The 71,684-nt window shown below is 41.7% G+C and overlaps 3 protein-coding genes across 3 annotated transcripts in view; all 3 read left to right on the top strand.

Annotated features, from left to right (window-relative positions):
* The window catches only part of LOC116502094 (epidermal differentiation-specific protein-like), a 12,216-nt gene extending 3,602 nt beyond the window's left edge, over window positions 1-8,614 (top strand). The window contains exon 2 of the mRNA XM_032207831.1: window positions 7,901-8,614. Coding sequence (XP_032063722.1) covers window positions 7,954-8,487 — 534 coding nt within the window. The 5' untranslated portion in view covers window positions 7,901-7,953 and the 3' untranslated portion in view covers window positions 8,488-8,614. The remainder of the gene's footprint in view (window positions 1-7,900) is intronic.
* A 13,303-nt stretch (window positions 8,615-21,917) lies between these two features.
* On the top strand, window positions 21,918-22,919 carry LOC116490810 (olfactory receptor 10AC1-like). The gene has a single exon (XM_032190366.1). The coding sequence runs from the start codon at window positions 21,918-21,920 to the stop codon at window positions 22,917-22,919; it is 1,002 nt and encodes a 333-aa protein (XP_032046257.1).
* An 11,944-nt stretch (window positions 22,920-34,863) lies between these two features.
* Window positions 34,864-68,317, top strand: EPHA1 (EPH receptor A1). The gene is made up of 18 exons (XM_032194042.1): window positions 34,864-34,957; window positions 38,166-38,233; window positions 49,100-49,375; window positions 50,997-51,387; window positions 56,358-56,513; window positions 56,711-57,043; window positions 58,286-58,410; window positions 58,519-58,678; window positions 61,349-61,445; window positions 63,119-63,174; window positions 63,454-63,576; window positions 63,680-63,865; window positions 64,307-64,368; window positions 64,748-64,957; window positions 65,808-65,957; window positions 66,661-66,854; window positions 67,166-67,321; window positions 68,203-68,317. Exons 1-18 carry the CDS (start codon window positions 34,864-34,866, stop codon window positions 68,279-68,281), a joined length of 2,916 nt encoding a protein of 971 aa, XP_032049933.1. The 3' UTR covers window positions 68,282-68,317.
* The last annotated feature ends 3,367 nt before the right edge of the window (window positions 68,318-71,684 follow it).

The following is a 71,684-nucleotide window of genomic DNA, read 5'->3' as shown; positions in this document are numbered from 1 at the left end:
GTCCATACCAATTTGAATCCTATGAGCATGTTATCTTTAAAAAGATTATTAAGTGCTCTGTTAACAACATTTTTTTTTTTTTTCTGTTGAGAGAAAATGTAATGTTTGGGAGAAATAGTAACTTTATGTAGAAGGCACATTTTACTCATGTATAGAAGAAAATAGAGGATGGGGAAGTGAAGATAAATAAGATCAGTGGTTCAGGAATCTAAAAAGGTGAAAAAATATGCTAGAGAAAGATAATTTTCGTGGACAGAAATGAAATCTGCTGTTAAAGGAAAAATATTAAAAAGAAATCCTATATAAGGTAATTCCTTCAGAATGAATGGAGAAAATTCTTGGATACATGCTTAGCACAATATTATTATTGTTGTTTATCAGTTGTATGAAGCATTGTTACTAAACAAATTATTTAATTTCTAAAGAGACAGTATAAAGATACATACTGCAAATGATAACGTCTACAAATATGTATGCTTTCCATGTTTCTGCTTTAAAAACATGACTTTTAGTCTTGTTTTTACACCACACTAATTTATATCCTATTTCTGGTTTCTACGCTGGCACTTTCCTTTCTGTTTGCAAGACAGTAACAGAATTTTTTTATTGCTATCTACAGTAGTGCCATTTACTTCTATTACTATACATATAGATATATGTTATTACATATGTAGATATAGCCATCTCTAAACACAAAAAATATTATTTTTTTGTTTGTTGTAGACATATTTCAATATTAAAGAGGTATTTATCAGTATTTATCATTAAGAAAAACAATCTATGACTAGTTTGAGGTGTATTTACTATTATTCAACACTGGAAGTTATATACCTCACGAATTTGCAGAGTCCCTGGTGTATGCTGGCTAAATCACGCATCTCACATGAAATAGCAGGGAGCGCATTGCAGCCTGACCCAGGGAGTGAAGGGTCCTTCAGGGCTGCTTGGCATCTGCTGCCATCCTCTGGAGAGAGCTAGGATGGAGCCCCAGCGAGCTACCCTTGAGAGTGCTTCCTATGCATGTTTTGGGGGAATCACTGCTAGTAACAAAGCTAGGCTTTCATTTAGAGGGTGAACTTTACAGACGGAAATAAATGAGCAATGAAGGTGAACCTACTGTGCCATGAGGAACTGTTTGCCTTCATGTGCAACAGCCTTATGCTACAGCCTGTGGCACTGAGGCCAGGAGTCTGCCTATGTCAAGAGTTTTAGAGAAAGAATGCAAGAAAATCCTTTTTCACTACTCTCTAACAGTCCTTGTTAGAGAAGTTAAAATGTAGAACAAACATTTCTGGAATATCCTTATTTACATAGTTTACATAAGTCATGTCTATTAATTGCAAACTACAGTGGTTGGTATCATATCAGATGATTTTGGTGACTATAGCCTGAATACCTGCTCTTAAAAATGAATAATAGCACTCACTACCTCTATTCATTTTATTTATCTATTTATTTGTGTGTGCGTGTGTGTGTGTGTGTGTTGACCATGCTCCTGGACCACCACAAAAAACTGGGTACGAGAAGGGATGGTTGGCTTTTCATTAATATTTTAAATTAATCCATATTTGGGGTATTTGAGCAAAACTCTGCAAAACTTGCCCAGAATTTCTGTAGAACTCTCTACTGCATTGTCATTGTGATTAATAAGATATTGAGGATTGTTGCTAAGCAAAAATGACCTTGTCTGAACTTTAATATATGCCATTGGATAAAGCTATTGGCTGATGGTGAATGAATATGACAGGAACATAAAGGAATGATAGCAGAAACAGCTCCCATTCAACATCAGCAGCTGGGAAGGAAATCAGGTTGATATCCTCTGTGTCAGAAGCTGTAAGCAAAAGTAAGGATTCATTTCTTATTTTTCAGTTGTCTGTGGATTTCCATGTCATCAGTCTTGAAAACATCAATGGGTGAAATATTCATTATCTGGTACTCCTTCTGGTGCTGCACTGACATGTAGTGAAGGAGTTCTTAATGTCCAGCCCAAACCTCCCAAACCACAGCCTGTGTCAGGGCAATTATTACTATGAGTGGGTGAAGGCTTTTGCAAACATCAGAATAATACCATTATTGAGTGAAACATACTGAGATAATGGTTAGAGCAGACAGTGAAAGCCCATTTGTTAACAGTGACTTTGTGTAAGGATTGTCCACAACACAGCATTGCATTATTTTAGTCAAATAATTTGCTACTACTAATGGCCACTTAGATGTAACTTGTTCATCAGAAATTCTTTCTCTCCTCCAAGAGGTGCAGATTATGATAAGAGGAGTAGTAAAATGTAGCAAAAATACCTCCCCTCAGTGACTCAGGGAGACAGAAGCCCTTCCCTGTAGGGGGTACAACTACTCTAAACAGAGCTTTTTTTAATTTTTTTTTTTCATGTTCCTAATTGATGTAAATATGCCCCACAGCACAAACTAATAATATCACACCCCATGGTGGCTCAGCACTGCAACAGGTGCCCTAAGCTTCCACACTTGAGATGCTCAGAACACACCTGGGCAAGGCTTTAAGGAACCTTACCTAACTTTGGACTCAGACCTGCTGTCAGCATAAGACTGGAAAAGAGTCCAGTCCTCCCCTATCTTTTCCTCCTTTCCTCCCATACTTTTTCCTGCAAATCTATGATTCTGCCCTTAGGCCTTAATTTGGTGTTTGGGCATTATTTTGCTGATAAGAAATAGCTTTCTCTTTTACTTCTTCTAGTCAAATTGATTTTTTTCAGGATGTTGTTTTATTGTTTTTAACACAGAAGAAGTAGAACATTCTACAATAACTGCAGGAAAAAGGGAACTCACATGGTATCTGCTGATGTGTAGGGTTTCAACACAGAAGATGTTCTTCCGAGAAAGATCAGGATAGTTCCTAAAAACATTTTTTTTCAGCAATAATGAAACAAATCATAAAGATTTATCCAGTTCAACCCTGGTAAGCAGCTATGCATCATGGAGTTGCTTGCTCACTCTCCCCAGATATGATGGGGGAGGGAATCAAAAAGGTAAAAGTGTGAGAATTCATGGGTTGAGATAAGGACAGTATAGGAAGGAAGGAAGGAAGGAAGGAAGGAAGGAAGGAAGGAAGGAAGGAAGGAAGGAAGGAAGGAAGGAAGGAAGGAAGGAAGGAAGGAAGGAAGGAAGGAAGTAATGAAGGAAGGAAGGAAGGAAGGATGGAAGGAAGGAAGGAAGGAAGGAAGGAAGGAAGGAAGGAAGGAAGGAAGGAAGGAAGGAAGGAAAGTACAGAAAATAATAAAAAACAAGTGATGCAAAATTAATTTGCTCACCACCAACTGACTGAAACCCAGCCAGTCCCTGAGCAATGGCAGCATTCCTGGCAAAAAAACTCCCATTTTTATTGTTGAGCATGATGTCTTATGATACGGAATATTCCTTTGGTCATTTTGGGTCCTGGCTGTGTCCCTTCTTACCTTCTTGTGCAACCCCAGCCTGCTCCTTGGTGGAGCAGTGTGGGGAAAAAAAAAGACCTTGCTGCTGTGTAAACTGCTGTGTAACCTGCTGTGTAAACACTGAAATATCTAAGAAAATGTTGTGTTATCAACGTAATAGTTTAAAAAAAAATAAATAAAACTTCATCCTAACTCCAAAACATAAATTTTTGGAAGTATAAGGCTTCATCCTAAATACAAAACACAACAGCATATCAGCTTCTGTGAAGAAAACTAGCTATCCAACAAAAACCGGGACAATATTTCACAGTACAAGGACGTGAGGGAGATAGCCTACTGGAGTCACTCCTTACCTTCTGTGAGACAGAATCAGAAGGCAGAAGGGACACTCAATGGATGCGTTTCCCTATCCTCTCCCCATCTGTCTGAAAGCACTGATAAGGGGCAACAAGTCCCTGCACAGCACAGCAAGCATATCCCCTCAGGAACTTTGCCACCTTCCCACATGCTGTGCACAATAGGTGTGAAGCTTTGCAGGTTGATCTGAACAATACCATGAGGAACATGGTACATCTGACTTGGAGGTGATGCTGAGGTCATGTCAACCTGCACCCTGCATTAAAATAGCTCCCTCCAACAAAAGAAGAAGAGTTGTCATGGGAGACTCACTTCTGGAGGGAACAATATGCAGACCAGACCCACTTCATAGGGAGGTCTGATGCCTCTCTGGGCCCTAGATTAGGGACACAATGAGAAAGCTTCCTACCCTATAGCCCTTGGACTATTACCTTTTAGTGATTTTTCAGGTAGGCAGTGATGAAGCTTCAAGACAAAGTCTGAGGGCAATCAAAAGAGTCTTCAGGGCCTTGGGACAACTGGTTAAGGGGTCAGAAGTACCCGTGGTGTTTTCATCTATCCCTCCAGTTGCAGGGATTGATGAGGTGAGGAACAAGAACAGCCACAAAATGAGTATCTGGCTTGGAGCCTGGTGTCCTCAGCAGAACTTTGTTTTTTTTTTTTTTTTTTGGATCATGGGTCATTTTACAAGACACTAGGCCTTCTGCCAATGGAAGGTGTTCGCTTGTCTTTAAGGGGGAAAAGTATCTTTGATCAGGAGTTAGCAGGCCTTAAATTAGATTTGAAGGGAGAAAGAGATAAAACTAGGCTTGACAGAGACAAGCCTGGGTGTGGTTCAACAATTGTTACAAGGTGGTGTGCCAGTAAGGTCCTCTGCTGCTTCTGTTGAGGTAGGGGATGTAGGACCATGTGGCAGCAGAGGTACAAGGGACATTGATGGGTTAGAAATCACAAAAGTGTCTGGGAATGGTCGTGCAAGAATTAGGGCTTCTCCACCCAGAAAGGTGGCACGATCTGTAGCCCAACTGAAGTGCATCCACACCAATGTAAGCAGTATAGGAAACAAGTTGGAGGAGCTGGAAGCCATTGCAGCAGAAATTCTAACTACGAAATAGTTGGTGCCACAGAAACATGGTGGGATGCCTTGCATGACTGGAGCACTGCAATGGATGGCTACGAACTCTTCAGAAGGGATAGGGTAGGAAGGAGAGGTGGTGGGGTAGCACTGTATGTTAGGGAGTGTTTGGATTGTCTTGAGATTAATAATGGAGATGACAGGGTTGAATGTTTATGGGTAAGAATCACGGGGAAGGCCAATGAGGCAGATGTCCTAGTGGGTGTCTGTTATAGACCACCTAACCAGGCTGAAGAGGCAGACAAAATATTCTACAAACAGCTAGGAGAAGTCTCTCAATTACTAGACCTTGTTCTTAGGGGGAACTTCAACTTGCCAGCTGTCTGCTGGAAATATAGCACAGTGGAGATGAAACAGTCTACGAGATTTCTAGAGTGTGGGGATGACAACTTCCCTACACAGCTGGTGAGTGAGCCAACTAGAGACGGTGCCCCTCTGGACCTTTTGCTTGTAAATACAGAAGGACTTATGGGTGATGTGAAGGCTGGACGTCATCTCAGGCACAGAGACCATGAATTAATTGAATTCCCAGTTCTTGGAAAAGTAAGGAAGGGGGTTAGCAGAACTATCATCCTGGACTTCCAGAGGGCAGACTTTGATCTCTTTAGGAGACTGGCTGGTGAAGTCACTTGGGAGGCAGTCCTGAAAGGCAAAGGAGTCCAGGAAGGCTGGTAACTCTTCAAGAAATAAATCCTAATGGCACAGGAGCAGGCCATCCCCACACGCCAAAAGATGAGCCAGTGTGGAAACCAGCCTGGCTGAACAGAGAGCTGCAGCTAGGTATCATGAAGAAAAAGAGGTTTTATGACTTGAGAAAGAAGGAGAGGGCCACTCAGGAGGACAAAACTGCATGGTGATGTTGTGCAGGGACAAAATTAGAAGGACCAAAGCCCAATTTGAAGTCGGTCTGGCTATTGCTGTTACAGACAATTAAAAAAAATAAAAAATCATTAATATGTAAGCAAGAAAAGGAGGACTAAGGAGAATCTCCATCCTTTATTGGTTGTGGGGGAAAACATAGTGACAAGAGATGAGGAAAAGACTGAGGCACTTAATTCCTTCTTTGCCTCAGTCTGCAGTAGCAAGACCAGCAGTTCCCCAGGTACCCAGCCCCTTGAGCTGGTAGGTAGGGACGGGGAACAGAGCAAAGCCCTCATAATCCACAAGGAAGTAGCTAGGGACCAGCTTAACCACTTAAATGTATGCAAATCTATGGGACTAGATGGGATCCACCCAAGAAGGGTGCTGGCAGAAGTGTTCACCAAGCCTCTTTCCATCATTTATCATCAGTCCTGACTATCAGGGCAGGTCCCAGTCAACTGGCAGCTAGCAAATGTGACACCCATCTACAAGAAGGGCCAGAAGGAGAAACTAGGAAACTACCAGCCTGTCAGTCTGAACTGCCAGGGAAGGTAATGGAACAGATTATCTTGAGTGCCATCACACAGCACTTACAGGTCAACCAGGTGATCAGGCCCTGTCAGCAAGGGTTTATCAAAGGCAGGTCCTGCTTGATGGACCTGATCTTCTTCTACCACAAGGCGATGCACTCAGTAGATGAGGGAAAAGCTGTAGATATGCTCTAACTAGATTTCTGTAAGGTTTTTGACACCATTTCCCACAGCATTCTCCTGAAGAAACTGGCTGCTCAGGGCTTGGACATGAGTATGCTTAATTGAATTAAAAACTGGCTGCATGGCTGGGCCCAAAGAGTAGTAGAATTGAAGTAGTAATACAGATAAATCATAAAACTAGTTTTATAGCAACAAATAAATTGCACTTTCATTTAGGAGTTAAATGAATATTTTACTAGTTTTTTACATACAATATTGTGAGTTGTGAAATGCTGTCAAAACGGCCCACACCTATTTCTAAAATAATTCTCAAATGCAGTGTCAGTCATGAATTGAAAGACTCACTGTAAGTGCCTGAGAAGCTAAAAGAAAACAGAATGTCTCAAACATGTAGCACAAAGTGGTGATATGGTCAGAAAAGAGGACCTGCTAGGGCTGGATAGTGCCAACTTCCTTGTTCTGGGTAACCTTCTGAGACAACTTTTGGTGTCCGTGGTTCTGGCAGTTGCAGTAGGAAAGGTGCTAGCAACCCCCTCTTCTGCCCCCCCCCCCCCCCCCACCCCCCCCCCCCAATTCCTCCTTCCACTTGAGAAGGTTCTGGGTCACAGGATGCACATATTACCATACAAAGCAGGAACTGGAGGTGGGGACTAGCTGTAATTAGGATACAAAGTGAGAACTGGAGTTGGGTCCAGCATATAAATAGTGCGACTCAGAAGGGCTTTGTGTGCACCCACCACCATCACAGACAGAACAGGAACTGGACCAGAGACATCGCTGGAACCCAGGGTGGTAATCTGGACCTTTCCTTTACCATCTTTCTCTGTCTTCCTCTCTCTCTCCTATGCTATAGCCCATTCAGCCCTCTGTGAAATAACGAGATATAAATAGTTCCCATTATAGATAGGAAGGTTTGATCAATTTCTGCCAGAAGAGCTTTTGCTATTTTATTAACTTTTGCTAAAAGTTAAGAGCACCAAACAATACATTTGAATTGAAAAGTTTTATGTCACTTCAATTTCCTCCAAGGGTAGCACGAATGTTGGCAGTCTCCAAGAGGGTTTTCTAGGACAGCCCTCTCCAGGCCCCCACACAAATCACCAGTCCTATATTTGAATTAATTATTTATTAAATAGAATATTCCAATAAGTTACTAAACTTAGATGTCATTTGAACACATACCAATATACACAACTAACCAAGACCTGAGAGATTTGATGCATATCTCGTTTTACTCTTAATTTTTTCTTCCAAATTCAAATTTCTACATCTTGCCCTCAGTTTCGTCCAACAGCTGTTTTATTCATTCCTTGCTAAAACTGTTTTAATTGTCCCATTCTTCTTTTTTCCTCTCTATTGCCTTGTGTCTTTCGTGGAAACACTTCTTACAATTATTTGTTTTCTGTTTTCCTTTTCTGCAGGCTGTCATCTGACTTCTACAGCAAGAAATCGAAATTACAGAAACACTGCTGAGATGGGGAAAATCATCATTTATGAGCACGCCAACTTCCAGGGGTACTCCAAAGAACTCACGAGAGACGTTGCCAATCTGAAAGATGTAGATTGGAATGACTGTATCTCCTCAGTGAAAGTAATTGGACAGCCTTGGGTGGCTTATGAGCATGCCAACTATAAAGGCCGGTTAACAGTATTTGAAGAGGGAGAGCATAGCTTTGTTGGTAGAGAGTTGAATGACAAGATCTCTTCCCTGATGTTGATTACTGAAAGTTTACAAAATCCACAGATCACTATCTATGAACATGACCAATATCAAGGGAAGAGCAGGGTGATAAGAGAAGCTACCAATTTGGCTAGGGGTCATGACAATGACATGGCATCTTCTCATAAAGTGCAGCGAGGTGCCTGGTTGTTGTGTGAACATAGCGATGGAAGTGGTTTTCGCTACATTGCACGAGAGCATGAACACCTTCCAAGTTACAGAGCAATTAATTTCGATGACAAGCTTTCATTTCTGCGTCCCCTTCTCCCTGGAAAGTATTGTCACTGATGGATAGCAAATTCTGAAGTCCTAAGGGTAGATGTAGCCCTAGCAAGAAAGATGGGACCTAGATCTCTCTGCTTTTTTTATTTCCCCTTGTGCCATAGAAATACTGAATGGGAGAGCTCTCTTTTATGCTATGCTGCTGATGTGTATTTCTCAATTCTGTCTGGCACTGTTCTCCTTCCCCATGATCCCAATGAATATAAGAACTATCGTATTTAGTCATATGAAAAAAACCTCAATGATAAGAGATGATCTTGTAGTGCGTAACCTATTAAACCTGTAACTAGCATTCCAAACTACTAAACCATGTAATGTGAAAATGTTGCATGTTACTTCTGTTGCTATATGCATAATCACATATATAGTGTATAACCAGAACTGCTGACTTTATATTCTTCTTTACAATGCTTTTTCTTCACAATGACCTCTGCAATATTTTTTCTATTCCATTTTGCATTGTTAACAATAAAGAAGATACTATAGTCAACAATGGCTTTATTTTATATATTGTTTGTGTTTTAACAGTTAATATTGCCCTTATATGATGAATTATGATGAGATTTCCATGTATTAAGAGAATGGTTCACACAGTCAGATCCATGAAAAAGATTTTGAAGTTTTCTGGAAGGTTTTATTTCCTTCCATTTTCATTTGTCAGTAACATTAGTTTCAGGAGTAACTCAATGTGATGTCACCCAACGAGATCTTGTTAAGTCACCGTCATCTTGGAATGGGTCCAGAGGAGGGCCACTAAGATGATCAGAGGGCTGGAGCACCTCTCCTACGAAGAAAGGTTGAGGGAACTGGGCTTGTTTAGCTTGGAGAAGGGAATGCTCCGGGGAGACCTCATTGTGGCTATCCAGTACTCAAAGGGAGTGTATAAACAGGAGGGAGAAGACCTGTTTACATGTGTTGGTAGTGATAGGACAAGGTGGAATGGTTTTAAATAAGAGGGGGGAGATTTAGGTTGGAAATTAGGAGATAGTTATTCACTAAGAGGGCGGTGAGGCACCGGGAAGGGTTGCCCAGAAAGGCTATAGGTGCCCCATCCCTGGAGGCATTCAAGGCCAGGCTGGGTGCATCTCTGGGCAGCCTGCTCTAGTGGTTGACAACCCTGCCCAGAGCAGGGAGGTTGAAACTAGATGATCTTTAAGGTCCTTATCAACCCAGGCCATTCTATGATTCTATGATTCTATAATTAAACTTTGTTAGAGCACTGCATTATATCAATAAAGATATTGCTGCTTCTCTTCCATAAGAGAAGTATATAATTCCATTTGTGACACTCAACCAGAGTTTAGGTCTTGGTGAGCATGCTGATATTGCTGTCATCATGGCCAAATACAAAATTGATTGTATCTCAAGGCACTGATCATACAAACAATTTATAGTCTTCTATTGCTCCCAAATTTTTAAGCAAATGGAAATTTCTGATAAATTTGAAGTGATTGGTTAACCACAATAGGAAAACCTGAGGATTTTAAACCTTTTTTATCTTGATATGAGATGATGTATTATTTTGAAATCACAGTTGAAATCACAAGCCAAATTTCTGCCTCACTTGCTTGACTTCTGACACATGAAAATTGCCTATTCCTAAGAGATGGCTCTTAAAAAGTGACCAGTAACGAAGTTAGGCATGTATCCTAGAGACACACACATACTGTGTCTCTGGGATACTGCACATACAGTGCTAAAGACACTGACATGGCCAACCATTCAGGCTGCCTTAGACAAGGTATTTCAACAATATCCACATGTAACCACTGCCAGGTCTCACATAAAACAAGTATAGACAGCCAAGTCCTCCATCTAAATATAATGCTAATTACAGCACTGCAAAGTTGTGACATCTTACCTATTTTCTACAACGGTAACAGTATTACTTACCAGTTCAATTGCTGTAATTCTGAATTTGGCTTTAGGTTTCACTGGCAAATAAAAGCTTGTATCTACTGTTTCAAGTAATATACTCTTTTGAGACCTTTCCTGGACTAAAGTGAATCACAAAAAAAAAAATTCATCCTATCAGACATTATTGTTTCTGGGTAGAGATGTGAACATCTGCCTAATGCTGGCAACAGCATCAAACCTCACTGACTCAGCTGACTACACAGAAAGGCTCCTACTTCTGATTTTTCAGAATTCAAGTTTTCTTCCTCACTGTAGTACAAAAAATGTTTTTGATTCAGTTATTTGTCTAAATGTCAGTACACTATTCTGCCTATTCACTTTCCTCTGCAATAGTTTTCAAAATTCCTGTTTTTCCCTACATTTTCCCCTTTAAAAAAAAAAAAAGCCATAAAACAAGTAGCAACACTCAGTCTTGGTCTAGTCCAACTTTTCCCATGCTAGTTTTGATTTGGGCCTGATATAAGACATTTACAAATCTCTGTTCCCAGTGATTTCACCATTTATTTTCAGGGTGACCTTTTGCTGTCCATTCAATATGCATAGCTAATTGAAAAGTAGAGTCATAATTTTTACCTTGTAAAACCACCATACTAACCACCATACAGCGTTTCTATTAATCCATAGCCCTCAATTTCTGCCCCCCTTTTTAAAAATTAATTTATTATTTTTATTATTATTATTTAAGTTTAAGATGAACAAAACCTCATGAAATGAAAATTTGTAGCAAGAATGTTCACCAGGAAAGGAACAGTTCTGGGAATAGTCATTCAGCTTCCAAAATCAAACAGGGCAAGTAGTGAGTTGAGAAAGTGAAAAAAGCGAAGTGAAGTGGAAGTGAAAAAAAGATTGTTGCCCCATCTTGGTAAAACTGAAAGCCTTAACTTGGAGCATGTTGAAATATAGATATATATTTAATTCTTAGATACAATTATGTGCATTATTGATTCCAATGAAGTTGATCTTCTCATTTTAGTATGTGGCAGAATTGTTGAGAAATGCATATCAAGACTTTTATCTTTGTGACCTCTCTCACTTAGATGACATGAACCCTATCCTTTCCAGGCACCTAAAGGTTGTTCTATCTATCAAAATCCAGAATTAATAAAATCAGTGTTTAATAACATGCAAACTTTACACAGTTTAATCTCTGATATTTTCAGCTGGAGTTTAATAGATTTCTGTAATCTCATATTCTTTAAAGCCATAGTTGGCCTGTCCTAATTATAACTACAGTTGTATTCAAGCATCAGAGGCTGGTGAATATAGCTTTATCTGTTATAGTGTAAATAGTAGGATCACCTTCACTGTTGACTACTTGTCCCTTGAGACCGTAAGAGCTGCTGTATGATGATTTTCGTTTGTCCAGATCCTCAGAGAGAAAACACTGTCCATTAGTGCACTTCTGATGATACAGCAAAAAACAAACAAACAAACTAACAAAACAAAACAACAACAAAAAAAACCTGTACACCCAGCTTTCTGTTCATTTGTCTCATTGATGAACTTTCATATCTGTAGCCCCTTTGAGCTGACTGACCTTTTATTCTGAAGGCCTAACCACTGTGACCTTAAAGTAGTGAGTGACAGATATGTTGATGAAAAAAGGCAAAGGAAGAATTATAAACAAAACTTCACTTTATGTATCTCCCAGGAGTGCTAGATGTTTGTCATACATACTAGGTCCGTCCATCTGTACAGAAACCAAAATGGAAGTGGGAATAAAACTGTACATACCAAGGGCTGAAGTCCGTTTCACTACACAGCTAGCTATGGTCAGCTCAGCTCAAGTCATTGCTATTTATTCAAGAGTCTCTGCCTGTTGAGCCTTTGCCCCATTGTATTGGGTTTATGTGGCACAGCTGGAGGGGGGAGCTGCAGGACTGGCCTCTGTGAGGAGTCCAGGAGCTGCCTCAAGTTAGATAAGGGCCATTTTCAGCTGGCTCCAAAGGGACCTGCTGCTTGCTGAAGCTGAGCCATTGAGTGATATTGGTTGCACTTCTGTGACAGCAAATTTAAGAAAGGGAAAAACCTGCTGCACAACAGCAGCTGGGAGAGAGAGGAGAAACAGCCCTGTAGACACCTGAAGAAAGTAGGCTTCAGGCATGAGAACATCATTTCAGTATTAGTTCAAATGCAGTTGTTCAGCACAGAAAGACTAATGGCTAAGGGTCCCAGCAGTTCAAAGGAAGGTACTGCATTTACACGATGCTTTCTGTAAAGAAGATCTAGACTTCTCTGCCTCTGCTCCTTCAGTGCTTTCACCTTGTGACTTAATAATAATAATAAAAAAAAATATTACTCTCCCTTTATGTTGTCCTATCAGGATGTTTTCCAACTTTTCTTAATGTCCTGATCTTGCTTTTGCTCCTTCCAGTCTGGCTACCCTCTTCCCTCCTTCTCCCCTATCCCCCTACAAGTTCTGTATAGCAGAAGTTTATGCCAGCTCCATTAAATCAACAGTAACAGATTGTAAATCACAGGTTCTGGTTGGACTTCAGGGAAAACTTTTTCATCAAGGGACACTGTAGCATTTGAATTGGTATCCAAAGTGGTGAAGGAATCTCCAGCCTTGGAGATTTTGAAGACTCAGTTAGGCAAGACCATGGTGATGTGATGTGGAATTAATGATTCTCCAGCTCTGAGTAGGAGGCTGGATCTTCTGTTATAGATTCTTTGATTTCTGTGATTTTGTGAAGAGCTCTGTAGAGATAGAGAGTGTTTCAGTATCACATCCACGTGATTCATTTCATTTCTTATTCATCAGTCTGAAAGAATATCTGAGTACTTTGCTTTGTTTGTTGCTTACAAGATCTTTGGGCTACATTCCATAATTATGGTAAATTAGGTTTTGCTAATAAACAAAAGCTACTAAAGCTGAATATGTAAAAAGTTCTTCTTAGTGTTTGAATATGAAGCCATAGATATGTTTCTCAGGTAGCTGCTTATTTCAAAATACAAGTCTTTGCACCAAATAGATCCATGAAAATAAGGTCTAGAAAATATTAGGGGCGCCAATAGTAGCACATTTTAGGTTGCCCATCCCAGGCCTAGTTCTGCTATTCTGGTTAGCAAGCATGTAAATATGAACATGGTCTCTTGTTAAATGTAAGTGTGCCCACAGGTCCCCTGCCAGGATGGGATCAGTGACTGTCAGCCTGAATGTTTATCAGTGCTGTAATGCAAAGTGCCACACGAGGTTCCAGAGAGTCTAGCCAAACACAAGTCATCTGTTATTGTCACAGAGCCCTCCAGAAGGTGACAAGGCCTTGATCTTTTTTGTCCCGTGTTTACAGTGAAGGTTCAGTATCATCTCACTTACCAATTATTTGTGCTGGGGGAGATCCAATAGCAAAACTGAATGGAAATGAGCAGTAAAACTGGTCTTGGTTACCTACTCAGCACAAGAAATATGGGGCTACTGTAGCCTTTGTCCTCCACATATCTCATGATTTTGTGGTACCATGTTTTCTCTCCTTTCAGATCAGGGCTTTGGTCACCCATGAAGTAAAGTGAAAAAACTAAATACAGTCACATCTCTAGACAAAGTTCCCTGTATTCTGAGGTTTATATCTCCTATCTCTAACAGATTCTCATGCAAAAAAAAAACCTGTCATTTGACCGTCAACCATCATTTTTCAGCAAACTGACTATTTACTGAATTCTCACCAAGACATTTTAGTTTTTGCACTTTTAGTAGGTAAGAATAGAGAGATGTTGTAAACACAAGAAACAATAAAAGAAGTAGATAGTGCATTCTTTATGTGAGAGAACAAGCAGAAATGTTGGTAAAGAATGCTGAAGTCAAGAACTACGTGGTTCTTTGATTGAGCAATATATGATTTCTAAGATGTAGGTTTTGTCCACCATTAGTAACAGATGTTCTTTCCTTCCACCTTCTCCAGCAAATGTGCTTGAAACACAGCTTGAAACAACCTCAAAGGTTCAGTGCTAGAATGAATTCTGTGGCCCACTGTCTTTCTCTGACTGCACATATATTGACTATTTATCAATTACTCTGTCTAGACGAACTCCAGTTCTACTGGAGTTTTTACATTAAGTTTAAAATACTGGTTAGCAGGGCTTACTTTCTGCAATAAGCTGCTCTGGAAAAACATGTTGGTCTAACAGTTATATGCCTTACTACCTGGAGAATGAGCCCTGAGGTCCTAAGAGACATAGGTGTAAAACAGTAACCTAGGTGGACAAATAAGAGACTGGAGGAGGGAGAAATGGGAGTAGCATGGGTACGCTGGGGATGGAGTGTGTACAGCATCAGCTTGAGATGGCGCCACCTACGGAAAACTTCAGAAAAGAACGAGCTTTTCTTCCATCCCTCCCAGGAGCCACAGTTGCATCAGATCAAATTAAGTAAAAATAAATGATGTCCCCAGATGGAGTGTCTCAGCCACCACCACCCTAAGGAAGAGCACAGGTGAACAAGGCGTCATTTACCATTGCACAGGGAACAAAAAGAGGCAATAAATACACAATTTTTAGATGTCAACATCATTGAGTTTCAGCCCCAGTGAGCTGTGATTCAAATCCCAAGAGCAGCTGAGCACTGCTGAGCTTCTCCAAAGACTGTGGGAGATGTAGATACTCTTTTCCTTTCCAGATGAGCCCCTCAGGCTGCAGGTTATCAGCTGACTGCTAAAACAATAAAAACAACAAACTTTCAATTAAACCATAGAGACTCCCACAAAGTTTCCCAAATGAATCTGAAACTAACTTTCAATAACATTAAGAGTTGTACTCTCAAGATATCTTCTCTAAAAGGTCAACAAGTTTTTTTGAACAATGGGGAAGGGCTTCGCTTCCAGAGTTGAAGTGAAAGTCACTGCATCCCTCTTTAACATTATCTGGTTTTATGCATGTACTCCTTTCAAATATTTGAGATGTGCTTTCACACTTTTTGTTCTCAGAGTGGTCCATCTCTCTTTCCTGTTTCCCAGCCCATTATTTCTGGCATTTTTTTTCCAGTTTTGTCTGTATTTGTATGCAACTGTTTTGTACTTATTCTCTTGCCCTACAGCAATATGAAGCCATGCCCTTTTTTAGTGTTGCTGAGTCATCTTAGTCTCATGGAATCATCTTGTCAAGGACTTGGCTGACTTTGTAGGTGAGGTAGAGTGATCACAGTGAGACCTTATGTAGGTAGCTGTCACATCATTAGAGGAAAAGTTGAATAGGACAGCTAACAGGCAGGTTAAGTTTTTCAGAATTAATTAAGTGCTATGGCATCCTCTGAAGCGCTGTGAAAAGCTGAGGTCATTTGTATAGAATCCTTCACAAAAACAATCAGATGACCAGGAAAAATGAAATTCCAGAATAATCATGAAGATAGTTCTCAGTCAGACCAAAAACACACACGCACCCACCAAACAAACAAACAAACAAACAAACCAAAAACACACTTAGATAGCTCTTCTGTATGTCAGCCTTCCTTAGTTCCTTCACCTTCTTTCTTATATTAACTGCAGCAGTTTAAGTTGTTTAAGTTAATATTTTCCAAAGCCTGTAGGTTAATTTTCAGATTGCCTGCCTTTTTCAAACATTTTCACTTGTCATTTTCTGTTTAAAACTTTTTATCCTCTCTTTCTTTATTTTTCTGTTTTAGATTTGCCCTTTCTTTCTCCAGTTCTAGATCAGTTTTCTTTCAGTGACTTCATGTTTTTCTGACTAGGAAAAGCTTGCATGCTGATGATAATATTAAATGATATACGCAATCATTTTCTTACCAGAGATGCAGGACAGTGCCCTTGGCTGGGTTAGAGTATGAGTAAGTACAAAGAAGTGAAAAAGACACCCCACCTTTAACAAACCAAGAGAAGTCAGCCGCCAGGCTGCCTACCCTTATTTATTTATTTATTTATTTTTATTATTTTTATCAGTTGGTTTATCATTTAATATTTTTTCCAGAGTGAGTTCCCTGGTAGTGTTTACCAAGCCAAACAATAGAAAATCAATGGGAGCAAGGTGATGCTTTTTTTCATAAAGGCAAATTACTATCAGTCATCCTACTTTTCAGTTCCCAGTTCCAGGAAAGCTCTGTGTATTACAGAAATGAAGAAACACTGTTTGTCCTAAAGTCTATGTGCAATTGTTTAAGTGCCTTGCCTCTGTGACTTTTATTGACTTCCCTTGATTACAGAATGGGGATCCACTACATGTTAAAAATTTTCTTTCAAGATGCTGCAGTTTCCAGAACCTGGCTCAGCTACACCCTGATCATAATCAGCCTTACTCGGTCACAAATACACTTTCTCAAATTATACTAATATTTATTTTCACATTATGAACATCAGATTGCCATTAAAGTGAATCTTATATTTCATTATTCACCAAAACCAATTCAATAAACTCACCTTAAAACTGCCTTAATTTATCTAGTCAGATAGGTCACCATAATTTGTCTGAGTAACAAAAGCTTCTACTTGTGAACACAAGTAATGCTCACCTGGCAACTTTATCATTTTTCTTGTCCTTCTCAGAGCAGGCTGATGATTCATAGAAGTGGGTAGGCAAGCCCAGTGTTGCTTGTTTTTCTGAAGATGGACAGGAACATCCTCTGAAGTATGTTGCAATTGTTGATAGAAACAGATATTATGTGATTCATTAACCATTCCTAGATTCCAAGAAACTCTTTATACAAATTTGGGCTAAGGCAGGCCAGTCCCAAAGCCTTGAAGGTATACTGAAAAAAAATCACAAACATTGCTACAGAGAACAAGGGGGAGGAGAATGGGGCCAAACTCTGCAGTAAGAAGGTGCACAACTTTAACGTGCTCCAGACAAGGCATGCAAATGTGCAGGTTTTATTAATCTATTATGAATTTGGCAAAGCCAATGCAATGAAAATGCTGGGAACCTGAAAGATGTGGGCTAGAGGAGGAAGTATGGAGCCACTCTGTCATGCATATTCTCTTCTTCTCCTGCAAGCTGTTTGTCTTGTTGCAGTGCATTCTGGCACTGGGATATGTACCTAATTCCAGGTAATGCTCCCCTGTTCAGTCAGTGAACCATGCTTTAGAGGTAATGTGTAGGTGTTTGTTGAAACATTGCAGGGAGGGGTAAGTTGCATGTTAATAACTGACAGCTTATCTGCACACACACAAACTGAAACAATAATTTGCCTTACATATTTTAGTGTAAGGCCAAACACTGTATTAAAAAAATAGTGCATATTACCGCTGACTATGTGGTATTGGTTCCTGGGTATGTGCTTACTCACCTAGTTTCTCTTCTAGTCTATCAGCAGAAAAGTGCAAAGTGAATATGAGAAAGATGGAAACAATTTTTCAAAATAGTTCCTTGTAATTATTTTTACATTGTTACTGAGGTAGCAGAATTTCTCCTGCAGTTTCAGTTAGAGAAAAGCATAAATATAAAGAAAGAAATATCATGCAAAACACTGAATTTTATTTTATAACACAAAATGAAACTATACATAAGCTAATCAGCTGATGTTCTGGAATTTTCACAGAACTTGGTAGAGGTAGCAAAGCATTTGACTAAAACAGATGCTATACTGTAAAGATTTACTTCCACTTATTTGCCAAGTAGAATTATAAAATAACCAGCTTCTGGCATTTACTCCAGTTACAGCATCAAAGACTGGCACGCAACAGAGAGAGTTTCCAGGGTTGTGGCTTTATTGGATATTATACAATAGTATCTAGAATTTCCATCCAGATTCAAAATTCAGTTTTGTAAATGCTTTAAGGACATTCTGTGCCCTAAATTGTTTACAACATTTAAACAGAAGAAGTGTAGGGGAAGAATTTGAAATAATAATAATAAAAAAATGTTTAAAAGTTGAAGGTAAAGGAAACAAACTGAGAGACACAGGAGGATAGATTCCACTGTCGGGCTTTAGTTTTACAAATTAAATGACAAGTTTTAAAAAGAGTAAAAAATGGTGAAATACAAATAGGGAATTTAAGTTCTGTCCTATTTCAAAATTGTAACACTACAGAATCCCAGTTACTTGCCTTTGAGGAACTCCACAAGTATTTCAGCTTGTGACAGTAAAGCTCCCCAGGTACACACAGTTCTTTCTGATCCTGTCCATACTGGAAGTCTGATGAAGGTGGAAAAAAGTCATAGACTCAAAGAAATGTTTAGGTGGAAAGGGACCTCTGGAGGTCTCTAGACTAACCCCCTGCTTCCAGCAGAACTAGCTCCAGAGCTATATAAGGTTGCTCACAGCCTTGTCCAGGTGATTTGTGAACATCTCCAAACGTTAGATATCCGTTTCTTGGGGCATCTGTTCCAGTGTTCAACTATTTCACCATGTCCTTCTGAGAGGGTTCTGGCTCTGTTTTCCATTTAGTCCTACAACAACTAGCTGAAGTCATCATTTAGATCCCCCTTTGGCCTCTGTTGCGGTTTAACTCCGCAGGCAGCTAAGCACTACACAGCCCTTTGTAACCCCCTGGTTCTGTCCCCTCCCAGCTCCTTGTGCACCCCCAGCCTCCTCACTGTCAGGGTGGTGTGAGAAGCTGAAAAGTCCTTGGCTTAGTGTTTCTGCAACAATTAAAACATCCATTTGTTATCAACATTATTCTCATCCTCAATCCAATACCAGCTACAAGGAGGAAAATTAACTCTACCGTAGCCAAAACCAGGACAGCCTCCTATTCACCAAGCTGAACAAACCTAACTTCTGCAGCATCTCCTTGGACACGATGTGCTCCTCTTGATTTTGTTGTAATATCTCTTGTATGGAGGACTGCAACAGTGGACACTGTTCAAGATGTGATCTCATATGTGCCAGACAAAGGGGAATAATCACTTCACTTCACCTCCTGGTCATTGTCTTGTTACTGCAGCCCAGTATGTGGCTAGTCTTCATGCTGTCTTCCTCAGTCATGTTCATCTTGCTCTCTACTGGAAGGTCTTTCTCTACAAAGCTCCCAATAGTCAGTCCCTAGATTATACTGTCTCAATTTTGTCTCAAATTGACCATGCCATATCCATAAAATTCTACAGAAGAATGTTTTTTCATTGTAGATTTTCTCTAAATCATGTCTCCAGAAAAATCTTAAAGTACCATAATTACATGCTATTTATGCCAAGCTATGTTAATGGAGATCTGTTCCATTTTGACGGTCAAAAATGTTGACATTGCCTCTCTTTGCTTACATGAGCCTACAGATTTCTTTAATGATTTCATTGCAAATGACCAGGAATTAATGTAGCAATGGCAATAAATATAAACCGGATCTGAATAATCTCAGTCATTGCTGAACAGTGATTTCATCTGACTCAGTACGAAATAATGGATTGTATGAACTGGTGAAAATCCCACACATAGTTCCAGAGGCTGTTTTGAAGCTTTTGTATTTGTTTTACTTTGCTTTTAAGTGTGAGTTTGGTTTAAACATTCTCTTGATTTTAAAGAGCAGCAGTGGATTCTGTTAGGTAAATTGTTGCTATTTGAGGTACAAATCAGCCCAGTAAATAATCGGATGTTTTCAGCTGCTTTGGTGGAAGCAGCAACAACCCTCAGCGAGGATGCTTTCCTCTAAAGGTTCACCTACATCTTGTTGATTGGTTTACAGAAAAACTGCAACCCCCCTTTCCTTGGGAGGAATAGAACTGCCTGTCATTCATGTAGGAGGGCAGAGACAGTGGTGAAGAGAAAAGACCTCTGTGTTATAAAGTATATAAGGAAGTCCGTCTTGTGGAAGAGAAGAGATTATGATTATTAAATGCTGAAAGAAAACATTGGCTCTAGGGAACACTCACAACAAAAGGGACTCCAGACTGGGTGAGAAACCCAGTCAGCCCAGACAGAACAGGGCACATCATCAAGAAGAAGAAGTCTATATTTTCTTATCTTCTAACCCTGAGAAGGTATGTTGTCGCTGAAGTGATCAGCTCCAAATGAAAATAAGGGAAACACATTTTCTCTCCACTCCTTTGTCTTGTGTTTAGTAGAATACTCTTTAAGTCTTAGCACCTGGAGTGCAGGGGGCCCAAGCTGGTCTGCAGTGATTGAGTCAGCAGCCTTGAGATCTCTTGTTCTCTGTCAAGAGCTCCTACTTACATTCAGTGTCACGAAAGCTTTATAGGCAGGCTGTTTAGAATAGCTATTGTGCGTATGTTTTATGCTCCAGAGCAGAGATTTTATTCCTAGCTTTGCACCCTAGGTTATATAACTGTAGAAGTTTTCATTATTTGCCTGAGTTCCCAGATGTTTTGAATTGTGCAAAGGTGTGTAGGCTTATCAGATTCACTTCCTCAACTTTATTGATAATTTCTTTCTGGAGATGTCTTCTTTTCAGGAAAATCCCTCTCTCCATCTAGTATTTTTTTTTTTCCATCAACTTCTTTTTTTTTCTATTTACTCTTAATGGCATTGGAGTATTTAATGTAATTTCTAACTTCTTTCATATTTAAATATTGATATATTTTTGATGTGAGAAGTCTTCAAGGAATCTGGTCTTATTAGTGATTTACAGTAAAGTGTAGAAAGAATCAGAATTATTCCTTGTAATAAATATTGCTTTACATGCTGTGCACATGAGCAATGAACACTACTCACCCGTGACCATTATATGTAATTTATTACTATATTGCTCTCTATGTCCTTATATTTAATAGATCTTTTCAACATCAGGAGGTTTGCTACACTCCATATTTCTAGGAACTTTCTATTCTTCTTGTGACAAGCATTCCCTCCAAGTCCAGGATATTAGCTTTGTATTAAAATAAATAAATAAATTGTTATACAAAATATGTTGCCATGGACATCTTTGGGTTTGTGTTTGGAAGTGTGTTTATGTTACTCTGATGCCACAAGCCTGAGACAGGCAAAAAGATATAAGTAGACAAAATATCATCTCAGATTTTGCAATCCTCGTGTTTAGTCATTGACCTCTTCTATCTGAAACTCCATTTCACTAGGAACTTTGAGACAAATACACCGTGGGGAAGTCAGGAGTCAGTCAGTGAACACCTGAAATCTCCTTTAGTTGGAGTCAGATTGTAGAGCAGAAGCTCCAGCCCACTGTCTGCTTGTCCTTTTATATCCCTAGCACAGATGTAGAGAACTGCAATATTGGTGTGAGCAGAGGACAAATGGGTCTGCCTGGGAGTGGAAGCTCCTGAAGGAGCAGCAGCAGAATGTCTGAAAGAAGGGCACCTAGGTATTGATAGCAGCTAGATTAGTAGGCCATCAAGGTCACGGTCATAAACCTAAGAACAATTTGGAAGAAGTGATGAATACCTAACAGCTGATATTCTTTACCATCAGTTTCATGGCAAAGAATCCTGAGCAGACTATTTGGGCACAAGTACCTTGGTGGTTGTTAGAATAAGGGTGTGAAAGTGTGTGAATATGACCAAGTGAAATGAGTTTTGTTTTAAAACAAGATCACTTTTCTCCCCACAAAGTCTCACAATGAGCTTTACTACACTGGTTCTACACTATTGCAACATTTTTTCCTTCATGGAGTTGATTGCCAGGCATCAGGTCAAATTCAATTATCTCCCTTCTGTTTCTCTCCCTGTAGATGCCATGTGAAGGCTGCATGGAGAGGGACAATGAGAGCACTGATGCAACCATGGAGTTCCTCCTGCTTGGCTTCTCTGAGCTGTTCTGTCTGCGGGTCTTCCTCTTCCTTATCTTTTTAATTGTCCATTTGGTCACACTGGCAGGGAATGTGATGATCTTTGTAGCAGTGGTTATGGAGCCTTCCCGCCCTCCCATGCTTTTCTTCCTCTGTCAGCTCTCTGTCATTGAACTCTGCTATACCTTAGTCATTGTCCCGAAGGCACTCCTCAGCCTGATAGTAGTGGATGGCAGCACCATTTCTTTCATTGGCTGTGCTGCACAGATGCACTTTTTTGTGGCACTTGGTGGGGCTGAATGCTTCCTCCTGGTAGCCATGTCGTATGACCGCTACGTTGCCATCTGCCATCCACTTCATTACATAGCAGTGATGAATGAGGGGCTCTGCTTCAGGCTGGCTGTGGCATGTTGCCTGGGAAGCTTTGCTGTTGCCCTGGGGTTGACAGTGGCTGTTTTCCGCTTACCTTTCTGTCAGTCACATCAAATCAACCACTTCTTCTGTGATGTCCCTGCTGTGCTGCACCTGGCCTGCACTCAGAGTTACACCCCTGAGCTGCCTCTGCTTGCTGCCTGTGTGCTTCTCCTACTGCTTCCCTTTCTCCTAATCCTGACTTCTTATGTTTGTATTGCTGCTGCTTTGCTACATGTCACCTCCTCCCTGGGAAGGAGTAAGGCCTTTTCCACCTGCTTTTCTCACTTGGCCATCACCTTGCTGCACTATGGATGTGCCACCTTCATATACATTCGTCCTAAATCCAGTTACTCACCAGCTCAAGACAAGATGGTTTCTCTGGTCTACACCAACATTACTCCATTGCTATATCCCCTTATTTATAGCCTGAGGAACAAGGAAATCAGAGGGGCTCTGAGGAAAATGTTTAGGAGGAAGAGAGGAGCTCAGCTGAACTCGGATACTGTCAGGGCTCTGACAGGTGTGTGGTAAATTTTATTAGAGTAAACATGCTTGTTGGAAACACAGCCCCATAACCAGGTTAGGACCAGATTCTCTATAGATGTCACTACAACAAATATCCAGGCAGAATTCAACATGCATTGATACATTTATGACAAAATGACTTCTCTGCTTCTAAAAAAAAGTCTCTACCTACCTACAGGGAAATTCTGCCAATTTGTAAGGAAGAAGAACTTTCATCAGTTTTTGGTCTGACTTTTGTGATCACATATATGTGCCCATGCACACATTTACAGTCATATCAGCGCACTCAAAACATCAACACAAAATTATTTACAGCTGCTGTATTCTTTTCATTATTTTTCTTTCAAGATGAAAGTAGAAACTGGAAACTCAATAAATACTTTTAGACTGGTAAGTCTTCCAGCACAAAAACAAAAGAAAACAAAACAAAAACAAACAAAAAACACAAAACAAAACAAAAAACCTGAAGGCCATTATTAGAAGGTTACAAAAAGAAAGCCACTGCTTTGAATGAAATAGAAATTAAACTATGGTTTCTCCAAATTTATTGAAAGACTGCACTTCTAACGTTCCATCACATGAAGGAAAGATCATCAGTGTAAACTCATCTTACTTTGAATTATTTTAGATAATGAAAATGAAAGTGCCATGGATTTGATGAGTATGACTTTCCTATGCCCATTTAACAGGAAAGATCTTTCCTTTTACAGGAAGATACTTTAGGTTTGTGTTGTTCCTATGTAAACACAAAGGCTCATATACCAATATTATATGACGTCTATCAGGAAAGGCTGTACCATATAAATAAGGATGCCTGAGGAGTGTCAAAATCTATCAGCATTAAGTCTAATAATACCATTGCTGCAAGTATTGTCATTTATTTAATAAAACTAGTGAGAGTTCCAGCATATGCTGGACTGCAGCAGACATAAGAGTCTGAAATGTGCACAGCAGTGTTATTTTGTGTGTTTCCTACATGTAGACAGGACAGGATGATTCAGGCAAATTAGGACAAAATCAGTTTTGGACAGGAAGAGGGGTGAAAAATCAGCTTCATTATTTTATTTAATACTTCAATTTGCATCATGTTTTAAAGCACCAAACAGACTCTATGATTCAGATCTCACCTCTTGCATGTAAGATTGCTGAGAAGAAAAAAAAAAAAAAGAAAAAAAAAAAAAGAAAAAAGGCTTGCTTTTGTTTATCTGTCTAATCCAAAGGTAATTCAGCAGCCAATTGCCCTTAAATCTCCCTGTTGTCAAATTGAGGGAGCAGAATGATATTTCCTTTCTCTGAGCTACGGTCATAAAAATTATGATAAGTGGACTTGACTAACATAAAACCTGCACTGTAATGGAATAAATTAACTTGGAGCTATCTAACAAAAGAGAAATGTGAAATTTAAAACTCAAGTTAAAAGCTGTCTTTAAATAGACAGTCTAGTCAGGCTAAAATATTAACAAAATGTTGACTCTCATGTCAATGAATACCTAGTTACTCCTGTGAGCAAAGTTTCAGCAGCATTATTTAAAATGATCAAAGTATTAGTGAAAAATTTATCACCTTCTAGGTCTTTCAAAAATGAGAAGGGGAGGATCTCAATAAAAGCACAGTATTACTCAATAAAGAAGTACTTTATAAATACATTACAAAAGTGCTTTGAATCAAATGATAGAATCATAAAGTTTGGAAAAGACCTTTCAGATCATCTGGTCCAACCATCCTCCTACTACAACACTATTAAAGGATTTAAAGACAGTAAATAATTGTAATGAGCATGAGACAAAACTGAAGCCTTAAATTCAAATTCTGTCATGTCAAATCAAGCTTTGAAGTTAATTCGGCTGTAAGCAGTGGGGTGGACTAGAGACCTCCAGAGGTCCCTTCTGAGATTAGTAAGATTCTATGGCAGAGGTTTCTACCCTGCTTTTTAGGAGGTATTGATATGCTTGTGTACCTGGCAATAAAACTAAAGAGATGAAACACACTACAGTTAAAATGTTAAGAACATTGGTAGAGGCCCTCACATATTTCTGGCAGTTGTAGGGATGGAATAACAGAGATATAAATGTCGTCTGCTTCTAGTTATGAGAAGATAGCAGGACTGTGTCTTAAGCTAGAATTACTCCTTGTGGACAGTTATTGATCAGGGGCACTTCAGCAGACCTGTCCTTACTGTAAGGATATGGATGGTGCCTTTAGGAGGGATAACATGACTGAAACAGCACCCATGCTAGACTCTCACCTCTGTAATTTTGAGATATATGTCAGAACCACAATAAACAGTAGAGAATTCCTGTGAAGACAATGTCTTTACCTAGTGTCCTTGCAGATGAATAGAATGAGGAGATATTTCAGAACCCAAGACTATGCCCCATCCTACCCCCACCAGTATGCCCACACAGATTCACAGCACCCTCAACCCCTCTTCAGTGCTCAGCTGTGTTGAATGCTGGGCTTTCCTGTATGGACCTGTAGAAAGGACTCAAGAATGAGAGTGGTAGGAGGGAAGCTTACGATGTAAGAACAGCAAGAATGTATATGAGACATCAGAATCACTTTCTCTTTAAATGTTGTTTTTCAGATGCCAGGAGCTACCTGATGTCCCTTCCACACCCCTCTCCCTCCACCAATGTTAGAAATGTCTGTTTCAGTCCTGTTGACCCACAACACTGTATGCTGAGAGCTTGAGAGTGCCCAAGTGAAGTAAGACAGCAAAAACCTTGAGCTAGAGCAGAGTACAGAAAGAAAATGAGGATTTTAAAGTCCTTTTCAGAACTTCACAGGGAATAACAGGATCCAATCAGGCAGTGCAGAGTTAGATAAATGCATATTTATCTAAGTTTCCCTTCATGGTTTTCATGACCATAAAATCAGTATTCAATCTTGCAGTTAATTTTGTCAAGGCTGCCATGAGCAAAGCATTGGATGAGTACAAAGATCTCATTAGTAGTTGAGCACCAGAGCTCAGCCTTTAAGCTCTTAACCTTTAAGGCTCGTAAAATTGTCCATGTGCTCAAAACTTAAAAGGGTTTGGATGTGATGGCAGAGATGTTCAGTAACACTTGAAGTATTTGAGGCCCAGTACCTTCAATGGTGCATACAAAAGAGGTACTTTCACTTACATCTAAGAAAGTACTTCAGACATGTTTGTGTTTGTTTTTTTATTTCACTGTCATGCTTTACTGACAACACAAGTAAGACATCCGGGGAGGTCCCAGATGACTAGAGACTTGCTAATGTGATGTCCATTTATAAGAAGGGTAGTAAGGAGGACCAAGGGTACTACAGGCCTGTCAGCCTAACCTTGGTGCGAGGAAAGGTGATGGAACAGAATTCATCTTGAATGTAATCATGCAGTGTATGTGGGACAGGCGGGGGATCAGGCCCAATGAACATGGGTTCAGGAAAAGCAAGTCCTACCTGACCAACCTTATCTCCTTCTATGACTGGGTGACCCACATGGTGGATGACAGAAAGGCTGTTGACATATTCTACCTAGACTTCAGCAAGGCCTTTAACATGGTCTCCCACAGTATTTTACTGGAGAAGCTGGCAGCCCATGGTTTGGACAGGTATACTCTTCACTGGGTTAAAAACTGTCTGGATGGCTGGGCCCAGAGAGTAGTGGGAAACTGAATGAAATCCAGCTGGCGACCGGTCACCGGTGGTGTTCCCCAGGAGTTGGGGCTGAGGCCCATCCTCTTTAATATCTTCATTGATGATCTGAATGAGGGAATTGAGTGCACTTAAGTTTGCAGATGACACCAAGCTAGGGGGAAGTGATGATCTGCCAGAGGATAGAAAGGCCCTGCAGAGGGACCTGGACAGGATGGGTTGATGGGCAGAGGACAATGGGATGAGGTTCAACATGGCTAAGTGCTGGATCCTGCACTTTGGCCACAGCAACCCCATGCAATGCTACAGGGTTGGGGCAGAGTGGCTGGAAAGCTGTCCAGAGGAAAAGGACCTGGGGGTGCTGGTTGATGCTCACCTGAACATGAGCTGACAGTATGCCCAGGTGGCCAAGAAGGCCATCAGCATCTTGGCTTTTATGAGGAATAGTGTGGACCAGGGAGGTGATCATCCCCTTGTACTCAGCTCTGGTGAGGCCGCACCTTGAATACTGTGTTCAGTTTTGGGCCACTCACTACAAGAAGGACATCGAGGCCCTGGAGCATGTCCAGAGAAGGGCTATGAAGGTGGTGAAGGGCTTGGAACACAAGTCCTGTGAGGAGTGGCTGAGGGAACTGGGGTTGTTTAGTCTGGGGAAGAGGAGGCTCAGGGGAGACCTTATTGCTCTCTACAGCTACCTGAAAGGAAGTTGTGGGGAGTTGGGGATTAGCCTCTTCTCACAGATAACTAGCAATAGGACAAGAGGGAATGGCCTCAAATTGCACCAGGGGAGATTTAGGTTGGAAATTAGGAGAAATTTCTTTTCAGAAAGAGTGGTTAGGCATTGCAATGAGTTGCCCAGGGAGGTGGTGGAGTCACCATCCCTGGGGGTGTTTAAGGAAAGGTTGGACATAGTGCTTAGGGACATGGTTTAGTGGATGACATTGAGTGTAGGTGATAGGAGGGTGATGGTTGGACCAGATGATCTTGAAGATCTTTTCCAACCTTAATTATTGTGTGATTCTATGATAGATTTGATTTCTTAAAAATTGTTCCTCTAAATATTCAGTCTCCTAGAAATATTAAATGTACTTGGATTAAAAAATATTTAATTATTTTACTAGAAGTCTAACTATCAAAAGTTTACTGTAGAAATGTGTTTCTGTTATGGGCTAGGGAAGTTGAAATTTTGCTGGAAATCCAATTCTAGGAACATGGAATAATTTTCAGCATAATCACCTCCCCTGGACAAGGCATGTTTTCACAGCTTATCCATCTTGGCTTACATGGGAATTGAGTCCACCAGCCTCCCTTCATTTGTATTCTTTAAAAGCTTAGCAAACTGAAGATAATCCTATGGTTACCCAAACAACTTCCCTTGTCCTTTGATCTGAAGCAGGAGGAAAATATCAAGGTGAAATTAATACAGGTATTTGCAACAACAGAGTTGCAGCCAAAGTAAATGAATGTGTGGATAGTATTAAACCCAGAAATGGACTCTAATGCCATGAAGGTGAAGGGCTGTCAAAAATGATGATTTTATGTATTGAGAAATGACCCGTTTTCCTTATGTTTATCATTCAGCGTGCCAAGGGTGATAGTCATATTGAATTTACTATGACAAAATATAGAATGCTACAGAAGTATCTCTTGCACATATTTATAGACCTATAAAATAACAGATGAACCCTGCCTGAGATTGCTTTGTTTTATTGTATGAAATTATTTACCCAGCATACAAAATCTGATAGAATCTTATATCAAAAATAAAGTCTACATTCCTATAAACAGGCAAATAAGTAATAAAAATGCATAAGTAATCTGACATCCTCTGCAAAAAAAATATATATATATAGAGAGAGAGATACATATTTAGAATCTAAAAGGTTTTTATTTTCCAGCCATGTGATTGTGTAGGCCTTATGTTCCCTTTTGTGGACTACCTCAGGAAGCAATCAGGAATACAGGACATAATCAGAAGACCAAAGTGAAGTTGAGGAATGAAGTGAAGCTCCATACCAGCATTTTTTTTTTTTTTTTTTTTCAGATCAATTTCACTTCTACAATCATATAGATCAAAAAGCTGACTGCAGGCACTATTCATGATTACAGCACTGTACCACTAACCCAAAGCTCTTGGTTAGAAATATCCTGTTATGCTCAGTTATCTTTTAGACAAATTCAGGAAAAAGTGAGGACAAGAAGGTCAGCACCCACCTAAACTGTACTGTTGGCTTTACCTGCACAAGCTCAAAAATATAAAACTGTTTTTAAAATTGGTACATAAAGCTGAGGGAAGACCAGATGGCTCAACAGCCTCTAGCCTAGTCACCACTGAAAATCAGGACTTCCCAAACCTATGTCATGTTTTATTGTGGTTTTGATCTAGAGTTGCTTTCAGTATTCATTTTGGTTTCCATGTTTTGCTTTAATTAGAATTTCAAGCTTCAAAATTCAAGTGGGAATTTGAACTGGGAAGAGATTTGACAGTGAGTTGGGAAGATGTTATTGCAATCAAATGCTCTCATTCCACATGCAAGAGAGCAACCGGTCTGTTTCAAGTATCTTCTCTTGTCAACAAAGAAATCACTCATGATCAACACAGGTTGTTAACACAGTGACCAATGGAAACTGTTTCATTCAAAGGACAGCAGGGGTCTGTAGCATTGCAACATCACAATTATGCTACAACAGAAAGAAAGAAGGACAAGTTTATTGAATTGGTATTGTTGAGGCAACTGTAATTTGTCAAGAAGAGGACCATAAAGATAACTGCAAAATTGAAAGAGAAAAAAAGGCTTTAAATTTTCTATTAATAAAGTAGAAATGAAAAACTTGATTAGCTCACATGTTCAGATGTCAGGGTACAAAAGTAATTTAAAAACACACTACCAAAGTGACTAGTGATATGTCTGCTTACTACATGGTTTGAATGGTAATTATTTTTTCCAGTCTTGGTGAGGTATTTTTTCTCATTTAAGCATAATTAATCTGAGAGTGGGAAAGAACATCAAGAAAATATCTACAAACAACAAATAATAGAAAGATATGTACTTGTTGTGCAGAGATTATTCTTGCATAATTTCAGCTGTGATTCAGTTACTAAAAAGATTATAATCCTCATTTCCTCATTTCTATAACCTACTTGAAGAAGTCACAAGCATCTCTACAGAAGTGAAAGTTTTCTGGGGTCAGGTTTTATGCTTATACTTAAACATATGCTGTGGCTTTTTTTTTTTTTTTTTTTTTTTTTTTTTTTTTTTTTAATTCCTGTGGGGTCAGTAATAGAAGTAATAAAAAAGTGAAAACTCAACACCACCAACATAAATATCTTCAAATATGCTCAGAAACCAGATGCTCTCAAAGAGGAGCGTTTCATGTAGAACTGCACTTTTTTTGATTTGTAAGTATATAATATGCTAGAATATCTGTTAGAAAGCAACAAACTCTTGTGCCCTGGAATTGTACCTGTTAGGGTAATTTTATGAGTGAGAACATGAATCATACTATATTATGTCCGGGTTTGAATTGCTTTCCACTTATGTATCCAAAAGGTAGCAGCTTGACAAAAGCAGAGGGATGTTTTGCTTAGTTGTTGTTTTATTACTATTATTATACTACTTTTTGCAGCTGGTCCTTCAGTCTCTCACGGCCCCACTGTGAACTAAAAGTGTTAACTTGGAAAAAACAACCAACCAACCAACCAACCAAAAACCACAACAAAATCACAGACATCACCAGACAAAACTGCATCACCCTTGAACTAAGTGCAGTCCTGGTGGGTGAGACGGGCTCCTCTCTGGTCCTGCCACACCACCTTCAGGCTGACAAGATCTCTAGGGCTCTACACCCATTCGACCACCAGAGGGAGCAGAACTAGTATTTGAAAGCAGGCAAATTTTCTCAGGTGTTTTCTGGTGAAAAGAAAGGTCCTTCTCATTTTCAGGTGGTACAGAAATTCAGCTTACTCCGGTTTTGAAAGCCCAGTACTATCGTGGCTTATCAAGAGACAGAAGCCAGAAGTGCTGCAGTTCAGCTGAGTGGAGATACTTTGACTGTACTAAATTAGGTTTCCAGCTATGGCATCAATAGATAAGAGAAACACCTATGAGTATGTATCTGATGAACAAGAAAGTGGAGTTTTATGCAAGGATACTGAAATTCCATTCTCAGTTTAGTCATTCCCCCTAGCTTTCTCTATAAGGTGAAGTATTAATATGCTGCTGCTTTCTCATTTTGATTGAAGCCCAGGTAAGGAGTTGTCTACATTCCTGGTGGCATGTGCATGTTTGTTTATCTTATAGTGATCAAAGAAGCACAAAAAGGGGGAAGTTACTGCTGGAGGTCTCTAGGTCAAATATCTGCTCACAGCAGGGTTAACACCAAAGTGGTACCAGGTTACTCAGGGCCTTGTTCAGGAAAATCCTATACATCTCTGATAGGGTTTATCTCTAGATATGGGATGAAAAGTGAGGGACCATCCCCTGCTTCTACTGGGATGAGCAATAAAAATCAAAACCCAGATGTACACACTGCCTCTATCAACTTCATTTGTTCCCTTGCCCTTGTTTTTCTTCTCAAGGGAGAAAGAAAACCAGCTTGACTACTCATGCAATCAAGTCCCCAGGTCCCTAAGTTAGAATCACTTTGTGATCAAGAAGGGTCATTTGTGTTCCTTTGTAGGAGCATAAAATATCTGTTAAAAAGGCCTGAGTTTCTGGATGAAAAGTAGTCCACGTGCAAAACTAATTTAATAGTTGAAACCACTAGATGGTAGGAATCTATCTTCTGCAGACTGAAGTCAACTGTTTGAAATATTCTAAGATAATTGTTGATGGAGTAGAGCCAGAAAATTTTCCAAGGCAAAAAAGAAAACACAAGAATATTAAACTGTGGTCATGATGGTGAGAATAAAAGAGAAGGGACGCAAACCCTCTATAGGGAATTAAACATAAAAACTGTCTCCTGAGCTCTACAGAGCTGTCATGGATTTTTCTTAGAGCTGTAGAGTTAGTGGATAAAAGAAATGAATCAAGGCCAAAGAACAAGGGCCTGATTCCATCTACCAAAAGCATCTCCAGAGCAAGTTCTTCATTCATACTGAAGTGAAGCTTGTTGCAGAATGTGACCAGGGCCTCTGGGAGCCCTATTTATATGTATATTGTCCTATATATATGTATGCTACCATATCTTACTGAAAGACTGTACAAGGTGCACAGATTCAAGATACCAATACTACAGGCTGACTGATGTAGGGATACTTTGTTAGTCTGGGAATCGATACCAACTTGGGAACTCAGAAGATTGTTTCTAGGTTCAGTTTTGTTCATGATCTAGTAGGACATTTAATAGCACAGTGGTGAAATTCATAGCTCTTTCTAAAATGTGAGGTACAAAAAACTCAGGAAAAAAAAAAAAAAAAAAAAAAAAGAAACGTATGGAAGAGTTGTGTCTGAACTGCATTTCAAAAGAAGCACATCTTAATTCCATCTTGGGAGTGCCTTATTACTGTCCCAACATTACATGAAGACAAGACCTGGTGCATACCATTCCTCCTCACTTCCCTCACCACAAGCCCATATTTCTGTAGGAGGAAAGCCCAGGTGTGTTGTGTATTGCTATTTTCCACCTAGATAACTAATCTCAGCAATACACAAAACAGGACATGGGAAAACAGAAGGAAAAAAAAAGCCCTGCGATCCAGAAATACTTTGAGGGTCTCAAAACAGAGGATGAGAATCAATCCAAAGAAATGTTGAGAGTGAGTGTAAAAGATTCAGTTGTCCTCTTGCCATCAAAAAGCATATCAGAGATGCACAGCTCACTGGTAAGACATGACTATTAAAAAGTTTTGGAGGTGTAAAGATAAAGACATTCTGAAAATAAATTATTTTATTTTTATTTATTATTTGTTTTTCACTAGACACTAAGAGAATTAGCTTTGTCCAACAGTTTACAAAAAATAATAATAATAATAATAATAAAAAAAAAAATCCAACATTACGATGTGCAAGAAAAAGCATCCCATCAGTGAAATACTTTGTGGAGTTGTATGGAAAATCCAGATTGTACTCCACTTTATTGGGTGCAGCCTCTGTGTAGATTCCTTCTCTTTCCCTTAGGATGTGCAGTTTGGTGCAGAGGACACTTGGCAAAGCTACACAGCAGAGCTTACACAGATATCAGTAAAGTTCCAGGCATTTGGGTTTTCTACTTTTTTTGTGTTTACACTCATTTATAGCCTTATTGTTACTGTGACATATTTTGTTTGACTGTGACAATATTTTGTTACTGTTACAATATTTTTTTTGACTACCACTGTATACCACTGTGACAATATTTCAACAACCCCTGTACATATTCTAAGAGGGAGCTACAGTAGATGAAATCTACAAAATCTAATCTACAAACTAACAAAGCTGTACATAGAATTTCTGACCCCCATCATTTGGAATACTCTATTTTCTGACACCCATCAGCCAACACTAACAAAGGGGAGAAGATGAAAGTAAATCTTTTTTAGGCCATCTTTTCCAATTAGCCCTAGAAAATCTGTTCCTGCACATCCCATCAGCTTAGATCAAATGTCCTTGAGTATCTGCCAACTAAGTAAAACGACACAGAGAATCCCCACATTCTTGACACCAGAGATTTGGTACTTTAAAGATTCTACAGATGTAAACCTGGGTATGCCTAAGGAACTGAATAAAATCTGCAACACTTTTTTTTTTTTTTCCTCTTTAGAAAACATGCAAGCTCCTGAGCACTCCTAGAGCCTTATTCTCCAGCTGCAAATGTTTTTTCTCATTTCATGCCTATGGGGGCCATCTCGTTTCATGCCTATGCTGTCCCATCACAAAGGAGAAGTTAGCCATAGGCACACCTCCTTCATTGCTATGTCATAGACTAAGAAGGCACAGTATTGTATAAACAAAAACTGAAATGGGTACATTCTGCTAGTGCAAACTTAAGGTACAAGATGTAGATAGGGAAACATTATATTTGTGTTGCAATGGGAATCACTTAAATGTTGGGAAAAGATGGGTGTAAAAATGTAACAGCACTGTAGACTGAGAAAAAAGAAAACTTTTTAGACAAGATTAAACTGGAATAAATTTAAGATAACTAATTTGAATGACACTAATATTTTAATTGTTTTTATTGATATTTTACTTCTTGCATTATGCTAAATGTAAAGATTAGTATTTTGACTGTTTCTTCTGAAAGGAGCTCAGATCTGTAGCACCAGCCCCTTCTCACAGCAGAGCTGACTCCAGAGCTCTATCAAACTGCTCACAGCTGTGCCCTGGTAAGTCTGGAACATCTCCAAGGGTGGAGATCCCCCCAGCTTCTCTAGGCAACCCATCAAAGTCCTTTCTTCACTCTTCTTTGGGGAGGAGGAAAAAGAATGCAGGAGGAACACAGTCTTACAGCAAGTGGAGGAACATTGCCATCTCTGTTTTATGGGGAAGGGGTTAACAGATGTATTTGAGAGAGAATACTATTCGTGATAAAAGAACATCTGAATGGTGGAAAAGTTACCACAAAAGGAATTTATTTTGTATTTACATCCCTCAAGTAGGAAACTAATGAAATGAGGTTTTCCTACCCAGAAGAAAGAGGGAGTCCTCCCAGGTCAGTTTCTCTTTCAACATGACTTTTGTACTGAAAAGCAGGAGACTGCCCATGATGAGGAGCTTACTAACAGGAAAATGGTAATTCTGCAAGATGGTGAGAGGTCTGGAGGGGAAGACACGTGAAGAGCGGCTGAAGTCACTTGGTTTGTTCAGCCTGGAGAGGAGAGGGCTGAAGGGAGACCTCATCAGAGTCTACTGCTTCCTCGAGGTGGGGGCGTGGAGGGAGGCGCTGAGCTCTGCTCTTTGGTGACTAACGATAGGAGCCGAGGAAATGGCTCGCAGCTGTGACGAGGTGTTTGAGGCTGAGTATCGGGAAAAGGAGTCTCCGGAGCAGGAGCAAGTACGGTAGCAAGGGCTGCCCGGGAGGTGGCAATCGGGAGCCTCTTACAGGGCTAGAGCAAAAGTGGAGGGAGGCTCCCAGGAAAAAGGTGGCTGCCTTTAAGGTGGGTTTATTTGCCTGCCAGATGGGAAGTCTGTGACCAGCCCCTTTAAAACAGGTAAAGGCAGTAAGGCTTCTCCACCCACTTGCCTTGATCTTTCATCATAACTGTGGGCCAGGCGGGGAGGTTGTGCAATGTGCGCGCTCCAGTCAGGAGGCTGTGGGAGAGGTTCATGCGCTGCGAGCAGGAGCCGAGGCTCGGAGGCCTGAGCCAGGAGAGCAGGCAGGGGCTGGGATCGAGGCCCCCTCTCCAGCCAGCATGGAGCTGAGGACCTCGACTGGCAGGATCGAGCTCTCCCTTGGGCTCCTTCTCTTCTGGGCTCTCCTTCCTTCTGAGGTGCTTGGGAAAGAAGGTAAGTGTGGGGCCTGCTAGTCTTGGGTGGCAGGCGAGCGAGAGGGACTTCTTCCGAAAGGGCAGGGAAAAGGGCCTGGGCTACTTGCATGGGGACCCAGGGACAGTGCAGCCTGCCTGGAGAGAGCTGGAGAAGGCCTGCAGGAGACTGCAGTGCATAGGGAAGGCAGATGGGTAGGGGGGTTGAAGGCGAAGAGCAAGCCGCTTCTGACTCTTGGTGGCTCAATGAACTGAGCTCAGGTATGCGGTTCCCCCCTCCCTCTCCACCCCCACCCAGATGAAGCACAAATGCCTTGGCATATCCAGTGATCCAAGAGAATCTGTTTGCATTAAACACAAGTGTTGCAGATAACAAGCTCAAACATAACCTCATAAAGTCATTGCCGCCACCCTCCTCAAAAACATCCCTGAAGTTTCCTGAGGAAGCCCTCTTGAGGGTTAACCCTTGTAAGCAAGAGAACAGTCACTTTTGGAGGTTTGGAAGGCAAGGTGGTTTCTTTCACTTACCTCAAGGCTGGTAGGTAGTGTTGGACTTTACAATTTCTTCTTCCAGCTCTTCTTTTAAGACTCCCTGCTCCCCTTCCCTGTTCCACTTAGTCCCTTTTACTAGAAGTAGTAATCTTTTTTTTTCTTCCATCTTGGCAGTTGCACAGTAGTTATGAAATGTCTGGGGAATGGAAATTTTAACAGAGAGGTGAGGAAGAGTAAATCTCCATTCAGTTTCCTACCTCTTGCACCTAACTCCTGTTAGAGAATTCTTTCTGAGTCTGTTTTGTGTGGTGAGAAGTGTCAGGGTTTTTCAATCCCAAGGACAGTCCCCTCCTTTGCTGCTCCTGGCCCTTGATTGAGAGGATTTAGTCATAACTGGCAGCTCAGCTGTGGGATCATCTCAGACTCACTGCATGATGAATGCTCTTTTAAACTGTTCTTGACGAGCACGTTTGTATTAAGGATTCAGCTAAATGGATGCAGCTAGTAGATGTTGTGGAGAAGGCAAACCTAGGTGAGAAGTAATATAAGGTATTGCCACACAGGTTCTGTTTTCCCTAAGTGTGTGACCAGTAGTTGGCAATTACACTCAGGGACTTCTCTGCCAGCTTCTCACCTATCTCAAACATCTTATTTTGGCTGTGGCTGTGATCTACTCTTCCTTAATGTGCAGCAGGGAACAGCCCATTTCCCTGTCCTCTCTTATCTGAAGTCTTTCTTCTTTTTGGGGAGATCTTCTATGTGTCTGGACAGCCATGGAGAGATTTCTAGGAGAGAGGCTGTGGACCAAAGAGCTAGTAGCTCCAGAGTACTTTTATTCCCTGTGCTTTTGTAGTCCTGCTTACTCATTCTTCCTTTCTTTGGAGACTCCCTGTTGTGGGTCTTTCAGTTTGAGAGATGCACTTGTTGAGAGGGGACTTTGCCTTCTCCAGTGGGCACAGGGTAGCTGAAGAAGCACCTGCTGGAGGTACCGTGACATGGTACACAGGATGTGGAAGGCTTCTGTCCCGGCCTCTTTTGATTTTTTTTTTTTTTTCCCTTTGCTCTCTGCTAGAACTTGCTGTGCAGCCCCTCTCACTTCCACATCACTGCTTCAGGCCTGAAGTGCGTGGGATAGATGTTATCTGGGTGATGGTTCTGGAAGGACAGGCTACCTCACCCTGAGAGTTTTTGGAGCCAACAACACAAGAATAGTATCTCAGATAGACTGAGAGCAGAAGGGAAGTGAGTGAGGAGCTTTGTCTGGACAGGGAGTCTGTGGCTAGGAAGGTTTTGCCATATGACCATGCTGTGAATGCAGCAAACTTGCAAAACCTGGATTCCTGCTTTTCCCTTCTCCTGATCCTGTAAGGGTGTTTCAGAGGTGAGAACAGCAGTGCAATCCCTCTTATCTCTGATTCTGGGCCCACAGCCTGCTTCCTCATTCCACAGGACTCCTGCTGATCTGCACTTTACACTCTATTAGTTGTAGTTGGCAGGCAGCATTCGTAAAGCAGTCAGACGAGGGGGAGGAAATCCAGTTATTTAAATGCTGTTTAAAATTTCCCCCCCTCCTACTTCTCACTCCCCCCTCCCCTCCCCCCCCCCCCCCCCCCCCCTTTTTTTTTTTCCTGTTACCATTAGAAATGTCCCCTCTGAATACACCCACAGGAATTCAAAAGGGAATCCAAGGATTTCTTCCAGTTTCCTATGTTCCCAAGTCAGGGCTGCAGTAGGTGCACTGAAACGAGTAGCCTGTGCTGTCAGTACCGGCAGACCCAAAGGCAGGCATGAAGCTGCACATCCAGCAGTACAACTCACTTTAACTTTTCTCCCTTCTCCCTGTTTACCAAAGAAGTGATAAGTTTTAAATTTTTCTTTAGATCAAAACTTCACGGTAAAGTCTGATTGTATTTTTCAAGTTTCTTTGCGGGCTAACAATGAATATACTACTGAATTTCTCCATTGCACGACTCCAGGAGCCAAGGCTTAACGCACAGTCATGCAGTGCAAGCCTTTGAGAGGTGGCAATGTTGTGCCCTGGAGATGCTATTAGCTTTCTCTCTTGGTTAAAACTGTTTTGAGGGGGAGAGAGTAAAACGGTTTCTAGGCCACCATCAGATGGTGAACAGCCTGGGTCAGCGGTGTAGTGCTGGTCAGTTTGAGAAACTGCCTCATGGCTTTTGGGCCCTGTGACAGTGGAAAATCCCTCTTACAACTTCACATTGCTTCTGTCTTTCTGCCAGTGTTTGAAGCACTGAATAGTAGTTCCTCTAGGCGACATCGATTGATCTTTTGTGTTGGTAATTTATTTGATCACCTGCCTCTTCATCCACTTTGTCTGCTGGTTTCCTATTCCAAGGAAAGATGTGCTCGGCTGCTAATACTGGCTTCCCATTTCAATAGGCTTCAGACTCCTCCTATTTTGGGACAATTTTAAAAGGCAGAAAGTGTCAGGGTTTAGCATGTCATTATGTATTGTATGTGTTAATTGAGAGGAGGGTGGAGGAGGAGGGGGTCTCATGAGGAAGAACTTTTAACTCTTCCTGACTAATAGCACTGTTTTTTATTTTCCCATCCTTCCTCCAGCCATACTTTCTGAAGGTAAAAAGTCACAAAGAATGCGTGAGCTGAGAGACAAAGTGCAGGCTTTGCCTTCCTTGACAAAACTAGAATGAAGTCATTCCATGGCACATAGGAGTTGAGTTACTGATTTTTCTTCACCCTCTTCTGTTTTTCAGTGGATCTGCTAGACACAAGCACTGCACAGGGTGAACTGGGCTGGCTTCCAGACCCTCCAGAAGTAGGGGTGAGTACATGTGTTCAAGGATGGGGAGCTGCTGGGAATGCTAGGTGATGGAAAAATGTAATCCAAGTTGAAATTTCACCCTGTGTCCCAGAATCAGGCTTTTTTTTGCAGCCCCATCCTCTCCTGGGCCTTGCATGGTTTTTGTCTCCTTTGCAGTCCCTTCACTTCTACAGCCCCACCCACTAGCCAGCTGTTAAAGGACTGTAAATCTTCCAGTAGCTTTCAGTAACTAAACGTGTACTTGAAATATATTGTTTTTATGATGCAATAAAACTTAACAGAAAAAGAGGAAAAATCAAATCATATGTCTCCTTCTCCAGGCAAATAGCCATGGCAGAAGTATTTCTGTCTACAAGCCTCTAAAAATTTAGAAATTTTGCCTGCTTAAGCTTGTTCTCTCTCTCGCTCTCTTTTTTTTTTTTTTTCATCCTTCTTGAGCATTAAACTGAACGATTCAATTACAATTTATTTTTTTTAATCATCATCTGACTGAGGAAATAATTGTAAACTCATGGGGCAAGAACCTGGCATATTGGGTGGGCTGTAAGGTTCTAGGACTTTACATCCAGTCTTGTTGCTATTTTTGACCCACACAACTGATAATGAGGGAGGCGTTTCCCTTTATTTCATGGCTGTAAAATTGAGCTGATGGAAGTGCTTCAAATTCTACTCCTGAAAGCACTGCAAAATTGGACTCAAAAAGGCAGCTGAGCTCTTAACTATTTTTGTGTAAGCATGGATATTTTGTATCAAATACAGACAAACAGTCCCTCTTACTGTTACAACTTAAGTTAGGGAAGGTGGTTTTCTAAGAGTGGGAGTGTGGGTGGGGTGGTAGGAAGGACAGAAGAAAAATGGATTCAGGAACCATGTTACAGTAGTTAGAAGGATGCATGTTAATAAGTAGTTCAAATTCCTCATCCTTATCTTTCTAGCAAGGCACAAGCTCTCATTTGGAGTAAGAATCTTTACTCTTGTTGCTTATAAAGTAGACAGACCTAGGCTCAGCCTGTTCCTAACTCATTTTCATAACTTTCCTCTGTAATGTGCTGTGGCTGGTTAAAATTCATCCCAGCCTCCTCCTACTCCTGGTAGTCCTGCTAAGTGAACTAGAGCCAGATAGTGAGGTTTTCCTATACTGACATATCTGCATTTTTTGCTAGTACAGCTGTTTTGCTTATTATTATACCCTACTCAAAACAGGTGCCATACTGAGACATACATGTAGATAGTATTTTGCTCACTGCTCCCCTTCTTGTCCCTGTCAGCTGTCTGTATGGTGATTTTGACCCAATACTGTGCTCCAGGCATGTTCAGGATGAAATCAGTATATTGAAGAGATGGAAAGAAACATTAAGAAGCGCATTTTAAAAATTGTTGTCTTTCTATCAGATTATTTTTTGTCATAGAACATCTGGTTTTTGCAGAGTAGGTTCATAGCAATGCTAGGAGCTGGCATACCCTTCTGCTTGTGTTACATCTGCTTTTTAAAATTCATGTATATATATTTAAAATGTAATTGTAACTAGGAATTTTAGAATATTCTGGAAAGAATGGCCTGAGAGCATTTTATACTAGTCGATCAAGATGCTGATGACTGATAAACTAACAGATGATGAAAAATAGATTCATTGGCTACTGAGAGCAACTCTTGCAGGAATTTGTCTAATTACATTGTTTCCTTATCATTTCCTGTTAGGTGGATCTCTGACAAATGTCCACAAGTAAAAAGAGAACCATGGGCAATTCTCTTGAAATCAGAACTTTGAAATAGTTTCTGAAACCATTCTTTCAAAATGATGAAGTAAATGTGTTTGAAAGAGAACCAAGATTAATTCAGAACATTTTTGATACAAAAGAGCAAAGCTTAATATTTTGAACGGTCTGACTAGTTTAAGTAATAACAGGCTGGAAATGTCTGAGTTGTGTTGCTTACGGACTCAAAGGGAAGAGCTGTATTTCATGTAAGAATGCTATTTGTACTGAACCTCAGATGCCAGAGATCTCCTATCTGTGAGGTGGATTTGTGTCAATATGCTTATCACATGCAGGAGGAATGTGCTGTGAGGAATTTTCATGCTTTGTATGGACAAAGTCTCTGAGGCCTTGCGCAGAAGAGTTTGGATAACTCTGTGGAGGCAGAATCAGACCTTTGTTTTCTGCTCTCTTCTAGCCTATGCTAAATGCATGAAGTGGTTTGCTATGTGTGATCGTTTCATGGTCAGACAGGGTCTGCAGCTAGTGTAGACAATGCTTCTGTTAACACATGCTCAGCTTGTGAACACCAAGCTGCACGGCAGGCAGTTTTGGACAGTATGGGTCATTGTTCTGGACTGTGAGTACACTGTCTAGCAGTGAAATCTTGCCTAAGCTTAATGGTGTGATGTGAGGACTGAAGTAAAATGTATATAGAAATTGTTTGCTGAAAGGTTTATGCTAGCTTGCTTTGTAATAGCTGTTTAGAAATCTTTAATTCACTTTAAGTTACTGTCAAAAACTAGGCCCTTAGAAAGGCAGATTACTGAAGTCCTGTAATGAATAAATTAAATAACTAGGCACAGTAGCATTGCTTCTTGTCAGGTTGTAAAATAACAGTATCCAATTTATCTGTTTTGCTTTCATGTATAATTGCATCAGCCTTGAAAATACAGTAATGAGGAGTCATGCTATTCTCTTGCATTTGTCTTTCAATAGACAAGGCCCTGAGCGACTCCATCTGTTTTTGAAATTAGCCTTGCTGTGAGCAGGAGATTAGAGACCCGAAGGTCCTTTCCCACCTAAATCATGAGTATATGTGACTACGTATGTTCTTAGCAATTCTTACTGTAGGATGCTATGTGCTGGGCCTTTCAAGGTGGCATTCTATGCTGTTGTGTGGATTGTAAATTAAACACATGATTCTTTGGTGACTGATGTGTTTTCTTTCAATGTGTACTTTCAGCAGCTCTACAACAGTCTTTGCTTGCAAAAGAGTACTTTTTCACAGCTACTTTATTTTTAATTGGGTATCTGTTATTTCCAAAATCACGTGAACTCTGCTGCTGCCACATATTGCTATTTGTGTCAATAGGCACAATTTGGACTATTATATTAGAATTGAAGGATCAGGATCAAATCCAGATGATTTTCTTAGTCTTCTTTCTGGACTACTGTTGTTCTCAATGTTTTATGAATGGTGAGGTGGGGGACATAATTTTCTCTGCCTATTCTATACTTGTTTGCTTCTACCCATACTTGAAAGTGTTGCTATCAGTTCCAAACTTTATAATATGTTCCAAACTTTATAATATGCCTACTGTGAATGGCACCTGGCTTGCTCAGCCTTGGTATAGTTTCACACATGTAAATGCATAGCAACTTAATGTATTCCAGTGACATAAATAACCACTAGCTGCAGTTATCATGGCTCCCAAAACACTTGAAAAACTTTGGAAATGATGCAATTCCTGTGCAGCTCTGTAGTCTGTGTTTCACAGGATGTCTGATTGTGAATGTAGCAGCTGCCAAAGCTATATTATTGTAACTTGAGTAAAGCAGTATTCAGATTTGTTTATTTGATGCTTTATTTTATTTTTTTTTTTTTCTGTTAAACCCTAGGCTCCATTTTTGGAGCCCAGGGTTTAACAGAAAAAAAATTTTAAACCCATTGTTAAACCCATTGCTCCATTTTTTTTCTTTAGGTAATAGACTAGATCAAGTACTTGTGACCTGTCAGCAACTTTTATGTCACTGACCACAAAATGATGATTATAGGCCTTCAGGTTCTAACAAAGCAAGGTAGTTTTTCAGTGTAGTAAGAGGTCTCAGAAACCAGTCATCAGCTGGTATCAACATCTGTTTCTGCTGTTTCTGTTCAGACAGATCAGCCTGGCCATGAAAGAAATAATGGTGTGGGCCACACAGCCCTCAACCTGCAAGTGACTCCAGCACAGCTCTCCTATTTCATTAAACTTTAGCAGTTCACTTAATCATCAGTATCTTATTCAGATAGCCTTACCTGGAACAAGTCTCAGCAAGTCTGCACCATCTGAAGATGGTGTCAGAAATAACCACCAGAAATGCTGTTGTGTGCCTCTCTTTCCACAGCTGTTGATAATGCGTGTCCTCTAGGATCTAACTCAGATGTTATCATCTCTGACCCTGAAATAATATACCTCATTATATACCTCAGCCTGCTCTCAGTTTAAGTATCAGGCATAGGTGCTTAACTCCAAGTGAACAAGATCTGCATGGAAGTAAGGGACAAATGCCTGGTAAAGCCACTAAGTAACTGGAAATGGACATTGCTCTGTCTTCAGGGTCATATCCTGATATGTCCTATTGCTGTTGATGTACGGACACGTAAAGATACTTGTTGATGATATTAAGTGAAAAATAGTTACCTCATGTAAATGTATATTTGGGAGAAAGTTTAAAAAAAAAAAAATATTGTACATGTCCAGATATACCTCACTCAGAGGGGTGAGAGGTGGAATAGGAAAAGTGAGATGAGAGGAAGTCGGCTACATATTAATAGCCATACTGTAAATCAGATTGCATGGTCCACTAAATAGGTAGGTAGTCTAGGATGAAGTTATGCACATACATCCAAGAAGCAATCTCAGCTTGTGAACTCAATGTTGTGACTTGAAGGGCAGAAAAGAACACATTCTGAGCCAAAGTGACGATGCTGTATGACTTACATTCATCACCATGGCTGCTCAGGCACTACAGTGATGACAGCAGTGTTGCCTAGCAGCTTGAGGAAGCTGACTCATCTTTTTATAGCTGTTGGATGAGAGTGGACAAGGTTCATTGAGCTTCCTCACATGAACACAAAAGCACCACAAGCCATCTGGAGCTTTAAGAGGAGGCTGCCTATAGCAAGGTCCTCTGAAAAGATGAGCAGGCTATTTAAAGTTTAAAACCAAACCAAATTTCATTATAATACCAACTAGAATACTGCTGAGTTTGCAGGCAGACAAGTTAGAAAGTAAAGGCTTTATATCTTTTGCTGCCAGCTGTGTCCTTGCTGGGTTGACCCAAGCTTTGAAGTGTGATTCTTACTAATTCAAAGGCTGAGTTACAGAAAAATTTGCTCATTCACTCTGGTTTCTTGGAAGGTTATTTCCATTGTTTCTAAGGCCAGTTCCTGCCTTCTTTGTGGCTGACCTAGTGCCTGCCATCTACTCGCTAGTCTTTCATGCTGCCATCTCCTGCAGCTTCTTTTCTTCAGGCATGCTTACCTTTCCAAAGAAAATGCACAATTACCCTGTCCCTGTTTGGGATTCTACCTGATCTGATGCTCTTTTTTAAAAGGAACCTATACAAACAGCGTAAGTATTGCCCATTGCCATCAGACTCATTTTCCAGCTCTACTATAAATACTGGAAGTGTAGTTGACAGACCATACAAAATCATAACTCACACTAGACTGAGCTCTTTGCCTTGGGAAAAAAAAAATAAAAATCACTTTCATTTACAATAGATGCTAGGCAATGTAAAATGTAGTGCACAAATATGTGAGAGATAACGCTGTATTGGTAATTGGATTTCAGCCATGAATTCTGAACTCCTAAGATGCACCATCTGTTTTTCTGCTCCTGTGTTTTTTGTAATTATTGATGTAGTTGATGGGTGTTACCAAAGAAGACACAAGAAATAAATGTTCCAAAATACCTATGTGAAGTGTTGGACAAGAGTATCGTTCTCCGTGACCTGGTAGCACCTGTTGTGACCCAGACTGTTTTCATGCAAGACCTTAATGTGGCCAGGCAGTTCAGAGAACGAGCAGACAGCAGGACCTGGATTTGATAAACAGGTTATATAATCAATGTACTGGAGCTCTGTGGCTCAGATTAGCACCTTACCTTCCCATAAGGACATGAATACAAGTTAAATTGGAAGGAGGTGGGTGGGATACAGACCTATGCACTAGTGCCCTAAAGGACAAATAATTGCACAACACTTGCTCCTCCCTGAAGATAATCAATGGATCATTGTGGGGAAAAAAAAAAATGTATCATCCCACCCAGACAGATATGCAGACAAGTAACCATTACTTTTATGTTCAGTTGTATCAAAGGTTCCATGACGATGATGTGATGAAATCAAACTTGCCTGACCATTGCCAAATGTTCAAAGAAATAAAAACAGCCTCTTTGCTGTTCTGCGATCTAAAGTTATAGGACTCATGAAGTTAAGAGTCTAGTTATAACCGTGTTTCTTTCGTTATCATCTAAATTGTCTTCCACACCCACAAGAGAGCTTACAAGAACATTGAGAAACTTTTAACTTTCTGTGACACTGTGCTAATTCTGGAATATTTTCAAAACACCAGTACAGTGCTGCTATTTTTGATGGGTCGGTCAAGCTTTGCCTACTGACAGATTTTTCATCAGATGTATTTTAGCTAAAGAGAAGCTGTTCACAGTATTACAGCAGATATCAGCAAGGTGTCTCCATTGTCACAGTCTTACCTCTGAGGAGCTACGTTAAGAATCTAATGCAGCTGAACCTGTAATGTACAACTGGCCTTTAACTCTAAAACCATGCCAATATATTTTTTTTTGTCATGATGGCATGCAAATGCTATACGAATGTCAAAGACTCAGAATTTTGAAATTCTATTTCTCTCCCCTTTCTGTTTACATGGGGAAAGGAGAGAGAGAAATCATTCAGCTTTGTGTATTCTGCTAGGCAGTTTTAGGCTTGGGGCACCAGTGATGTATGGTTGTTGAGAAAGATTGCTCTTTCTGTAGCTCTTCTTCACTGTAGATGGCTGTACTAACCCAGCTTGTCTTTTGATCTTAGCATAGCTCTCTAACCCAAAGTTAAACAAGTTAATGCTTTTCAGCATGTGAACTCCTAACCTCTCCAGTAGAGACCTGCATCTTAGTTTAGCAACTTCAAGCTTACTGGCAAGATGCTTGCTTTGTTGTTACCTTTTTTAAAGTCTCTTAGAAGTATCCCTGTACCTTTCCCCAAGGGTGTGCAGGCCACAGGCTGGAAGTTACTGTGCTGAGCTAACCTGAAGGCAAATGAAATATGGGTCACAACAGGCAGGCTCTTATCTGAAAGGAGATGGGACAAGTGCCTGGCAGGCTAGAGATAGAGACAGCATTACTGCTGTGAGCCACAAGCTCTTGTGACTCCAGTCTGAGCCTTAGGATTTGCAATACTATCTGCTGCTTCTGTCACTGGTAGCCTACCTCTTCACAGCAAGGGTGAATTTTTTACTTTTCATGATAAAAGTACTTTTTTTCATTCAAACAAAAAAAGCTGAAACCAAAGATGATCGCTTTTCTAATGCCTGAAGAGCCTGCGACAGCAGCTCCAGGAAGACATACATACTGTCTCAGTTCACTTCTTAAGACAGACCTTAGGAAGAGTAACTCAGAGATAGATGGAGGAATCACAGGTTGTCCTATATCATCTCCTTGAAACAGACCTAATCTAGAGAAGGCTTATTGATAGAAGAAGCAAGGTAAGCCTTCCTGAGGCTTCAGAGCTTCAAACTGTATAAGCAATTCACAGTCAATCAAGACATATTATAACATATGTACCTTAATCTTATCATGTTTACTCACAAGGTAGACCAAACCCACACTGTTTACTGCGAATATCTGTCAGTGAACTCCCAGTTTGTCATTCATGTCATTCTAAACTGGCTTCATAAAGACAGATCTTCTTCGCTGCTTTCTTTAATACTGAATCCAACCCAGCAGTGGGAAGAATGTTGCCTTCCTTTTTCCTAAACTTGCAGTATTCTGAGCTTATTGAGATAGTATTTTTGCTAAGTGATCTCTGAGGTTTTCTTTCACTTACCACTAACTGCTGTGCTGGAATAACTTAAAGAGTTTCAAGAACAAATCTCTGGAGTTAAGTGCTGTGTCAGCGTGTGGGTTTCTGAGAATCACAGAGCACCTTTTTCTCCTCAAATCCAATAGCTACATCCTTAGGCTTCTTAGAAACTCATGCTACTAATTTATGTCTCTCTCTTGAATGCACTGGCTTTTGCCTTCTCAGCAACTTTTTAAGAATTCTAATAAGTTTTAAGAATTTAAACTTAAGAAAGTTTAAACTTAAGACAGTTAAAACTTAAGAAATTTAAAAGAATTTAAAAGGAATTAAAAATGTGAAGAGGTTAAGAACTCTTTAGCTTGCTTGGAGATGGGGAGTGGAGTAGATGACCTCCAAAGGTCCCTTCTAGCCTAAGCCTTTCTACAGGTCCAAACCTCATGAGAAAGTTTTCTAGAGCATCATAAAACCACAGTTCACTCCCTTCTGGAATGAGGAAGTCTAACTCTGAGCCTCCTCCACTTCTCCTATAAAAATATTTCCCATCCTCTGGCCAAACCGATGACTGGAGTAAGGATACAGTGTCTGGAATTAAATGGGTAGAGAGTAATATTATCAAAGGAGGTTGATTCAATGTCATTGGCAGATGAGCTGGAGAGTCAAGTAATTCATATTGATTGAATCAGACTCTACCACACATTCATTAAGAACATTACATTAAAAAACAGAGGCATACATTTTGATTTTGCAGCAGATTCCTTGAGGATGTGAGACAGTTGCCTAGCAACTTCTGGACTCATCACCCTTTCATTAAGTGTTGTATGTAACAGTATTCTTCCACTACTTTGAATTTAAAAGCTTCACTGAATAATGAAAAGAAGTCACAAGTGTCTTTAACGATAGTTCTGCAGTTGCTAGCGTAAATAATATCCTCATTTTACTTCCTTTACCCATCAGCAGCAGAGTCTAGAGAAACCATGTCTGACTCCCTTGTTATTTCTCTGTGCCACACTGCATATGAAACTGTACAATAGAAATCTTTGCTCTGAAGATCTCAGTCTGGAACAAGATGGGCTAAGATAAGATGAGAAATACAGGAGTTAGGAGTTGGATTTTTTTCCAGTAGTAGAATAGGAAAAAGTTCTGCCAGTTGTCACTATACAGGATCAAAACTTAATTTTCAATTAGTTAAGTTAGGAAAAGGGTATATTTTCACAATTCATGTCTTTCAGTGAGACATGCAAAAACTGCTTTCTGGTGACGCTTATGTGTGACACTGCCTTGAAATAAAGTGCTAATGGCAACTTTCTTTAACTCTTGGCCTTCGAATGCAATTGTATATTTCCCATCAGCTTGGTGGAGGCAGATACCCATGGAAAAAAATGCTTCTAAAAGCTATTAACGTTGGCAGTTTCTTATGAAAATTACTTTTTTGTTGCTCCCTTTCTTACCTCTTCTATTTCAATATACTTCAAGATGCCTTGTAAATTTAGTTCTGTAGCATTGTCCAGAAGTTTTTTTTTAAATGAAATACTGCAAGGGGCAATTAAGTGACTGACACTTTTGGTTGATCAACAGAGATCGATCAGTCTATTTCTCTCTCTTGATGTTCTTAGTCCTTTGACCTGCAGTAAATGAAATAAATGAAAATCCTGTGTGGTGCACGTATATATCAACTGAATCCGATTAAGAGGGTGGGGTAACACTGGAGATTAATTACATGGAGAAAAAGGAAACAAGAAAGGACAAATTGATTCTATCTGCAGAACTTCCTGGGAGGAAACTGCAGGTATGCATTTAGGTAAATGGCTGAGAACAGACTGATACGAGCCAGTGCTATCAGCAGTGCTTGCTATCTTGGAGAAAGCAGTGATAGTTTACAGAGTGGGGCTGTACAGGAGATTTCCTTTGGCACTCTATCTCTAGTACTCCAGCAGAGTAACCCACAAGGCTGTATCTGGTCTGTGGGATCAGAAGCTGGGAGAGGAGCTGCAGGGCTGCGTCTGAGCACAGGAGGTGGTTGTGCTGAAGAAGAGGAATATGTGAATCTCATGCTCAGCTCATGAAACTTGACAAACTTAGAGTAATATAGACACTGAGGTGTTGTTTAAAATGCACCTTAACCTGCGGTGTGATTTGAAACCAAGATGCTTAAACCTGTGCCAATACCTATGTGGGCACTTGTTTGAATGTAATTTGATTAAACATTTAAAGCATAATGAAAAGACAGCATTAACACGGTGTGAAAAAGGGTATAAGCCATTTTCCCTGTGGACAACACCTTCCTTTCCAAGTTCTCAATTTTCATGTGTAACTTACTTATCATTGGACATTCTTTGCATTTCATATTTGACCTGTGGTGAGGAAACAAAAGTGCAAAAAAAGTCAGTGAAAATGCTTACAAAGATTAAAAGATTCATACAAATAATATCAGTGAGATATATCCAGTTGGGCATGCGTCCTTCTCCCGGTGATTATTTTGCTGGGGAAGAAGCAGAACCTAGTATGAAGTCAGGAAAACCAACTGAGTTTTAATAGTTAAATTAGGGTTTGCAAATATCACACCCAAATGAAGTGTGAACTCCTAATTAATGAGCACAGTGCTGCTGCAGTTGGCATTCCCATTGTGTCAGGCCCTTTCTTCTCCTGCCCCAAAGTGCTGTGCACTGTTTTCAGGGGCAGTTAATAGTCTTGGCATATCTTATTGTACACTTTGAATTTAAACAGGGGCAGAAAGAAGTGGACAATACACAGGAGTAGGGGGTCTTTATCTAAGACAAGACAGTGCATGAAAGAAAAGAGGTTGGAACCAAGGTAGGATGAAGGGGATGTGCAGCAGTCCGTGCACTGTGGTTCCTTTCAGTTTCGCATGAGTTACACCCTAATTAGAGTATCCTCCATGTTCCCAGTGTAAAGAGTTCAGGCAGATACAGGGCTGTAGGCCAGTGTAAGAGGCCTTTCAGCTCTGCAGGCTTTGAGCCCTGAATGCTAAATAGGAGTGGATCTTGTAGGCTAGATTTTGTTGTATTTGAGGTGAAATTTGTTTCTCACGTTTGTCTAACATGTTTTGTTCTACCTTGGGAGCAGTGGAGTGAAGTGCAGCAGATGATAAATGGCACCCCGGTCTATATGTACCAGGACTGCAGTGTGCTTTCTGAGGGAGACACCGATCACTGGCTTCGCACCAACTGGATTTATCGGGGTGAGGCAGCCTCTCGCATTTACGTGGAGCTGAAGTTTACTGTGAGGGACTGCAAGAGCTTCAAAGGAGAAGTGGTGACCTGCAAAGAGACTTTCAACCTCTACTACATGGAGTCTGAGCAAGATGTCGGGATCCAGTTCCGCCGCCCGCTGTTCATCAAGGTCTGTAGGGCTGTGGGTGTAAGGCTGTCATGCCTTTCAGCTTAAACTGGGTGTGTCTTGCTGACTGGGGGCGGACAGGAGAACCAGCATCTGGGGAAGGGATGTGGATAAGTGCTGTCCTTTGAATAAGCTTTGCCCCTAAGTGCCCTCTGTGATGCCTCAGAGTAGTCACTGCCAGAAGAGGCCATAGTTTTCAGATGAGATCAGACCTCCATTCTTCTTAATCACCTATTTAACTGGATGCAACTTAGGTAAGGATTCTAAAGGATTATAACTGTGCCTGATTGTTACATCAGTTTTTAGAGTAAAGCAGAGACCAAAATAATTTGACTTGCCTTAGGCAATAAAGCAAGATTAGACCAAGTGAGGAACAGAACCCAACTCAAACCTCTGTTGGTGCTCTTCTTCATTTGCTCTGATTGTAATTAGATATAGGGTGTTTGTTTGTTTTTATTTTTTCTAAATCTAGAGGTGTTGGCTTGTTATAACATATTTCTCCCTTGTGTGAAAGTATTTAGCACTGCTATATTTTACCTGCTGTTTTCCCTGATGTACTGCCCTTTTGCCATGAAAATATTTGAATTACAGAACGGGGAACCTCAGCTTTTTTGTAGAGGAACTTCTGTAACTCAGTTGTGTCCTAAAAGAAGCCACGGACCTAAATTACTTGACTGCCCTTTTCCTCTGCAGTTTAAACGACGTGTTATGAAAACAAAGAACTGTAAAAGCTACAGTCCTGCTGCTTCTGCTCCAGGAAGAGTAGAACTATGGTAGCTAACTCTTCCCTCCCCCTTCCCCAGTGCACCTCCCTTGCAACTGGAGGCTGCTGTATGCATCTGTGTGATACCTCCACAACTCTTAAACCCGCTTTATGATCCTACTACCACATGCAACTGCTCTGCAGATTTTTTTGCCATCCACCTACATGGAACAGGTGGTGTTGTGTAATGCGGAGGGGCCTACAGTGGAGAGGATCATTTATCAGTGTCTCTGAGAAGAAAGACCATCCCACGTGCAGTCCAGTTTTTCCATATCATTTGATGTCATGGAGACCTTTCCCATTTGCCCCACTATAGAAAGCATCTCTCTCACTGTCAGTTGGTGAGGCAGTGGGAATGTAAAAGCATGGAAGCATTCTTCACCCAATTGAAGTGAAATTTTCAGTGCTAAAATGCCTTGAATACTGCATGAAAAGCACCTTTCAGTTGAAGGTCTGATCTGCATCAAGTGCAGCCTGGAAATGGGTAGCTGTAGTTCACTGGTCAATTTCAAAAACACATCTGTAAGTCCTATTGTGAATTTATTTTAATTTTTATTGCATATGATTTGCAAACAAAAATAGCATGAGAGATTTGCTCCTGATTTGTTAAATTCTCCTAGGGTAGTTTGTAAAGACATCCAAGATCACAGACCCAGAATACAGTGTGCTGTATAAGAAAGTGAATGACTGGAAATGAGTTGAAAGGAGATAGTGAAAAACATGCAGTACACTGAGATCAGAAACAGTCAAACATGCAGCCTTTAAAAGGCCTTAGTGTAAAAAATGTTTGACAGCTGTAGGTAACTCAGAGCTGCTGCTTGCTCGGATGTTAAAGCTGTTGTCTTTTTCTCTTTCACCTAGCTCAACACTGTGGCTGCAGATCGAAGCTTCACAAACAGAGACATTGAATCTGGTGCCATGCAGCTGAACACAGAAGTGTGCCCCATTGGGAAGCTGTCTCGCCGGGGCTTCTACTTAGCTTTCCAGAACTCTGGGGCTTGCGTAGCAATGGTGTCTGTCCGAGTGTATTACAAGACTTGCCCGGAGGCAGTGCGAGGCCTTGCCCGTTTTCCAGAGACGCTAGCAGGTTCAGAGGGGCTGACAGAAGTGCTTGGGGCCTGCGTGGAGCATGCAGCTGAAGAAACAGGCTCTCCCCCTAGGATGCACTGCAGCACAGATGGCGAGTGGTTGGTACCGATGGGACGATGCCTTTGTGCTGTGGGGTTTGAGGAAGTCGATGGGAGCTGCGTAGGTGAGTATGCAGACAGACAGTGGCTGTAGGCCATGGGAGAGGTTCCAGGGAGCTGGAGATCAGAGTATCTGTAAGCACAGAGTGGGAGCAGGGGAGTTAGTGTGGTCTAACTTTTTCTTGCCTGCCCTCTGTGCCTGAGAGCCATTTCTTAAACCTTTTCTCCCCTCTTTAGCTTCTTATTCAATTGGGATTTTCTCCTTGTGTGTCAGGTGTAAGACCTGCACACACCTTTCCACTCCCTCTTGGGCTCCATCCAGGAGCTTTTAGCTCTGGAGCTAGTTTCTGCGAGCTGTAACTGTGTGATTGACACTGACTCACTCAACAACTAGTTCCCAACCCTTAAATGGCAGCCTTGTTCTCTCAGGGCAGACAGGTCAGACACACAGTACAGTGTGCTTGTCCCGTGACTAGAAAGCGAAGAGCTGCAGGGGGGCAAGTTTCTCCTTTGTGCCCCCTTCTGCTTGGACTGGGATGGTTCTTCTGCCATGGGAAACTGTGTAAAGCACATTGCACAGTACCATCAGAGCCTGGCTCATTTCTGAGGAAGAACAATCAGCAGGCATAGGAGTCTCTGGTACTGGAGCCACAGAGTGAGACAGGGTTCTTGGAGCAAGCAGTGCAGGGCTATCCTTTTGACAAGGAGGGGAGAGGATTCAGCTTCCTGTGGAAACTACATGTGTATGCCAAGGAAGAGGATGTGTACGGTGGTTTTAGGGACATGTATTAATGCAGACAAGGAGGTAAGAACACATTTCCACTCTTGTTTTCAGAGTCATATGGCACAAGGCTGAGGCAGTTGAGAATATAGGGGAAAGAATCCATGCACTGCTCTCAGGGTCAGTGGAGTAACCTCTCTGCTCTGTTCTGCCCTTGTTTCACTGCAAGGATCTGGTGCCCCTTTGAATCCTCACTGCTTGCCTGCTTGCTGCTCATTTTGCTTGGAGAGCTGGCAAAGGTTGAAGCGCAAGATCCTTGCCCTTCTCCAGCAATCCCCTATCCTTGTATAGCCCAGCCAGTTTTTCCACTTAGGTGCTACACAGCTCTCCCCGCCCTCCTGAGAGCACTCCCCTGGGAAGGGGCAGGGAAGCTGTCATGCCTGGACAGGCCCTGGCTGCTATCACAGCACAGGTTCATTCTTCATCTGTGCTTTTATCCCACTCTGCCCAAGTACAGCTGCAGCTAGGAGTGCCTTTTGTATCTGTGGAGAATCAGGAGGTCTCCCAGGAGATGAAGGGAAGAGGGGTAGAACCTAGCAGGGGAAGGGAGAGGTAACTTCAAGCCCCCAGAGCAGTGTGTTATTTTAGCATCAGAAAAGGTGAATGTAGGTTGCCTGTTGGGGAATGTGTTTGGTTCCCCTCCCTCTACAGAAAAGACATGGCATTATGCAAACAACTGGGAACAATCCATGTCAGGATGAAGACTGCGGTCAAGGCTTTTACTTTTGTCCTTGCAAGGTGAAGGACTTCCCTTCAAACACAAAAAGAGAGACAGAATGGAGGAAGAATACCTTCAGGCAGAGTATTCTGGTTCTGCTTTTTGCCTTGAGCAGGAAGACAGGAAAGCTGTACTATGATCCTTGCCTCATAACAGGGAGGAGAATCTGAACTCAGGTACAGGACAGGAGGCAACAGAAAGCCAGAACGCCAGGTTCTGAACCAGTTCGCCCAACCCCTCAGTGAATTTCCAGCTGTACAGAGCTCTGGTGGATAAGTGGCTCAGCCATCTCATCATGCTGAGAGGGCTGTGCCTGCCCAGAGCATTACATCTCAGCCTCTCGTAGCATTTTATACCTCTCTGTTATCTGAGCTTGGGACTACACCTCTGCCAATAAGCCTGGACCTCCGTGACTAACTTCCTGAAGTACGTCATTTACTGTGAATACCGGAGGCTGACTATGCCCCTAGTTTGCATTCTGGTTTCTTGGTGGGCTCTGCAGGGTGATGGGTGAGTTGGTTGCTGATGCTGAACTCCCTGTCAGCATCGTTCTGGTGTCTGAGTACTGCCCAATGCTTGCTGGCAGTCTTAGGAGAAAACCACCTGCCAGAATAAGCAGTGAAGGGTTAGACCACTGCTGCCCTCTCTGCCTTCTGGTTCTTGGGTGAGCAGTGCCACACCCACCCTTTTTCCAGACCTGTTTTCCACACCTTGTTGCCTGAAGCCACAGCTTGGAGCAGATCACCAAGGACTGCGGAAACCAAGTGTGTGGAGTGGGAGAGGGTCTGGACTGTAGCTGAGGGAGAGCAGAGGGGCGGGTGCTGCTGAACAGCAACGGGACCTGAGGGAACAGCACGAAGCTGTGACAGGGGAGGTTACTCCCGCGCAGTAGCTGGGCTCGATGATCCTCCATCTCGAAATATTCTCCAGTTCTCTGCTCCCTGGACCTGAGCACCGCTCAGCCTGCGGGAGCCGAGGGCAGAGCTTGCCCTGCTTCTGCCCAACGAGCCCGTGGCGGCGGCCACGTCACGGGGAACCGCAGTCTGGGAAGGACGCGGGCAGCAGCGGCTCCCCGGCTCCCCAGCCTGACGCCCGCCCGCCCGCTAATGCGGCAGGCCGCCGGCGCCTCGCCGCCCCCACGCCCTGCCCAGCCGGCCGCTCCGGGGGAGGCTTCGCACCGCCTCTCAGGCGGGGCTGCCGGCGCTTGGCCCCGCTCCTCCCCGGTGCTGGGCGGCCCCCTGCCGGCCGCTGCAGGCACGGCGGCGGCTGCGTGGGCAGCGGGAGCCGCGGCGCCTCGCCCGGGGCTGGTTGTGGCGGCCGGGGCCGGGGGCTCAGCCCTGAGGCGCCCGGGCCCCTCCCGCTGCCCCGGGCACCCGTCTGGGCTGGCCTGGGCTTGTTTTGGCTCAGCTGCCCGAAACTGAGTGGTCTTGTTGGTTCTGCCCCCGCTGTCCTGTCCTTCCAAACGCGGCCGGGCCCGAGGATGGCTGCCCTTAGCCTGGACCATACCGTGGGCATGCTGATATCTGGATATCAAAGCCGTGTGCCATCCCTCTAGCTTGCGTTTCTAGGCTCTGTTTGTCACAGCCTGAGGTGATGTGACCTGGTCTAGCTGACCGGTGTGTTCACTGTTACCTCCCAGGCTTATCCCTTTACACAGACGTCCCCCCGTGCAGTTTCCTCCTTGCACTCACTTGGTACTAGGCTTACTGCCTCCCTCTGAGGCAGTCATCCCACCTGAAGGGTCCTAGGGCCACAGTGAGCAAAGCAAAGCTTTACTCTGAGCAATAGATGTAGACTGTAGGTCTGTGTCCCAAATTTCCTTTCTGTGTTACCCTGACAATAAGTGTGTGTAAGTTGTGTGCTTATGGCAAATAGCATTGTCATTGAATATTGGTGTATGTGTTACACAAATCTGTGGCTCTGCTCTTGGTTTGTTTTTCATGTTGCTCTCAAAGCCGATCCAATCCAGACTGATCCAGTGACATTAATTTTGAAATCTTATGCTGGAGCAAAATGGCAGGAGGTCACAAAGTTTTCATTTTCACTCGAGCAAGTAGAAATGCTCTTGGTCATGAGCAGACTAGAGATCAAAGAATTTTTCTTATTCTTGACTATTTCTGAAAGAGATGATTTGATCTTAAATAGAATATAAATGGCATCTCTGGGCTGCAACCTCTGATGTTAATAAGACAGTCTGCTTGCCATTTGAGGGCAAGAGAGGTAACCAACAAGACTGAGGTGAAACCAGTTCTCTGATGGTAATCTACAGAGAGATCTCAACCTATGGTGATGATAATCACTCTTCCTGAGACTGGGCCTTTGTTAACAGAAAAGTTTTTAGTTCCTTCAGGTGTTCCTCTATGTCATGTAGTAGGAGTGGCTGTAATGTTTTTTGTTTTCTTGATAAAGGATTGATTTCTGTGTTATGTTCTACCACAGTAAGCCATTTCAGTCAGGCTCCAGAGCAGATGGCTTTGGGGTATTCTCCCTTGGGATATCCTGAGGGATTACCCAGGACATAATTTTTCTCGTAGTGCAATATGAAAAGGGTAATATCCTCAATGCTCAAGTTAAATGCAGGGCAGAAGCTTGGTAAAAAATTAGTGTTTCCATTCCTCAACTATGTGATTAGTGATAAGTTTGATTGTATTTCAAGAACATTTGATAAAATGGGGGTTGGACTAGGTGATCTTCAGAGGTCCCTTCCAATCTCGGCCATTCTGTGATTCTGTGAAAATCATTTAGCACAGGCCAGTAAACCATTAAATTCTCAGGGTACTGCAGCTTTCCTCACTCCTTTCCTCCTTGCTACATACCTACAGAGGTAAAGCATTAACCTCGAGATAACTGGTAGACAGACTAGTACTCCTGGAGTACGAGATAGTAATAATGCATCAAGGATGGTGTCAGATGATAACAGCTAGAGAAGGACATGTCTGCTTAGTTTTATAGGACTGGAAATAGGAAACAAATGGCATGTGTTCTTGCAGTGCATTAGCTTTATAGCCAGTGCTGTTAGGCAAACTGATAATTATCTACATGTACATATTCCTCAGGGCCCTGCTAAATACAACACTTGAAATCAGAAAACATGCTTCTGCTAAATAGCCCACTGGCTATTCTGTAGGAAGTCAGCAAGAAGAGGAGTCTGAGGAATCCAAGGACTTTGAGGCAGTATTTACAGCCCTTACTGACAGCAGAAATCTTGATGAGTAAAATAGAAAGCAATGTGGATTTATGCTGAAAAAAGTATCCGAGGCTGACCAGGTTGTGTTTTCATTAAGCATTCCTGAGGTTCTTCAGCCTACAAATCCTATCATAACATTGATCCCACCTTGGGTCTGCATCTCCTCTTTGTCTGCTCTTAGAAGATGATTGGTCTAGGTGCTCTCCTGGGATCCCTTCCAACCTAAATACTTCTCTGAACTGAAAGAATAGAAGGAAAGCAAGCATGTAAAAGGAGCTTTCAAGAAACTGAATGAAACTGGCAATTTGTTTCCTGTTGATCTTATGTTGAATTGTCTGTGTCCTCACAGCCTGCCAGCGGGGATTCTACCGTCACTCTCTGGAGACTAACCGCTGCCTCAAGTGCCCCCCAAACAGCTTATCCAACGAGTCAGGGGCTACATCTTGTTCCTGTAACACAGGCTTCTACCGAGCACCTTTGGAGGGCCAGAACATTGCTTGCACCCGTAAGTTGTGGCTGGAGAGAAAGAACAAGGAGAAAAGATGAAAGAGAGTGCTAGGAAATGGGGATGAGAGGTCAGAGAGGGAGAGAGGTTGGGGGGGACAGAGGGCATAATTTGAAATGCATCAGCAGATTGGAAACTGCCACAATACATTGTATGTTATCAGCTGGATCTAATACTTTCTTTCATTCTTCTCATAGGTCCCCCTTCAGCTCCCCGCAATGTCAGCTTCTCCCTTATTGGCACACAGCTCTCTCTGTGGTGGCAGCCACCCAGCGACCACGGTGGGCGAAAGGATCTGACTTACACAGTCTTCTGTCAGCGCTGTCATTTCATGTCTTGTGAGCCATGTGAGGCTGGTGTGGTATTCACCCCCAGTGCTTCTGGTCTCACTAAACCTGCTGTGGATGTGGATGGCCTAGAAGCTTACACCAACTACACATTTGCTGTGGAAGCCCATAATGGTGTCTCAGGAATGGGACCTGCTCCCCAGAGAACTGCTCCAGCTGTCTGGGTCGCAGTTGGACATGCAGGTTAGCAGAAGCAGAGAGAAGTTCTTCCTGCTCATCAGGAAAAGGAAGAGGAATCTCTGTGAATGTTTAACCTTTCTCCATCTCCTTCTGTCTGCCACATGTGTTGGTATGGTATGATAAGGTACCTCTGCCTCTGGCATGTAAAGTCCATTAGTCATATTCCTTGCAAGCTAAATCAGCAGTAAGCATTATCTACCAAGAGCTATGAATCCACCAAGGACTTAACAGAGGTGAGGAGGATAAAGCCCTCCCTGTGATACGCTGTTGTAGTCCAATGAAGATATTGCTATATGTGTGTGACAGGAAGCATGGGGCCTGAAATATTACCAATGACTCAAATATAGTGAAAAAAACAAACCAAACACAACAGAAATCCTGATGTAACTGAAAATAAAAACTTCAAAAACGTGGAGAAATTTGTATCTTCGAAACATACAAGTTCTCCTTGACACATTTATGCGTAGTTCGGCTTCAAGTTGAGCAGTAGTTTGACTGTCCTATGAATATTTTCTGGAGTGCTGTTAAACAAGATTATAGGAAAGTAACATTGCAGTGCTCAGCAGCCCTTGGTACTTATCCCAGTTCTGATTTAGTGACTTTTATACGACTCCCTGTCTTTTCTTCCTTTTGCTATGCAGAGGCAGCATAACTCTGAGCTAGGAAAGCAGAGCTACGTTGGGTTTACCTCATCACTTCCTGGTGATGATGAAGGACAAGGACAGAACCAGGCTTGACACGTCAGTCCCTACAATCTGTTAAGAATTATCTTTTTATTCATGAATAACATTCTTCTGCAGTCAACTGAGAGATTTTGAGTACGGAATTTCACAGTACCATATGAAATGGAGTTTTATTCATAAATCACATAGGATAGTTGTGTCACTGTTGCTGAAAGAGCAGAAAATCATAACGTTTTGTTTTCAAATTGAACAGTACAGTGCTGGGTTAAATGTAATTTCTTGGAAGACTGGTTTTGTTTCAGAGACAAAAGATATGCTCTTCCTCTGTTGGGGTAGATACTACTGGGGTAGCATGCTATTCTTAGAAAACAACAAATTACAGCTGGAGACCCCATTTTGCTTTCACCACAGAATAGAAAGCTAAGGGAGTGGCAGTGGCAATGAGAGTCATTTCTAGTTACACGGTATGACATAGAAGGAAAGATAGAGCCTCTGATGGAGAGAGGCATTACTTTGTGTTGTTTGTATTTCATTCTGGTATTCTTTGTTTTCTCCCCTGCAGCTCCAGTGACAGTGTCCCATTTTATCCTGACACAAAGGGATGACAGTAGTCTGTCTGTTTCTTGGCTTGCCCCACGGCAGCGCAGCCAGACCGCAGTGGAGTATGAGGTCATGTTCTTTGAGAAGGTGAGACCTGCCTCGTTTGTTCTTCCCCATACCACTTAAAGGGCTGAAAATGTCCTCTTTGTTCCATTCCATGTGTGTTAGTTATTTAACGTTGTTCAATTTCTGCAGGGAGAGGAGGCACGATACACAGTGAAGCACCTTCTTGAGCCAAATGTCACTCTGACTGACCTTCAACCAGACACAGCCTATCTGCTTCGTGTGAGATCCATCACACCTCTCGGGCCTGGGCCCTACTCCCAGGAGCAGGAATTCCGCACCCTTCCACCAGGTAAAGTACAACCATTGGTATGTCATTAGTGAGAAACTCCCTTCTCCATCAGATTGTATATGCACGTAGTACACCAATATTTTGTGTTCTGCTAGCTGCAAAGGCAAAGAAATCACACTCCTGAATTCTTTGTCATCATGGCCAAGACTTTACAAAGCTCTGCTTTGTGAAAATGTTCAACAGGGAATCATTTTATCCTTTGTGCTTGCTGTTATACAGAATCCTATTGTACTTTCCCATTCAGAAATGATTGGTGTCAGTTTTGTGTGTTATATAAATAAATTATTCACCATCTGTTCATTTAGTTCTCCTGAAAGATATTTTGATTCTGAATAGTAACGTTTCTAAGTTCAAGTGTTAACAAAACAATTAGCATATTTATCCTTTTATGTAGGAATTGCTAATGAAAAGGAGAACTCAGAGGACTTCAGCACTATTTTTTTCCAGCTTTATCATTTCTACTGTATGTAGTTCAGCCCCTGGATGTGAGTCTGGCAATGACTCTGTCAGATGATATGTGCTGCTGAAAAAAAATTCTCACCCAAAGCACAAAGTGTAGGCCAGTCTACTGAGGCCTCCGGCATCAAAGAATATTTTATGCAGGCCCCACATCCAACCTTCCCTTTCCCTGGGTTATCCAAAGACTTCCCTATTATCAAAGGTTTTCTATAAAGGAGCTTATTCTCCCTTCATTCCACAAATTCACAGATCCTCGTAGTGACCCTATGGATGTTTCTGATAATCCTAGAAATCAGTTCATTGAAATGATGCCTATGAAAGGCTAGTTTTACTGTAATGAAGCAAGAAAATAGGAAAAATGAAAGGCATACATTAATTTTAAGAAATGGTTATAGTAATTCAGTAAAAGCTGATAAGGATTTATGATACCATGGTTTAAATATTGTTTAAAGATTTTCTTTTTTTTAACACCAAGAACTTTGGGTAAGATTTTCTTGCAGTCTTTGTCAATTGTGATGACATTAGTCTGTTGGTTAAGTCTGTTAATGAATCACAAAGGTTCTGTGGAAAATTTTTAAGTTAACATGTAATAGATTTTTTTTTGATTATAAAATGATGTGCTAGGAGATACTTTGCAGCTTTCCACAAGTTTATGCTTTTTTTTCTCTTTAAATAAAAGTTGATCATCTCATCATGCCAAGGCAAAGATATTTTGAATATGAAAGGAATAAAAACCTTGCCAGCAAGGTTTCATTCAGTGGGAGTGATTATTTGATAATATAATGATTTTTAGCTGCAATGGTTTAGAGATATTAGTGGAACAAGATTGGTAGGGACAGGCAACTTTTTAAATCTGATTTTGAGTTTAGATCCCTTAATTTCTTGCAGAAGAGCTATGTACTTAAGAGCCTGTCCCTTTTTTCTAGTTGGTTTAATAAAATATATTACTTCCCTCTTCCAAATCTTGCCTTTTTGATTTTAGCAAGAAAGAACGTTAGCTTTGCCTCTTGATTTCTGCCTATCTAAGCTGGTGATTTTTAGTAATTTTAGTGGGATGAGTCAGCATCAAATTGAGCAAGAATAACAAGTGTTAATTAGGCTTTACAGATGCTGAGCATTGGACTGGATGTTAGGAAACACTTCCAGACACTGTTGTCATGCAGCTGTTCCTTGCTTAAAGATCCCTCACTTATTGCAACATTATATTTAGGAATTTTCTGTTTTTTTTCTGCGTGCTTTCCTAAATGCCTTTAGGAAAAATATTAAAAGATGTAGACACTCGTTAGATATGTATATGAACACTTTTCATTAATGTATTTAAAAATAAATTATTCATTTTTTAATTTACAAGAAATTAAGGCTTAAATGCAACCAACAGAGGGAATTTAGTATTTACTCTGATAAATTCAACTATATTGTGAGGATAACACTGTATTAATATATATATATATATATATATATATATTATACTATGTCAGCTATATTGTGTGGCTTTAGCTTGAAAGTGTAAGTAGAAAAAGACAAGCTGAGTTATCTGAACACTGAGTTCTATCCAGTCACAAAACGAAACCACCTGACACTTTTTTTCTGAGAGAGCAGAAATATGATGTTAGATTTCAAGTTCATATGTCAGTGCTTGCTTGTTTGCAAAAATGCTAAGCAGCCAGTGGTTTCTGTCAAATTAATTAGGCAAAAAAACAAACCCGGATTTTCAAAAGGAAGGGAAGGCAGAAGGGGGAAATGAACTGCATAAAAAAGAAGAGTCAAACTAGACTGCTGTGCAAATCTGTGTCTTTGCTATGCCATAGTCTAAATCAGCTGCTGAGCAGGAAGAAGAGTCTGATCTGAAAAAGTAGTTGGAGAGGAGTGGGAGGGAAGAATAGCTGTTCTTCACTTACATGTGGGAAGAGACCTTGGAGTTGTCTAGCTCAACTGCAGCAGGGATTATTTGAAAGCTAAATCAGGTACAGGGATAAATTACTCATCTAGACGAGGATCACAGATAAGAGTGAACCAGATACCTACCTGAAGAGACACTATGTGCATGGATAGCATGTGCATATTTGGACTCAAATATGGTCATTGTGTTGCCTGGAAGATGAAACACCATAGTTCACCTAATACCACTGGCTGGTAGAAGCTGGTTGCTACATTCCAGACAAATAATTCTTGTTCTTTTAAATGATATGGCCTTTATCTTTTCCTTTGCAGACACAGGAGCTCTGTCTGGTGGAGTCATAGTCTCCATTATCTTTGGAGTTCTACTATTTATTGGGCTGCTTCTGGGACTTCTGTTCTTTCGACGAAAGTAAGTGTTGATTTTTGGAGCTGAAAAAGATATAGATGTAGGAGTATGACACAAAGGTCAGAGGAGTGGCTGATACCCCAGAGTGCTGTGCTAAAATTCAGAGGAACCTTGACAGGCTGGAAGGTTGGGTTGGGAGGAACCTCATGTAGTTCAAGGGCAAGTGCAGGGTCCTGCATCTAGGGAGGAATAACCCCAAGCACCAGTACAGGTTGTGGGATGACCTGCTGGAGAGCAGCTCTGCAGAGAGGGACCTGGTAGTCCTGGTGGACAGCAGGCTGACCATGAGTCAGCTATATGCCCTTGTGGCCAAGAAGGCTGACAGTATCCTGGGCTGTATTTGGAAAAGTGTTGCCAGCAGGTTAAGGGAGGTGATCCTCCCACTCTGCTCAGTCCTGGTGAGGCCGCACCTGGAGTATTGTGTCCAGTTCCGGGCTCCCCAGTACAAGAGGGACATTGAACTACTGGGGTGAGTTCAAAGGCAGGCTGCTAAGATTGTTGGAGGACTGGAGCACCTGTTGTACGAGGACATGCTGAGAGAACTAGGCCTGTTTAGCCTGGAAAAGGGAAGACTGAGGGGAGATCTCATTAATTTATATAAATATCTGAGGGGAGGGTGTTGAGAGGACGGAGGCAGTCTCTTTTCAGCTGTGCTCAGCAACAGGACGAGAGGCAAGGGGCACAAACTGAAGCACAGGAGGTTCCAGCTGAGTATGAGGGGGCATTTCTTTACTGTGAGGGTGACAGAGCACTGGGACAGGTTGCCCAGAGAGGTTGTGGCGTCTCCTTTTCTGGAGATACTCAAAACCCACATGGATGCCATCTGGTGCAACGTGCTCTAGGTGATCCTGCTTGGCAGAAGGTTGGACTAGATGATCTTCAGAGGTTTCTTTCAGCCCTGCCCATTCTGTGAAAAACAGCTGAGCTATAAAAGCTTAAGAAAGAGTTAAGAAAGAAGGACTTGATATCTCTGAGGAAGTTGGATGGATTAGTTAGAGGTGAAAGAAGACCAGCGTGCTGCAATAAGATGGAATGACTCTAAGTGATTTCAATTAGCAGGGTTGGATGGGTTGATATGCCTGTAAGATAATGCTTGCTGCTGAGGACAGAGGAAAGTATAGTGATTTCTCTCTTTTTTTTTTCTTTTTTTTTTTCAAATATAATCCAGCGCTATCATACTATTATCATGACAAATTAATAAAAAAAAGTGTTATGGCACAGTCCTTTATATAGCTGCTGATCAATTAAGCAGGCAGTTCATGTATCCAGTTATTTCAAACCATTTTCCATATACTATTACTTTAATGGTCCTCTACCCAGATACAAAGTTCTACTTCCTTTCCAAATGTCTACAAGGCTGTTTTTTTTAAGCTGAGATATTTTACTGAAAGTGTACAGAGAACATAAAAGAAATAGAAATTCATATTTAATTCAGCAACAGAGGAACAAACAAAACTAACTGCATGGAAACAAAATTCCATTTCTAAATGTACGTTAAGTACCACATTCTATTATAGGCTGTACTCTATCAAGTAGATGCAGTGTCTGGTTCCACTTTGCTCTGAGCTACCCAGAACTCTGTGCTTGACCAGTTGGGACAGACTCCCTAGGAGTCTTGCTTTCTTCTTTGATATTTGTTAACCATTTGAGTTTCATGACTTCTCCTTATGTTCTAGGCATGCTCTTCGCAGACAATCACGGCCAGATTACAATACTTCAGGCTTTGATCGAGGTGAGCTTCAAAGGGATAGTGGAACCAGGGAGAAACCTGGAATGGGTTGCAAAAAATGAAAAGAATCACAGTTTTCAAACAAGGCACCCGTGTGGATTTTCTGATGTAATCTCTCTCCTTCTATAATAGCTGCAGTATTATTCAATGTATGTTTGATGTATTTGTTGACTGTTTTTGTTTGAAGGTTGTGGATTTAGCTCTGCTTCTGTATTTTTGGCCTACAAAGCTTGACCAAAGAGTTGACAGGTTAAGTTGCTCTTTTGTTTCCCTTTACCATAGAGAAGGTCTGGTTGAAGCCCTATGTAGACCTGCAACCTTATGATGACCCCAGCAGAGGAGTGCTGGAATTCATTAAGGAACTGGATGTTTCCTGTGTCACTATGGAGAATGTGATTGGGGAGGGTGAGTTTGTTGGCCTTCTTTTCATCTTTCAGTTCCCCCACACTGATATTTGGCTGCATGTTCTTGAGCTCATCTGTGACCTTTTGTCTCTGGTTGTCCTCAGGGGAGTTTGGGGAGGTCTATCGTGGGTCCCTACGGCTCCCAGGCAAAGAACGTATTGTGGTTGCAATCAAGACCCTGAAGTCAACATATTCAGACTCACAGTGGTGGAACTTTCTGCGTGAGGCAACAATTATGGGGCAGTTTGACCACCCAAACATTGTGCATCTGGAAGGAGTTGTCACCAAAAGTAAGAGCGTGGAAGAGCATCTTGTAATGACATAGAAAGTGGCACATTCCTAGGACCTTTCTTAGGAGAGGATTATGCCAAGGAGGCAGTATTGGGAGAAGACACATTGTTATATTAGCCTATGGTGGAGAATGAGGAATGGGGGAGGGGTATGGATTTCCAGTGGAGTCATGAGGCATTGTTAAGAGAAATCTTCTTGGGCTGATGAATAGAGAAGTTGGAATAGTGTAAGGGATGGTGTAAGGTTATGTGTGATACTAAAAGTAATACAAAATCATCAGGGGAAATCTAAGGAGGAGGGACAGCTAGCTGTCAGAGCGGAGCAGGGATGGTGGTGGTGGTTAGGCATGATCCCCAGTTTTGGGGGAATGTGGAGAGTGTTGAAACACAAATTGCAAAGGTGAACTGCAGAAAGGGTGACACTTTGCTCTTTTCCCCAAGGGAGGCCAATGATGATCATCACTGAGTACATGGAGAATGGAGCACTGGATACCTTCCTGCGGGTGAGATATCCCAATCTGTAGTAGGCTTGTGTACTGCCAGAACTTGTACTTAAACTGGATTTAGGACCCTAAGAGAAGAGTGGACAAAAGATCTCTACATCCATATAATTTCTGGTCACCTTTCCAGTCTTGGCAACTGAATCTTGATGCTATCCAGTTTGCTCAGTATACAGAGTATTGTCTTTGACAGATAATTTGCAGGTGCCTGGTGATGACTCTGGAGACCACCTTAGTGTGAACCTGTGGGATCCTTTGGGCTGCAGCATTGCCTTTTTGCTTGTTCACCAATGCCCTCTTTTACAAGTTGATAAGGCCAGTAACTAGAAAACAGCAGACTGATGTCACCTGACCAGGGTCTTCTGTCACTTCTTCCATGCAGGAAAATGAGGAAAAATTTAGCCCTGTGCAGCTTGTGTCTATGCTGCAAGGGATAGCCTCTGGCATGACCTACCTTTCAGAACACAACTATGTGCACCGGGATCTGGCTGCTCGCAACATCCTAGTCACACGCAGCCTTCAGTGCAAGGTGTCTGACTTTGGTCTTTCCCGAATATTGGAGAATGATGCAGAGGGAACCTATGAAACCAAGGTAATGCAAAAACAATCTCTGCTGAGGTAAGGATCAGTCTTGTAATTTAGCTGTAGTCTTTGGGGTTGGGATTCTGCCAGATAAGAATGGCAGGATTTCTTTGTAGTAGGAAACGTGCCAGGTGAAGGATTTGGACATAAGTCTGAACAAAATAGATTTTCTTCTCTGAAAGAAAACCTATTATAAAATAAGTTTTATAAAACTGTTATATTATATATTCCATTATAAGACTACATATATACATGTATATTACATACATTACGTATGATATATTATAATAGATATATATTTTATTATAAACCTGCAAGTCACGGCGTGGTTGAAGGTGGTGCTTTTCTTTCTGGAGTCTGTGCTGATTTTGTTTGCTAAGAGATTCAGTACCACAGAGAATGTGATTTTTGAAATGAAACAAAATATGGGATCTTATATTTTGGACTCAGTTAATTATATGTAGCTTTGAAGACAGCCCTGCTGTGAAGAGGAGTTTGGACTAGAGACATCTACACATCCCATCCAAAAAAAGCTCCAATGATTCTACTATCTTGTGTCACTCAAAGAAAGTCTGTGTTTGATGTCATTGTCTTACACCCACAGCCATGTTTTTTTTTTGTTTTTGTTTTTTTTTTTTTTTTTTTTTTGTAGCATTTAGCTGAACACAGGGCTTAAACAAAATTACTTTCCAAAATCGTTTATGTCCTTTTGACAAGATTTCCCCAGAGGTGATCACACATCACTTCAAGTGAAGTGGGCCCAGTCTGTGAAGCATTTTGTAAGCTGCTTGACTGAAAGCACTGGAGAAGCATGACTCAATGAAACAAGCTGGTTACCCTATGTCTCTTCTCTTTCACAGGGTGGTAAGATTCCCATCCGATGGACAGCCCCAGAGGCCATTGCTCATCGGATATTCACTTCAGCCAGTGATGTCTGGAGCTTTGGAATTGTCATGTGGGAGGTGCTGTCATTTGGTGACAAGCCATATGGAGACATGACCAATCAAAAGGTAACAGACATTGAGCTTGTGCTGGTTTAAGGAAATAAACCAGGAATATAGGCCCAACTTGTGTTGATCTCCCTCTGCTTGCAGCCTTGTCATTCTTCCAAACACAGAACTACTCTGTCTCCTTCCTGGCCAAAAATCAGTGCAGCCAAGTCAAAGACAGTAATGTTTGGGTTCCTGAATCAGGTTCAGACGTCACCAGTAGCAAGCCAAATTAAGGACTGATTAATACAACCACAATCTTTGGGTTTAGAGATGTTCTTTGCTGATTTCTTTCTCTCCTTGCTCTGGTTCTGAAGTATTTTTCTAGTCTGATACTTGTGCCAGGCTTAGTGCATCTATGAGGTTGCCACATGGTGTTCAAATTATTCTTCAGAACCTAGATCCACTTTTCTCACTGGGCCTGTAACAGAATCACTTGGCCCTCACTTCTCATGAACACATGCCGTGAATGGCAAACGGGAGCTAAGCTAATGAAGGGCTGAAGCCAGCTGTGTATGCCACTTCACTTTCTGACATCTCACGTGTCCTTATCCTTTGTTGTGCTGCCCAAACTCTACTTTATACACATGTAACTGTCTTCAATCCCCACCCTGGCTGCACACTGTGAAAAATGATTAACTGTCTGCTCCCAGCCCCACAGAGGCCTCTGGCTCCTCTCTTTCACTCTCTGCTCTTTCCTGATTTCTATCTGTCATCCGTGCAGGTGATGAAAAGCTTAGAGGATGGGTATCGGCTCCCCCCGCCTGTGGACTGCCCATCTATTCTCTATGAGCTCATGAAGAACTGTTGGTCACACGATCGGATGAGGAGGCCTCAATTTCATGAGATCCAGGCACAGCTGCAACATTTCATCTCAAGTCCTCATCTCCTCCGATCTGTTGCAGACTTTGATCCCAGGTAAGCAGACTGTCTTAGGGAGGGGGAGAAGTTAACTGGGAAATTTTTGCCTCCTGGTTTGAGCAGGAGGAGAGGTGATGCTAGCAGTGCGGGCTGGTGAGAGACATCTTGAATGTGTATATGCAGAAGATAGCGGCAATCTGTCTCATGGTGACAGAGGGCATACATAGCCACTGGCCTGTGCAGTCTGATCACACAGTGTAGAGAAAAGATGAGTTGGCTTAGAGCTGGCAGAGGGTTCTTGCTCTCTAGCTAGTGAGGCTGTCATCTGAGCCTCTTGCCTGGCTAATGAAAGTTTCATCTGTGTTTAGGGTAACGCTCCGGCTCCCCAGCTGCAGTGGATCTGATGGTATCCCCTATCGATCCATTCCTGAGTGGCTGGAATCCATTCGCATGAAGCGCTATATCTCCAACTTTCGCACTGCTGGCCTGGACACCATGGAGTCAATTCTGGACCTCACAGCTGAGTAAGTACAGGCTAAGCTCTCACAAGGCACCCCGTGCTATTTCACAAATAGCTGTTTCTGTCCTTCTGCTATCTGAACAGGCACTCATGTTTACTTGGAAGTCTTCTTCCCATCCTTCTGTATGCAGTTAAATGGAAGTGGATGGACCTCTTACCCTATAAGAGAACAATCAGCCCAGAAAAATCACGATCACAGCTCAAGCTGTGAAACTAATTCTCCAATTGTCCTTGCTTGTGACTTTCCAGGGGTCTGAGCTGCTCTGAATTCACATTAGGCACACATTAGACTAAGGGTAGGCAACAGATGGCAGGCAGTTCTCTAACCTGACCATCTCCCCACCCTCGTAGGACTTGATAAGAGAATTTTCTTGACTTGAACTCAGACAGGCTAGTGACATTTTCCCCACATCAGCCAGGCACTGTTTCATCCTAGAGCAAAGTCCTTCTGGGCTCTTTAGAAGAACTTGGGCCAGATGCTTTACCAGTACACATTTTTCCTAGTGTAGGGTCAGGGATGTACAACCAAGTATAACCAGAGTAGTTACATAAGACAAATGAAAAGGCACAGTGCAGAAGCAGACCCTGCTGAAAGGTTGAGACCATTGTGAGCAGACATGGATGCAGTTCTAATGTAATGGGAGTAAAGGCCAAGTCACAAGGTGAGAGAGAACAGTTGACTGGGTGGGCAGAGGTAGCCAGAGAAGGAAAGGAGCATCTAGATGTTTCTTCCCTCTGGAGAAAAAGCACGTGTAGCAAGAGGCACTGAGGGAAAGGAAACTTTCTGAACTAATGCGTGGGAAGAGTTTCTGCCCTTAAACACACCCCAATCCCCAAGGAACAAGAATAGCAATTAATTTTTCCTCTCTCTTCCATTTCCTTCAGGGACTTGAAACAGATGGGAGTGTCACTTCCAGGCCACCAGAAGAGGATCCTGTGTAGCATCCAAGGCTTTAAAGAGTGATCTGTTGTTGCTCCCTTAAGCTTGCCAAATGCTGTTTTACCCACATACCACTTGGAATCATTCCTATGGCAATTGTTTCCAAATGAGTGACTGGGACAAGCAAAGCAAAACAACCAGGACTGAAAAGACTTATGAGGCAACACCACCTGCTCTCATTTCTGTTGCCCCTTGCTTTTGCTCTACAGCAGTCATTGGTACTTTTCAGAGCACTGGTCTTAGAATCTGTTCTCAGCCATGTCTTCTATAGTCTGTTTTGTGCAGTACTAAGTAATCCCTGTAGTCCACATACTGGACTTTCAGCCCTCAGTAAATCACATGGAGACATAAGATACGTTCAGTTGGGGTGTGGGGCATGGATAATGTTATAAGATTGGAGATGAGGATTCAGATAGAGTGGGACCTTCTGGGAAAATGCACAAGGATGCAGATGTAGGGTTGGGCCCATTCACTCCCTGGAATATGTCCCTTCTCATTTCAGCAGCCTTCTGTCTTCCTTATTTTACAACATGAACAAACTATTCAGTCTTTCACAAGGCTGCTGCTAAGGGATATGTTTTTAAATTCAGCTGTTCTTGCCTTAAACACCACCAAGTCATGGTGTACTTTGTTCTTTGGAGGAGAAGTTGGGAGTAGCAGCACATCCTGCTGTAACTTGTGTGATCATGTAACCTTGTCATGTTGCTTATTTGCACACGTGTACTTCAGCAGAGAGACTTACCTCTCCCCGACCTGCTTAATACCTTTATTGGTGCCATGGACACAAAACCCTCTAGGTACCCATTTTTCTCTGCCCCTTTTTTGAAAGAGGGAATGGTCTTGTTTGACTGGATAGGGTGTTTGTAACAGAAAAATGCGTAGGTGGTCTGTCTTATTCCTCCTCTTTGGAGGAAGTGTTATTATTTATCAAAATTCAAGACAGAGGTGCTATAGACTGTAAATAGTATTTTGTAAATAAACCTGTGGCAGAGCAGGGAGTGTTGAAGTGCTTTGGCTTATCTCAAATACTATTGGGACCTTTGCTCTAGCATATACATTATGTTCCAGCAGTGTGCTTACATTTTAATTTAGTTGTTTCATCAAGGTTTAAGTTCTCTGGCAATCATGTAACTGCAGGTGAGCAAATGCATCTGCATTAGGACAAAAGGATGCATGTGCAGGTGATTACTTCAGACGTTTTTTCTTTAAACCCATTACAGCTGTAATCTGTTAGCCAAGTCCATTTTCATACAGCTCCTGTATTTACCCCTAAACTGTGAGAAGTATTAGAAGCTACTTCTCTAGTTTGAGGAAATAGGTGTGTAGTACTTCCTTCTGCTGCAGAAGAGAGAATTCAGGTGAGAAGGGGTGGGGGGAGAATCGTGTTCTGCTCATCCTAAAACTTCCTCAAAAAGCAAACTGGACTCTCATATCCTACCCAGGAAGACTTAGCTGTACTCACCTCATGAACTATGTTTCTGCACCTGTGCTAAGTCTAGCTTGGTGAAGATGGTGAGTGCTAGTCATTCAGCAATGAGTTATTTGTGGGTAGCTATCAGTGTTTCCATAATTGTGTAATCCTCCAAAATCTTAAGGGTTTGAATTAACACTCCTGCTTGTGGGAAGATCTTGCTTACCTATGCCCTGCAGAAGGGTTAGGAAGCCCAGAGCTAAAAGGATGCAACTTGAGGCAAGAAGGATGGTTTCTATTCAAATTGAGAAGCAGCAGGGCATACACACAGAACCATGATATGCATGTATCTCAGCCACTTGAGTTACTGCAACTACAGTAAGACAGAGCTGACAGGATAAGCTTGCACTGTGAGTCTTGTTAGTATACTAAGTTCAATCTTAGTAATATTATCTATGCTTCATGTTAAAGTTGCTGCATAGATGATATCCAGGCTAGACCGGAAGCTTTGATTAGGCTGACATAAGATAAAAGCGTGTGTCATGCATATGTAAACTTCAGCGTAGCCTTGCAGATGATAGAAAACTGGGAGTGGTTGGTTGATACACCAGATGTGCTGCCATGCCATTCAGAGGGACCTCAGCACATGGGAGAAAGGGGAAGAGAGGTGCCTTATACAGTTTACAAGGCAAAATGCAGAGCCCTGCAGCTGGGGAGGAATAACTGCTTGTATCCACGGGGACAGACTGGATGGGAAGCAACTCTGCAGGAAAGGACCTGCAGGTCCTAGCAAGCAGCAAGTTGCACTTGAGCAATGCACCCCTGCATCAAAGGAGGCCAACAGTACCTGGACTGCACTAGGAAATGCAACACCAGTAGCTGGAGGGATGCTATTCTTCCCCTCTCCTCTCCCCTCTGATAAGACACCTGCAGTGTTGTACCCAGTTTTGGGTTCCTCAGTGCAAGGAGGACATGGATTTACCTGGAACAAGACCACTGTAAAGCCACCGAGAATTTAAAGGGATAAGAGCATCTGACATGAGGAGAGGCTGACAGAGATGGAACTGGTTAGATTTGCAATGAGAAGACTGGCTTTGGTTTGGGTGGCTCTTACCATTGTGTATAAATACCTGATGGGAGATAGTAAAGAAGAAGAAGCCAAAGTCTCCTTGGTATCCAGTGAAGGGAAAAGCAGCAGTGGGCATAAATGAAAATACAAGAAATTCCTGTTGAAGGTAAGAAAATGTACTGGGAGTGTGGACCAACACTGGAACCCAGAAAGTTTGTGTTGTTTTCATCCCTGAAGTTGCATAAAAACTGATTGGGCACAGTCCTGAGCACCCTACTCAGACTGACCCTGCCATGTGGTTTGAGGTTGGACATGGAGGTCCCTTCCACCTTCAACTGTGAGGAGCTGCTGAATCAGCTAATCGGAAAGAGATGAGGCTGCTCAGCTCCATGTCCTCAGGTACAGCCAGTAGCAAGCCTGAGCATGTATTCCCAGTAGGCACTCCTGCAGGCATTCAGGCACAATGCATATACATGCACATCTACATGCTACTTGTGTGCACACACTTGTGCATGACTGACCTCACAGGCAGAAAAAACACAGTAGCCATGCAAGCACAGCACAAACAACCTGATCCTATTCCCTTCTCTGGCTGATCAGGATAAGCCAGTTAGTGAGAAATGTATACATAAATACCATGGTAGAATCTACCCTGGTAGTTTCTGCTGGTAGAATTGAGTTTCTGAGACCAGCTGTCCAGTAGCTGGGACAATGAGCACAGCTCTTCTCAGCTGCTGGCCCCAGGGCATACGACCCCTCAAGGCCTGTAGCCAGACTCTGCTGCTGGGTATGATTCCCCTTCGCGTGCACACACACAGATGATCTCTCCAGTAATGAGCTACAGACATTGAATCTAGACAGCAAGTGACCCCAGCATTCCCTGGTCTCCTAGTCACCTTACACCAGATGAAAACTGTTCTCTGGTAGCAGGTCCAGGCTTACCAGTA

Source organism: Aythya fuligula, chromosome 1 (genome assembly GCF_009819795.1).
Source record: "Aythya fuligula isolate bAytFul2 chromosome 1, bAytFul2.pri, whole genome shotgun sequence".
Taxonomy (NCBI): Eukaryota; Metazoa; Chordata; class Aves; order Anseriformes; family Anatidae; genus Aythya; species Aythya fuligula.
Note: the sequence above shows the minus strand (reverse complement) of the source record. Positions and strands in the feature narration are given on the sequence as shown.

What these genes read in the sequence shown, in the direction of transcription:
- LOC116490810 (XM_032190366.1), top strand. Translation starts at nt 21,918, where the DNA reads ATGCCATGTGAAGGCTGCATGGAGAGGGACAATGAGAGCACTGATGCA.
- EPHA1 (XM_032194042.1), top strand. Translation starts at nt 34,864, where the DNA reads ATGGAGCTGAGGACCTCGACTGGCAGGATCGAGCTCTCCCTTGGGCTC. An exon ending in CACTGGATACCTTCCTGCGG is followed by an intron (nt 64,369 to 64,747) that starts GTGAGATATCCC and finishes TCTTCCATGCAG; the next exon opens with GAAAATGAGGAAAAATTTAG. An exon ending in AGGGAACCTATGAAACCAAG is followed by an intron (nt 64,958 to 65,807) that starts GTAATGCAAAAA and finishes TCTCTTTCACAG; the next exon opens with GGTGGTAAGATTCCCATCCG.